The sequence below is a fragment of the Camellia sinensis genome, chromosome 9, assembly GCF_055761805.1.
Source record: "Camellia sinensis isolate YWXY chromosome 9, ASM5576180v1, whole genome shotgun sequence".
NCBI classification, from domain to species: Eukaryota; Viridiplantae; Streptophyta; class Magnoliopsida; order Ericales; family Theaceae; genus Camellia; species Camellia sinensis.
Window position 1 is genome coordinate 174956374 of NC_138969.1, and position 72089 is coordinate 175028462.

Consider the following 72089-nt stretch of genomic DNA (forward strand, 5'->3'; position numbering starts at 1 on the left):
TATGATTTTCGAAATCATCTTTCGATACTTTGAAAATTGATTGTTGATTCAAGAAGTTGAACGATTTTGAAAGTGGGTTTGTCTCTTGTTCTTTTAAAATGATTTTATGGGTTTTGATCTTCGTTGATTGAAAAAAAGATGATTTTGGAAAGTTTTCTTCCAAAAGATTTGAGTTGTATAGTTTTGGTGAGAAAATCTAGAATTTGGGAATTTTTTTTAAGAGCCTGAAAACCCATGAATGATATTGTTATGTTTATTGTGTCAAAATAAATGGATGTTTGGAAAATTTTCTTATTTATATTTATATAAATGATGAATTTCAGGGAATATGAGAATTATTATTCATTTTGGAAATTATTGTTAAAAACGTTGAAATAGTCTTGAAATGACTAATTATTGAGGATACTTGAGAAGATGAAATTGTGTTATTCCTTAGATGATGAATTGGAATAAAAGTATTTATATTCATCTTGTGTTATTGGCATATCAATTCATTTGATTACATTAAACTTTGAAAGTTGATTTAAAAACCTGCATTGAGAAAAGAATGTTGATAAACAAGTTTTCATGGAATGGTTTTGTCGTAAATACGTTGGTAAGTCTTGATAGGTGGTGTAGATGATATTGAATAAGTTGGCCTGAGAGTCTGGGGTGAAAGACCGAAAACCCGTGTGGATAGGTGTCGAGCCTTCCGATTAATACCGGTAAAATTGACAAATTGGTAGTACTTGTATAGTCTACTTGCAGACACTAACCTAGGGATTACCAGAGTCATATTTACAGCTCTTGAAATAAATTGTTAAGTTTTGAAGAATTGAAATTGCATGACATCATTGAGCATGAGGGTTTTCAAAGATGAAGATGTGATTTTCTTTCAAAAGAGCATAGCATGGCATGTGCATTTCATCTCTGGAGACTTGTATAAAATGTATATACTTTGTTAAGGATTTCCTACTGGGTTTTATGCTTACCCTATGGGATTTTTGTGTAGGAAAAAATGTGGTGATGTCGCCTAACTAAAGGCGAGGAAATGTATGTTGAGAGTACGAGACTCTCATTTTGCTGTGACTCTGTGTAAGCCAAGGGATGTATGTGTGCGGGTTTGAATAATCATTTTGTGTAACCAGGCTCAAGCCTTGGAAACTTGTAAACCTTTGGGGGTATTTATTTGTTTATTTACTTGTTGTTGGATAAATGTATTGTTGCATGAAGAACTATTGTATCATGTAATGTAAGTTTGGAGATTTATATTCAGTTTTCCTTGAAAGAGCCGTGGTTGTTGTATTATCATTTGGGCTATAAATTTGGGGCGTTACAATGAGCTTCCAGTGTAAGAGGAGGGGTTGGGCCAAGCTAATATGGCCAAACAAATGGGGCAAGCGGGTCAAGCCGCAATGGGGGCCCGAGCCCGAGAAATGGCGGGGGCCTTGAGGGAGTCGATGAACATACTAAGGGTGGAGAACCAAGCTAAAGAGAACGTAGTAGAGACGAGGGCAAGCTTTCTCACAAAGGAGTTCTTACGAGCCAAGCTGGATGAGTTCCATGATGGCCTCAAGCCCAAGAAAGCAGATGAGTGGCTCGAGCAAACAGTGAAGACATTTGAGATGCTTCACATAGACGACAGTGAGCTAAGAGTGACTTTTGCGAGTTACTACCTCAAAGGAGATGCGGGCCAGTGGTGGAAATACGCCAAGGGTCGAATAGAACCAACATGGGAGGCTTTTGTAGTTTCTTTCCAAGACAAGTATCTACCTCCCACTGGTACGGAGAGGTTAAGGCAGGAGTTTCAGGACCTCAAGCAACTAAACATGTCTGTGGCCGAGTTTGAAGCGACCTTCTCTAGTTTATCCCGATTTGCACCAGACTTGGTAGCAAAGGAAGAGCGCCGTTGCATTGAGTTTGAGAAGAAACTATGAACCAAGATCTTGTTCAAGGTTGCTGGAAATATAATTCAGAATTATGACCGTCTTGTGGAAGCGGTGGTGTAGACACCCCATTTTTGACCAACCTTAAGACTCAGACGTCATCGATTGAGCGCTCGGTGATTGTGCATGCTGTGCTCGTTTCGAGGTTTTGGAGTTTTCGGCCGAGTGCCTTGCCTCCAGGCCTCTAAACTCTTTGTGCTTTGGCTCGGTTTGTGGACCGAACCTTGTTTTCTCTTCCCTGGAGGGAGGGGGTGGTCTGTAGACCACTCTTTTGTGGTCGTAGACCACTTTTCTCACTTGGAGACTAGTTTTCGGTTTCCGAAGTCTTCACCCACGCGCCTTGTCTCGGGATTGCTTAACGTTCTCCGTTTGGCTTGGTTTTCGGACCACGCCTTGTTGCCTCTGTCTGGAGGGACACTATGATCTTGGAGACCACTTTTTGTGGTCGTAGACCACTTTTGGTGCTCGTAGACTAGTTTTCGAGGCTTCCGGCCGCGCGCCTTGCCTCCCGGACGTTCATCATGCATCCTTTTTGGTTTGTTTTTGGTACAAACCTTGTTTTCCTTGTTTGGAAAGTGGTACAAGGGTGGGAGACCAATTCTTCCCCTTAGAGACCACTTTCCTTCCTGCCAGCCAGTTTTCTGGTCGGGCAACTAGTTTTCTTGGTCTTTGGGCCACCTTTTCTGGTCGGCCACCACACCACTGCCTTGTTTTCATGCTGCAGACCACCTCTCCCCTGTGGCCGACCACTTTTTACCCTGGCCGACCACTTCCACTGGTCGGCCGACCAGTGTAAGTAGCTGCAACTTTCTAGCTCATTCCTGGAGATATTTTCTTTCCAGCTGTAACAGCTGGAGGGAACAAAAGTGATCCTCCATACACGTGTATGGAGGGATGGCTTTAGGCCTAAGCTTGTCCAACAAGCGTAACCTTTGGTTCTCTATATAAGAGAACCTCCCCCCTTCTTCTCCAGGTTCAGAATTTTGTGCTTGAGAGGTATAGATACACATTTGTCTCTATCTTGCTCTTTGCTTCACATTTGTGCTTCAAAAGTGCCTTTTTATCACACTTTAACACACAAACACATAGTGAAACACCGCACTCTTGGAGCTGAGGTCCCTTGAAGTTGTTTTTGAAGTTTTTGGACTGGTTTTGGTCAGAAAAAGCTGCTGGAGTTGTTGCTCTAGAGTTGTTCTACAAGGGTGAGAAACTAACCCCTTAAACCCTTATTTTTGCTTAAGCTTTTGGCCCTACTTGCATGTTGTTTTACACCTAACTTTAAACTACAAAAAGTTCTATTTTTCAATCCTTAACATGTTTGTTTGAGGCCTTGTTGGTGTTGGGGGTAGTCTACCCGCTCTTGTGCCTTGTTGGGCCTTGTTTTGAACCTTCCTTTTATTGGGATCACCCTGTTTTGGCCATCTTACCATTGAAATCTAGAGGATTTTCAGTGGTAGAAAGGTAGTTTTGAGGTCCCAAATAGGAGAGGGTCATCCCCTCTCCCTGTGTTTTGTATCCTTACTTCATTTGCCTCATATTTGAGCATGTTTGTTAAGCTTGTGTTGGCCACATCTCAGCCTAGTTTAGGCCTTACTTTGACATGACATACCACTGTTTTGACTTGGTTTTTTCATCCCTTGCATGCTTTATACACTTGTAGTGTAAATTTGCAAACTAGTCTTGTATGCTTCATGAAGTAGCATGCCTTTCTAGCATGATTTGATTCTCTTTCAGCATGTTCTTGGTGTTGTTTTGCCATGATATACCTCTGTTAAGGTTTGGTTTGATAGCCCCATGCATGCTCCATGCACTTGTAGTGCAATTCCATGAACTAGCCTAATGCGTATCATGCTTTAGACTATCATTCTAACATGATTTTGGCTTAACTTCAAGAAGCTTTTGTCCATGTTTTAGCGTGCTCTAGCTTTGATTTATGTCATTTTGGTCATGCATGCCATGCTTTGTATAGCTAAAATGCATTCTAGCTTGTTAGCTTTGTGTATTGAGTCCATTAGCATGCATTACTTGGACTATTTTCATGATTTGGCATCATTTGAAATGTGATTTCAGTATATGTAGTGTTGTCATACACTTGCATTTATTACTCTTTCAATGATTTGAAGAGTTTGTACCTTATGCCTTGAACATAAGCCGTTGCATATGCCTTCATGCCTAAGCTTGTGAGCTATCATTTCAATATGTTTTGGGGTTATTTTGCCATGATATGGCTTTAATTTTTGTTGGCGAAGCCATCTCATGCTTGGTCTTCGTAGGTGTAGTGTAATCCTCCTTTTTGGCCTTGCATATTTCATGCTTCATGCTCACCATGCTAGCTTGTTTTGGCTTCCTTCCATACATGTTTTAGCATCATTTTGACATGTTCTAGGATTATTTTGGGTTGCCTTGACCATATGCTTCATGTTTTGCATAGTTGTAGTACAAATGTCTATGCTAGCTTCAAGCTTTGGGTACCATAGCATGCTTCATTTGCATCATGTACTTGATTTGGCATCATTTCACATGATATTTCAGAGTATATAGCATTTTCGTATTCCCATTTCTTCCACCCTTTGAGTGCCTCCAAGGGTTGTTCATTTGTTACCTTGTTTGTGGCTTAGCTTGTATGCTTGCATGCCCAGGCCTTTGAGCCTTTGTCTTAGCATGTTTTGGTCATTGTCTTGACCTATTTGAGCTCTGTCCATGATTGGCTCATGCCTTTATACCATGCATTGCATGCTCCCTCTGTAGTCCTCTTTGGTAGCTGTAATACTTAAGGACCTTTGCATGCTATACTTGTATTGTTTGAGTGATTCGGCATCATTTCATACCTTATTTCAGTGCATTTAGTGTTGTCACACTTCCGCATTTGTCACTCTTTGAGCACTCTTGAGAGTTGTGCTCTTATGCCTAGTTGATAGGCCAATGCATGTGCATGCTTGTATATGCTTTTGTGCCTTCATTTCTTAACATTTTGGCCACTGTTTTGGGCATGACTGAGGTCTATCAATATTCGGTTTAAGTCCATTGAGCATGTTTGTTTACATGTTCTTTGCATTGTGTATGCGCATGTTACATCACATTGTGTATGCTCATGTTACATTGCATTGAGTATTCCATGTTGTTACATTGCATTGTGTATGCCATGTTCTTTGCACTGTGTTTGCTATGTTGTTATTTGCATTGTGTATGCCAAGTTGTTCTTTGCATTGTGTATGCATGCCATTAGCATTGGTCATTTGATCATGTTGCATTGTATGTTGTTGCATGCTTGTCCTTTGCATGATTGTTTGCATACTAATTTTGCATTACATTGCATTGTGCATGCATTACATTATGTTTAACATGCTTGCTTTGCATTGTTGTTTGGATTAAGTGTTAATCCAACACGAGAAACGAGAGACGTTTCATACTTGAAGTGATGAAACGTGCCTCAATTCTCGGTCGCCGACACTCTTGATCATGCATGATAGAGTCCAAGGCATTTATGTGTTTATTTGTGCATTCATTTTACATTGAATTGTGCAAATTTGGCTTCTCGGCCATCATGCATCAAGATGCGTGATTGATGGCCCGAGGGTCGAGAACCGCACTCCCTTGAGCTCATGAAATGATAGGGAGGGTGGTTGTGCACACATATCTTGCAAATACATTGTCATGCCCTTTCTTGCTCTCTATTGCAGCAAACTGGAAGAGAGCAACAACAACTGGTCGGCTGACCAGAAAAACTAGCTGGTCGACTACTTTTTTTGGTCTGCAGCAAAGAAAAGTGGTTGGCAGGTGGTTGACAACATCAACAACTGGTCGGTCATGTTCCTACATGTTCCCATGGTGGAATTGAAGCTTTGTGGAGCTTTGTGCAATGTTCTAAGGTCAAATGAAAAACAGAGGCAAATTGGGGCATTCCGAACGAGGCGACCGAGCATTCGTGCACTCCTCATCCCGAGGACCTCTTTTTACTGCTTTCCTTAGCTAGTTTGTGCTTTGGTTCTGTACTTAAATAGTTAATGCATTTAGCTATTTGTTTGTGTTTAATTAGCTAGTGTAGTTAGCTAATTAATTTGTTTTGTAATAGTTAGTTAACTAGGAATAGTTAATTAGCTTCGTTATGTAATAATTAGTTTAATTAGCTTAGATTAGCTAGTTAGCTCATTATTCGGACCCTCCGTCGAGAGGGCCAATTGTTGTAATAAGTGTGCGTGTATGCGATGCATGTCTTCCAACCTCCATTTCTTTCTCCCTTTTACTTAACCGCTTACGATGGTTAGTTTTAGGGCATATTTTGATTAGCATCCTTATGCTTTGCATGCGTGCATCCATTCATCTGTTTTGCATGCACCGGGCTCGGCGCATCATACAAACTACATCGTATTTCAATTCCGATTTGAATACATGCCATCAAGTGTTGCATTTCATATGACATTCTAGATGGCCGAGCATATTTTAGTTGCATTTTTGCATGTGTTGCATTAGCCATCTTAACATGAACTAGGATCGTGCATGATTTCTAACTAGTTCTCTATTTTGGCTCGGAGTACACTGTGAGTGTTTACGCTTTGGCATACTGCATGTGTGTTATTGATTGCCATGAAAGTATGCTTGCCATGAGGCTAACTGCTTAATTGATTAACTGCCTAAATGCCTATGGGTGAAGGTTGGATTGCTTGAATTGGAACAATTCATCAAAATCCGCATCTTAGCCTACTTCGAGTAGCAAACTTCAAACTATTTTCAAACAAACGAACATGAAATGTTTTGTTCCAACTTAAGCGATCTAGTCTATACTTGTATGTTGCGCGCATCACATAGTAATTCTAGGTTAATAACCGGAATAAGAACACATTTGTTTTCAAAAACAAAATATCATGTTAGTAAAGGTCGATCTTTGCTCGGGCGAGTGGGGGTGCTCATTGCATGACCTTCCCCTCTCGAACCCAAGTTCCCGAGCCGAGGTAACTTTGGTGATGATGGACACGTGGCCTTAGGCACAAGTCAGGGTTTCCTAAATTTTCCCCAAAATAAAACATTTAGGTGGCGACTCTGTATCTGGCAAAGCAGTCCATGTTTGGCACTTCTTTATTAAAATCGATTTTCCAAAACGATTTGCCGGATTTGGATTCTTTGGTGATTTATCGGTCTTGAATTACACTTTACGAGATTAGATTCAAAACCGTGACACGAGTCCGAACTGTAGTAGCTAAGGAACAAACGGATTCGCACCCTCGCGCGCAGAGCGGGAGTTCTCACGGGCGGTCTACGGGCGGCACACGTAGAGATTACCGTGGAGGTCAAGAAGAAGAGAATCTGGGGTTCAAAGTCTAGGGGTCAAGGGTCACATGGGGACTATAGACCCAACAAGAATAGCAGAAGCACCTTTTCATCCCAAGCCCAACCATAACAGTCTAGATCCACCTTTCCCATGCCTAGTACAGGCCCAGGGAAGAGTGCACCGAGTGGTTTTTCTTGTTTCAAGTATGTCCAACCAAGTCAAAAGGCCTTTGCATGTCCGCAGAAGGGAGGAAGACAGCAGATGTTGCCACCACCACCACTACCTAACCGATCTCAAAATCAGTCTCAGAGTAGAGGGCAGGGGCCTACTAGCTATTAGTGCAGTCAGTCAAGGCACATGAAGAGGGTTTTCCCACAATTGGGAGGCACATCTGGCGCATCAGGGTTGAGGCAGACTCGGAGCCACCAGCAGGCTCACTCAGTCCAAACTTCACGAGATAATCAAGGAGCCACTTCGGCTCAGTCTGTGCAGCAAGCCTATGCTTCGAGAGATGAGCAGGTTAATCAGAGGCCACAGGGGTGTGTGTATGCTGTTACCACGCCAGAGCTGTTACCAGGATCCTCAGTTGTGAGAGGTACTTTTGTTGTGTGTAATTCTTTGGGTAATATGTAGATAGATACGTGTGCGTCTCATTCATTCATATCTACTGCATTTGCATCTGCATTGGGATTAGAGGTGGCACGATTAGTGTCTCCGCTTAGGGTAGAGTCACCAGTTGGGGGTACAGTTGGCTTAGATCGGGGGTGTCGTGGTTGTGAGATAGAGGTTGCTGGGCGTCAACTCCCGTTTGCTTTTGTGTTGCTAAACATGTCGCATTTTGATGTCATTTTAGGCATGGATTGGTTGTCTTCATGCCGAGCAGTGATCGATTGTTTTCGTCAGAGAGTTACAGTGTGCACCTTGAGTGGTGATTGTTTTTACTTTCTGGGGAATTGGGTTGATAGGGTCTTGTCACCAGTTTTTGACCCTTGTAGTAGAAACAAGCTTAGTGGCCTTCTTGCTACACTCTTGGATAGTGAGAGTGACGGGACTCATGTTGAGTTGCTAGGGGTAGTTTGTGAATACCTGGATGTATTTCCCGAGGATCTTACTAGTTTGCCACCCCACCGAGAGATCGAGTTCACCATTGACTTGGTGCCTAAGATGGCACCAATTTCCATGGCGCCATATAGATTTGCACCTACAGTGTTGCATGAGCTGAAGACTCAACTTCAAGAGCTTTTAGAAAAGGAATTCATTCTCCCTAGTACATCGCCTTGGGGAGCGCCGGCTCTCTTTGTGAAGAAGACGGATGGATCGTTGTGGTTGTGTATTGATTACCGTAAGTTGAATCGGGTTACCGTCAAGAGCAAGTACCCCTTACCCCAAATAGATTATTGGTTTGACCAACTTAGAGGGTCATGTTGCTCTTCGAAGATAGATTTGAGGTCGACGTACCATCAGTTGAGAGTCTGGGAGGAGGACATCCAGAAAACAGCCTTTCGTATGCGTTATGGCCACTATGAATTCCTTGTAATGCCTTTTGGGTTGACTAATGCACCGGCTTCCTTTATGGATTTGATGAACCGAATTTTTAGAGAATATTTGGATCATTTTGTGGTCGTCTTTGTGGACGACATCTTAATTTATTCAACCTCCGAGGAAGAACACGAGGATCACTTGAGGGTAGTGCTTGACTTGCTTAGGGAGCACCAGTTGTATGCCAAATTTGAGAAATGCGAGTTTTGGCTCACCGAGGTGAAGTTTTTGGGTCATGTAGTGTCAAGAGAGGAGGTAACTGTAGATTCTTCAAAGATAGACACCGTACAGGATTGGGGACAACCCAAAAATGTTTTTGAGATCCAGAGTTTTTTGGGATTGGCGGGGTATTATCTACATTTTGTAAGGGACTTTTCCAGACTAGCCGCGCCTTTGACTAGATTGACTAGAAAGGAGGTCAAGTTTGTATGGAGTGAGGCTTATGAAAAGTCATTCCACGAGCTTAAGATTATACTGACTACCGCACCGGTGTTGATAATTCCAGAAAGAGGTTAGGGTTACACCATTTATTATGATGCATCTCGGGATGGGCTTGGTTGTGTCTTGATGCAAGGGGAAAAAGTTGTAGCTTATAGTTCACGGAAATTGAAAACTCATGAAAATAATTACCCCACCCACGACTTGGAATTAGCGGCAGTAGTGTTTACCTTGAAAATTGGGAGACATTATTTGTATGGCGAAAAGTTTGAGGTTTTCCCCGATCATAAGAGTCTAAAGTATTTGTTTTCGCAAAAGGACTTGAATTTACGCTAATGGCGGTGGATGGAATTTTTTGAGGATTATGACTTCAAATTACACTATCATCTGGGGAAACGCCAATGTAGTGACCGACGCCTTAAATCGGAAATCCATGAGTAGTTTGGCAAGCATGGCCATTCGAGAATGGGTTATGTTGGGTTACATCAGCAAGTTTGAATTGCACTTGGGTGAGTCCGATGAGGGTGCGACCTTGTTTACTTTGAGTGCTCAACCTACCTTCATTAGTAAAGTTATAGAAGCATAACAAGGAGACCGTGAAGTAGAGTCAATTCGTGATAGAACCTCCAACGGGAAGGAAGAGAAGGGTTTGAACATCCACTCAGATTTGAGTGTACGTTTCCTAGACCGTTTGTTTGTACCAGAATCTTGTAAAGAGGAAGTGCTTCAGGAGTTCCATCACCCACGCCTAACAATACATTCGAGAGGCACCAAAAGGTATTGTGATCTTAGCCGTCAGTTTTGGTGGCGGGGCATGAAGCGGGATGTCGCTTTATTTGTATCGAAATGCCTTACTTGTCAACAAGTGAAAGCCGAACACCAAAGACCAGGGGGTTTGTTACAACCCTTACCAATAGCCGAATGGAAATGGGAACACGTTACCATGGATTTTGTAGTTTGGCTTCCTAGAACACAGTGGGGCAATGATGCTATTTGGGTGATTGTTGATAGGTTGACTAAATCTATGCATTTCATTCCAATGCATACCAGTGACTCAATTGAGCACTTGGTAGAGTTGTACATTAGAGAGATAGTTCCACTTCATGGAGTCCCCGTAACCATTGTATCGGATAGAGATCCTCATTTTACCATCCGGTTGTGGCAAAGCCCTCAAGAGGCATTGGGAACTAAGTTGACCTTTAGCACCACTTACCACCCTCAAACTGACGGACAGTCAGAGCGTACCATCCAGATTTTGGAAGACATGCTTAGGGCTTGCATCCTTGGTTTCAAGGGGTCTTGGGAGAGGCACTTGTCATTGTGTGAGTTTGCCTATAACAATAGTTACCAAGCTACCATCAAGATGGCACCATTTGAGGCCTTGTATGGCAAACCTTGTAGATCCCCTGTTTGTTGGGCCGAGGTGGGTGATGCACTATTGTTGGGTCCAGAAATTGTTAGGGAGACAATCGAGAAATTTGCTCTCATTCTGAAAAGGTTAGTTACGGCCCAAAGCCAACAGAAAAGTTATGCCAATAAGAGGAGACGACTCGTCTTTCGAAGTGGGTGACCATGTTTTCCTTAAGATCTCACCTAGGCAAGGTTTGATGAGATTCGGTAAGAGTGGTAAGTTGTCTTGGGCCTTTTGAGATATTGGAGAGAATAGGGAAGGTGGCGTACTGGTTGGATTTACCACCACAACTTTCAGGGGTTCACAATGTGTTTCATGTGTCTATGCTTAGGAAGTATGAACCCGACCCTTCTCATGTGCTAGATTGGGTTGATTTGGAGGTAGATGAGGATGCCTCTTACGAATAGAGACCGGTTCAAATATTAGATACCCGAGAACATGTGTTACGGGGCAAAACCATTCCGTTAGTAAAGGTGTTGTGGAGACACCATGGGGTTGAGGAAGCAACGTGCGAATGGGAGGCAGCAGTCCGCTCCAAGTATCCAGATTTGTTTGAACACGCTTAAATTGTTTTTCCCCGAAATTGTTCTCTAGTGTTGAGGGAAATGTATTGAATTGTTAGTACGTGTTGTTATATACATTGTTGTTTTAAGCATGAAGTTGTTATGAGTTGTTACTATTTTTGTTGGAAAAACTCCATGCATATGTTTATCTTGAATGGTCGTTGCTAGTGTGGTAACCATGATGTTAATGATGAAATTGAGTTGAGAATTAATGTCCCAATTTAAAAATATAATAGTGTGGTTATGATAGCTTAAAACCCTTGTTTGGGTAGTTTATTCAAATTTCGAGGGCAAAATTTCCTATGGTGGGGAGGTTGTGATGACCGGGTGCCCTACTCGTTTCATTTTCCCTCGTTTAACTTTGGGTTTGTCTTGTTGTGGTGTCGGGTTGACTTGGAACCTTGTTAATTGTTTGGGTTTGTTGCGTTCGGGAGTTTTTCTCAAAATTTTGCTCTTGTTTATTCCGGCGTTAAATTTCACTCATTTTAGTGGGTGCGAGGTCGGGTCTGGGATGTCTGGAGTTGAGCAGAGAAAATTCTGGGTTTGAGGGCCAGGGCCGTACGTGTGGGGCCTTCGGCCGTACGTGTGGGGCCTTCGGCCGTACGTGTGGGGCCTTTGGCCGCACGTGCGGTGAGGGAGGAGCTTTCTAGGTTTGGCTACTACATAATATGTAGGTGCGAAGGGAAGTGCAGGAAGGCGCTGCACGTGCTGGGATCAGTGCCGCACGTTCGGGAGGCACATTCCGCACTTGCGGGGGTAAGTGTCGCATGTACGGACGGACCTGAGTCCAAAAACTCTGTTTTTCCTACTTTTTTGGGATGTGTATGTCACTTTTCCTATATCTCTCTCACTAAAAACACACTACTCTCCATTCTCTCTACATTTCCTATCCCAAAGCTCTTCAAACTTTTGATCTCCTTCGATCCATTGCATCTTTAACCCATGCTCCTTCATCAAAGTTGAAGAGCTCCTTGAGAGCTACATTGTGTGAGGTGAAGATCGAGATTTCTCACCATTGATTTTTGGGGATTTCATCTCTTTTCTCTCCAAGAACTTGAGGTAGGGATTTCTCTTGGAGTTATATGTATGCTTTTGCAAGTTTTGGTCAATTTCGAGATTTCCTCATTGTTTGATTTAAAAGTTTGTTTTTGACTCATGAAATGAGTGGTTTGAAAAAGGGGTTTATCTCTTGCTCTCTTTAAAAAGATATCCTTGAGGAGTTGAATCACATTTTTTTAAGAATGATGTTTTTGGTGAGATTTTTTGAAGAAATAAAGAAATGTATTGTTTGGGTGAAAAACTAGAAATTTGGGGGTTTTGGTGGATGTTGAGAAACTATGAATTTATTTGTGTTAAATGAATGGTCAAGTGGAAATTTCATGATATTGGATGCAAAATGTCAAACTTTTAGTATACGTGAATTAGTAAATTTTTTGGAATTCATTGTTAAGTATGTATGTATATAAACTTGAAATAATAAACGGTTGAGGGCACATGGGATGTGGGATCATTGCTACATTTGGATAGCTATATAAATGCATATGTTATATATGTGGAATTGTATTGAAAAGAAAAATGGAAATTGTGATCACAAACGGAGAAGTAGTGGGAAAGTTTGTGAATGATAGGACGATGCATCGTATGGATAATCATCTCATTACATAATTGATCATTTCATTGCATGGATTGTTAATGCATGAACACCCTAAATACCTTGATTATTGCAAATATCGAATTTGGGATTTGAAACTTGCATTAAGAAAGAAATGTTGAGAAATGAAAGTTATTGAAATGTTTTGGGGTAAATACGTTGGTATGTTCGGATAGGAGGTGTCAATGAAATTAGTTAAGTTGGCCTGAGTGTCCGGGGTAAAAGACCAAAAACACGCGCAGATGAGGTACCACTTCCCTTCAGATTAGCAACCGGTAAAGTGGGGTTTTTGGTAGCGCTAGTTATGCCTACTTGCAGACACCATCCTAGGGATTACCTGAGCCGTATTTACCGCCCCATTGAATTAAATTGTAATTCTGAATCATTGAGATTTCAAGTTAGCATTGAGTATGGTGGTTTTCAAATGATGCAAATGTAATCCTCTTTTAAAAAGGCATAGCATGACGTGTGCATTTCATTTTTTTTGGAAATCTTGCATAAATGTATATACTTTGTTAAGGACTTTTCTACTGGGCTTTATGCTCACCCCTATGGGAATTTGGTGCAGGAAAAGACGTGGTGAACCCGCCGAACTAGGGCGTGGAAGTATGTATTGAGAGCACAAGGCTCTATTTGTTTGTGATTGTAATCCTTTGTAAGCCAAGGGCTATTCATGTATGGATCCGAGAGACCATTTTTGTGTAACCGGGCTTAAGCCTTGGGACTTGTAAGCCCTTGAGGGCATTTACTTATTTTTATTGAATGATTCTACATGTTATAGATTCATATACTAGGATTCATTGAATGTATAACCGCATGTGAGATTATTCTTCTATAAACATTAAGATTATGTAATGGAATAGGTTGGGGATATTTCCGATATTTCTTAAGAGCCATGGTTATTATAATATTTCAATAGTATGTATTTTTGGGGCGTTACAAAAACATAAACTTTATTTGTTCAATCCTTTTATGCTTTATGAAAAGTCTTTTCTTTCTTTTATACTGCTTGAATCATAATAGCAGTAAATTTCTCAAATAGCAACACTAAGTCAAAATTCAAGACATAGAGATGAAACTGAACTTATTTTATTTTATTTTTTGAGAAATCTTTTTCATTTAAAATCGAAACAAACAAAGTATATAAATATAGCGAAATAAAATTTTAATCAATAATTTATGCTCACTACATTAATGGTAAGAGTAATCAATAATTGACAATTAGTCAAGATAAACACATGTTTAAACAATCACAAATAGTATTACCATGACCTACCTTTGGGATAATCTAATGGCATACTATTTAACAATTATGGTGATTCTCTTTCGCCAATAGGACTAGTTGATAAAATATTCATAATTAAGTAGGTTTGTTACCTTTGGGTATTCATTCCAATATCAATTATGAATACCCATCAACTATCCTCTTCCAATTCAACAATTACTTAAAAGTGGTGCACCTTTGGGCCAACCTAATATCTTTGTAATTAAAGAGTTACTATTTGCAAAGTCATTATTTTTTAATACTTGGGAAGGCTATTAAATTTCAATTATTTGATTTGACATATATGTGTCATTCTGATTGGGTCACTTTGGCAACTACCAATCATATCATAATTTAGATTTCAAATCAAAATAAAACTTTGCAAAGACATTATTGAATAAATAATAATTTATTCACAATTATTCATCATCATAATTATAATGCATATTACAAAATCATAAAAATAATATTAAGACAATAAATATTAACACAATTCATATTCTATGTCACATAAAAATATATACTTTTGTACCTCATCAAACCACCTATAAAAATAAAGCTTATACATAATGGTGCTAATAAGATCATACTGAAATAATTTTTTAGTGGTTACAGTTAGATCCATAAATAGCAATATGCTTTGTACTATAAAGATCACAATAACACTTTAATGTGTCTCACGGTAAAATTTGATAATATAAAATTCAGCAAAACATGAATAATAATGATTCATTATGTAATACGAATATCTTTAGGCATTACTAAATCAAACAATATAATGGTCATTATCCACTAAACCTTTCCTCATAACAAAAGATAATTAAATCATTCATAGTATTCAATTATCAAAATATTAAAACATTCGGTTTATCATTAAAAAGTTAGCACTCATTAAATAAATATTATTTATACAATATGCGATCCAATCTAAAGTAGGAACATAAGAGTTGCATATTAAATTTCGTTCCATGTTTAGTAAATTGAAATTTTTTGATCGAGGCAATCATAATTGTAATCAAAATTAATTGATATTTATTTAATCAGAAAATCATAATGTTCTGAAACATGAGCTATGATACCACATGTAAATAATTTTATTGTGTTATGCATATAACAACCTTCTTAATCCAAAATCGTGAACTATCATAATTTTCACAAATAATAACATAATGCGGAAAATAAATAACATACCCAAATCAGTTATGCGAAACCTTTGAGTGATCCAAAATTGATTGAACATAAATCTAATTTGATGGGTAGTCTAAATACATTGAATTCAGAATTAATTTGATGGGTAGTTTGAATGTCCTTTTATAAGTAGGGAGATGACCAGTTTCCTTATTCAACAATGATTTCACTTTCCCATCAAAGTAGGATATTTAGAAAACACTCTTCTTTATTTACCAATTAATTGTAGCAAAATATGGAATCATAATCCTACTAAATCTCTTATTTATATTATCATATCATGTGGGTCAGTATAATGACTAAATAACTAATTTAGTCTTACATCTGAATCTAGCACAATCACAAAAAAGAAGTGATCTAGTCGATCCATCACAATCGAAAAACAAAGCTTGGTTTGGTTTTGTTTAATAATGGAGGTTTTTTTTTTCTGGTAGGGGGTGAGTTTACCTCAACTGGTTGAAGGACCTGGAGGTGGAGGAATGACTGCTGAAGGCGGTGGCGGCAAAGGCAACAGTGCAGTGGCAGTGATGTTGTAAAAAGGGTAGAACTCATACCTAACATTACAACTCGGAAACACAACTTTGGCTCCCAGATTTCCATCACAGCAGCTCGGAAAATTCGAGATACCATCACGAAGACATTTATTGCAATCGAAAACATTCAAGTCCGGTGTGCCCTGAGCTAATCCATACAAGGTTTGAAGAGATGAGAAATTAGCTTCACTTGTCACGAACTTCGTAGTCGATCCACCATTCGAAGCTCGTGTGGCTGCAGCATCCATTACGCCTCCCAACACTCCTCTTAAACTAGTTATGTTTGTTACGTTCTGTGTATTCCTCAAAACTTCTATATGTGACTGATCGGGAATAGAGAAGATACTCTTATTTGAGTATTGTAACATGCACTCATTGTACCAAATTGTGACAACCTTCGACTTGGGACAACGTTGGACTACTTCTTTAGTAGCAGTGGTTACGTAGTCTTGGCAGACATCGGTGAAAACATCACTGCGGCAGAGGAAGAGGCCGTAGGCTATGTCAGGGGGGGTTGAGGCCCGCGGTGCAGTTGGAGAAGCCATTGATGGAGGTGGAATTGGAGGAGAGGGAAGAGAAGAGGGTGTTGAGGTTGGTTTGGTATATGTTGTTTGGAGAGCATCTCCAATGCACTAGGCATATCATTCTTGTTAGTTAAAATGCCTAGTGTGATTCACTTTTTTCAATTCCAACGCACTAGGCATATGATTAGGCATTTTGGCTCAACTCATATTCACTAGCTACATGTAGCTAGCCTTCAGCGCTAGGCAAAATGTATTCAATCATTAGGATCATTTCCCTCCATCTTTGTTGTTGACGTGGCATTCTATAAAATTAATAGTATTTGGATTAATAGCTAAAATAAAGCGCATGGTTGGAGTAAAAACATAAAACAGTTGATAGGCAAAATAAAATATATACTTTATAGTAATATTTAGATAGGTAAAATGCCTACTACCGTTGGAGATGCTCTAAGTTGTTGTGTTCAGGCACTGAATGAAAAGGTAAGTTGGGGTTGATTTAGTTCTGAGGCTGAGCAAGCAAATGATGGAGAGAAACAAGAGGACTACGGAGATTTTAAAGGATTTGATCATGGTTGCAAAACTTCTTATTTTTAGATACCCTTTGGATGGTTCACATTAGGCATTTTGACTAACAAGCATTATATGCCTAGTGCGTTGGAGATGCTCTTAACCCTCTTTCCCTATCATTTTTAATGGGTAAATTACAATTACACCCTCTGTAGTCTATTTAAAGTACGATTTGTCACTTGTAATTTTAAAAATTACATTCAAACCCTTGAAATTTTAAATATCATATAGTCAATGTCCCCGTTCCTTAATAAATCATAAAAGACAGGTAATAGTTTTTAATAATATTAGAAATTTATTTCAATTAATAATTTAGATAATTTTATCATTGTATGGAAAAGCAATTACAAATTTCATTTTTTTAATTAATTCTGATAAATAAAAATTCTGATGAAAGGGTATCTATAATTTTTTAAACCATAAAGGACAATTTGTATTTTTAAGTAAATTTTAAGGGTTATATTTCTAATTCACACTTTTTAATCTATATGCGATTTATTAATTTCCAAAGTAAAAAGTTGGATAAAAAATTTTAACTCTTATAATTTGAATTAAAATTTTCTTTAATTTCTATTATTTTAAATTAAATAATTTAATTTTTACTTATTAATTTCAATTTGTTCTTTCTATTCAAATTTGAGGTTAAAGTTAATAATTTTGAAATAATTGTCACTTTCCTAAAAGTGTATGTAAAAAAAATTAATTAACTGAAATTTGGATGGAGTGATCAAATATGGACTGTAACGCCCCAAAATTATACAATAAATCCAACACGTAAGCGGGAGAGTAATAGAAATAAAATACTTTCATTCATCAGAATTTGTTTACAAAAGTTAATACATGCGATATACATTCACAAATGTTCATCCTGAATCTGCTGCAAGTGTTACAATGATAAGAGAATTGAAATTAAATAAATAGTCATATGCCCTATAGGCTTACATCTTTCCAAGTCATTACTTGGTTACACAAAAATGACTCTAGCTCATTACAATGTCCTTGGCTATATAAAAACATAATGAAATAAAGAAGCTCTTACTTTCAAAAGTCTCTCCAAGCTATTGTCTTGGCGAAAGCATATCACCAACACCTGAAAATGGTTTTTCACAAATAGGATGAGTCAAAGTCCAGTAGAAACAATATAACACAATATATGAGATTTAACAAAGATATATGTACAATGTACATATACAATGCCTATGCCAAAACATCCATATTATGAACGATCATAAAGTACCAAAATTCATATTTCAATTCATTTTCTTTTATTTCATTTCCAGTTGATTCGTATCATCTCAATTCATGAGTCAATTTCATCATCTTTCAACAGCCCAACCGAGACTACAACTCAGTGGTTCTCCAATCAATACACCTAACACAATATACACTTCAAATTGCCATTTTACGAAAATTTCGTCCGCGGGAATTGACACCCATGTATATACAAGATTTCGGGACTTTCACCATGGACACTCCGGCCGACTTAATTTTAATAGAATCTATCCCCTATCTCCTCCCAAACAATGAAGTATATCTCATTTCTCTTCCCAAACATCATACATATACAATGTATTTAAAACACAGTCATATTCAATGACAACCAACAAGAGATTAGTTTCAATTTACCTAATTTTCATGAAATTTCAACAACAATTATAACTATCCTCCACCGATAGCCCAATACGGTTATTTCTAAACAAATATTCAATCTCAAGACAGATAATTTATTCAAATTTCCATAAGTATGAGATAATACCTATCCAAATCCATCATTTATATCAATATTCATCCAATTACATATTTATAACACCAATTTCATTTATTTGTACAAAATAAATATTTAAACCATTTAGGACAAACTCCATTTTCTCAAATATCAACCCAAAGGCCAAAATCAACTATTGTGACATATTATAACCCCCTTTTCAAACCCCATGACCATTTATATTTCATTTTCTCAAAACCCCTCTTTTGATTGTACATCCAAACCCTAGGTTTGTTCATAACTTCCCCAAATCCCACCATTGTTACACAACAACAAATAACTAGGTTAAAAACCATATGAAGGTGTAGAGAATCCCTACCTCAAGCTTAGAAGACCAAAGCAACCAAGGAGAAACCCCAAAAACACCGAAACCAACTTCTGCTCAGATCAAAACAGAGCTCTGAGGCGCTCTACTTTTTTCTCAAAGGCACTAGGGTGAGGATCCCAATGGATCTAGGTGAAATAGTAGAGAGAAGATGAGTTTTAGAGAGAGAAACTCAAAATCTAGGTTTTTGGAAAGTTTTAGAGAGAGAGAGGAACGAAAAAGTGAACTAAAAAGTTGTCCTCACGGACTGATATACACGCAGTCCGCTCGGGCATGAAAAGTGACGCTCGAGCGTTAGACACATTGTTCCGCTCAAGGGCAATAAGCGACGCTCGAGCGTAGAATACACACTTCCAAAAGTTTTGCAAATGAAAGACATTGCTCGAGCTCAAAAATAGCCGCTCGAGCGTAGAATACACTCGTCGTATTTTGCTGGTCTGCAAAAATGCTGAGAGTTTGCAAAGCCCGCTCAAGTGTAAGAATGGCCGCTCGAGCGAAAGAGCAAAAATCTGGGCAACAAAGGTTTGAAAACCAAGCAACCAACTTGTTCCAAACAAGACCAATACAACCCACTAACCAAATTTAAGGGAGAATAAGAGGAAAATGACAATGAACAATATTTAGAAACCAAAAGCTCGAGTCCGGAATACAACAATAGTCGGGTCAAAACCAAAATCGCTATAACCTCCCCCCTTAAGGAATTTCGTCCCCGAAATTACAAATCACGTTTCAAAACCATGTTTTAAACAAATTTTCACAATGATTACAAATCCATTTTCAGCACAATGACCCATGCACTGGTCATTCAATCCCATCGCATGATGAACAAGTCTTAATATACATCGCAACATACCTTTCCAATATACATTTCCCGTAGTTGTAACCAATTTCAATATATATTCCATACATCCAAAACATATTCAATGTTCATGATAAATACACATTTCCAAAACTTAAACAACATATACAATGTTCATTTTAAGCCTGCGTCTCCAAAACATATTCAACATATACAATGTTCTCATATTTAAACATATAGAATGCTTTTACATTTCATGAACATAACCAAATTCTCATTATATGTTCAAACACCAGCAAATAAGTTTGAATATTTCTCTCAGACTTCCAATTCATGCCCCCAAGTTTCTTCCTTAACCTCGTGATGTTTCCACAATACCTTAACCAAGGGAATCGTCTTGCCTCGCAAGACTTGGTCCCGAGTATACAAGACTCTCCCCGGTCTCTCCTCATACGAGGCATCCTCATCTACCTCTAAGTCGGTTCAATCCAACAGGTGCGATGGATCCAGCTCGTACTTCCGAAGCATACTAATATGAAACACATCATGAATCCAGGAAAGCTGTGGCGGTAATGCCAAATGGTAAGCTATCTCCCTGATCCGGTCAAGGATCTCAAAAGGTCCAATAAATCGAGGAGACAACTTCCCACTCTTTCCAAATCTCATCAAACCCCTCCTAGGTGATATTTTCAAGAACACATGGTCTCTCACCTCAAAAGATAAAGGTCTCCTCCTACGGTCGGCGTAACTTTTCTGGCGACTTTGTGTCGTAACCAACCATTTACGGATAAGTGCTACTTTCTCTGTCATTTCCCACACTAACTCTAGACCCAACAAAGGTGCATCACCCACCTCGGCCCAACACATTGGGGATCTACACGGTCGACCATACAAAGCCTCAAATGGTGCCATACCAATACTCGACTAGAAGCTATTGTTATAGGCAAACTCCACTAAGGGTAGGTGCCTCTCCCATGACCCCTTGAAGTCAAGGACATAACCTCGAAGCATATCCTCAAGGATCTGAATGGTATGCTTGGACTACCCGTCAGTCTGAGGATGGTATGTAGTGCTAAAGGTCAATCTAGTGCCCAAGGCACTCTGCAAGCTCTACTACAACCAAGCTGTGAAACGCGGATCTCTATCCAAAATAATCGTCACAGGGACCCCGTGTAACCTCACGATGTCCCTAGTGTACAGGTCGGCAAGGTAGTCCACTGAATCACTCACGTGCATGGGTATGAAGTGCGTAGACTTGGTTAACCAGTCAACTACTACCCAAATAGCATCACTACCCCGTTAAGTCCTCGGAAGGCCCATAAAAAAATCCATCGTAACATGCTTCCACTTCTATTCGGCTATAGGCAAGGGGTGCAACAAACCCGTCGGCCTCTAATGTTCAGCCTTCACTTGTTGACAAGTAAGACACTTCAACACAAACATGGCCACATCCTTCTTGATACCTCTCTACCAAAATTGGCGAATCAGGCCCTGATACATCTTTATGCCTCCCGGATGCACCACAAGGCATGAATGGTGAAACTCTCGAAGTACTTCCTCTTGGCAAGACTCTGGTACAAACAAACGATCACGATATCTCACAGTCAGGTCAAGATACACATTTAAGCCTCTTTCCACCTTCCAATTGGAGATCTTCTCCTGGAGGAATTCTACTTTAAGGTCACCCCACTGTGCTTCAATCACTCGGTTCACTAGTGTAGGTTGGACAACTACCATAAACAAAGCTACAGATTCAACGAACTCGCCAAAATGCAAATGAAACTCTCCAAGAGCACCCAACATTTCCCATTCTCGGATGGCAATACAAGCTATATTGCTAATTGATTTCCTACTCAAGTAGTCGACCACAACGTTGGCCTTCCCCGGGTGATAGTGTAACTCAAAATCAAATGAACTCCATCCACCTCCTCTACCTCAAATTCAAGTCCTTCTGTGTAAACAGATACTTTAGACTTTTGTGATCGGAAAACGCCTCAAATTTCTCACCATACAGATAGTGCCTCCAAATTGCTAATTGATTTCCTTCTCTGATGTGTTTTTAACTGCCGCGAGCCATAGGTAACCTTTCCTTCTTGCATCAAAACACAACCCAAACCTTCCTGTGAGGTATCACAATAAACAGAATAACTTAAACCCCTCTCTGGAATAATCAAGACTGGAGTAGTGGTAAGTCTAACTTTAATCTCTTGAAATGACTTCTCACAAGTCTCACTCCACACAAATTTGATTCCTCTTCTCGTCAATCTAATCAACGGTGAGGCTAGCCTGGAGAAATCTTTCACAAATCTATGGTAATACCCGGCCAACCCCAAGAAACTACGGATCTCAAAAGCATTCTTAGGTTGTTCCCAATCTTTTACCGCCTCTATCTTGGATAAATCTACAGTCACCCCTTCCCCAAATACCACATGGCCCAAGAACTTAACTTCCCTCAGCCAGAATTCACATGTCCCAAACTTAGCATACAGCTTGTAGGCTCTAAGCAACTCAAGTACTACTCGCAAGTGTTCCTCATGTTCTTCCTCAAAAGGTGAGTAAATCAAAATGTTGTCCACAAAAACGACCACAAAACAGTCTAGGAACTCCCTGAAGATTCAATTCATCAAATCCATAAATACAGCCGATCCATTGGTCATCCCAAAAGGCATTACTAGGAACTCGTAGTGGCCATACCACGTACGAAATGTCGTCTTCAGAATATCCTCCTCCCTTACCCTCAACGGCTGATAACCCAATCTCAGGTCTATCTTAGAAAAGCAACAAGACCCCTTTAACTGATCAAACAAATCATCTATACAAGGCATTGGGTACTTGTTCTTAACAGTTACCCTATTCAACTTCTAGTAATCTATAAAAGTCGCAAAGCACCATCTTTCTTTTTTTTAACAAAAAGGGCCGATGCTCCCCACGACAAAGTACTAAGGCGGATAAAACCCTTATCTAACAATTTTTGGAGTTGAATCTTCAACTCACTCAACTCAATAGGTGCAAACCTATATGGTGCCATAGAAATCTGTCACGACCCAAACCCACCCCTAAAAGTTTAGGTCATGACCAACCTGTACTCTAGCCTCAGAGACAAAATTTCAAAATATTCAAATCATATCGGGGCCTAAAGTGGAAGCAACACAAATAATAATGTCCATTGAGCTTGTACGTACACGATAATTGAAATAATTAAAACATTTAGACACATACATATATATCTCGCACACATATACATAAGACTCAATGAAATACAGAATTCCACAATACAAAGTTAAAGCCTTGACATAGAGGCATAACTCGGGTGGCTTCACAGAGAGGTGGACTTTGGTACAACTCTAATGTTGATCCTTCGATGGCTCACCTACATATATATATATATAAAGGAGAAGGGTGAGCTAACGCCCAGTGAGTGACAATAAAGTAAAGAAGTTAATGAATGATGTCCTTAACATTAGGAAAACATCTGTCACAATTCTGAAACATTTATCATATCAAAATCCATGCTTTTCAAATGGAATACATATCTGAAACCATTACAAACATTTTACATGGTGCGTAGTATACCCACTTATACAAAGGGTCAAATTCAAATTTCAAAATAGGACATCTATTCACTCATATAAATAGCACTTCGTAAACATGAGTCATATAGCGATGTAAAAACATTTGTATTCATATCATATTTTCTGAACGACCTCGGATCCAAACAATATCATATCATATCACTGTTCTGAATGACCTTAGGTCCAAAAGTATCATGTCGTATCATTGTATCTTATCATGGAGTAGATAGAACATCGACATGTCTCTACCTTTCCTTGGGCCTAATTCATGTATGTATGGACCCAATAGGTGACTCATACGGATTCTAGAGGTGACTCCCACTATAGCACTTAGTTTCGTACAGCACTTTGTTCCATACCAGCAATCAATAGGTCTTCAAGGCTGAATAATTCATATCATGTCACAGCATAAACAGAGCAGCCTTGGACCCACCATATCATATTACCAACAATTCACATTTCATATCTATATTCCATATCACAGTTCTTGTAACTCATTCATTCGCATAAAACATAATTCCAGAACATCACAACATTTATATATCAAAATAAATATAACTAAACATATCTTTACAATATTATTACTCACATTGATGGGCTTCTAGTAGTAGTTGGGTGATGTCCTTGTCTTGACCTACAATGATATTGTTTGGACCCGAGGTCTTTCAGAAAATATGATATGAATACGAATGTTTTTACATCGCTACATGACTCATGTTTACGAAGTGCTATTTTATATGAGTGAATAGATGTCCTATATTGGAATGTGATTTTCACCCTTTGTATAAGTGGGTGTACTACGCACCATGTAAAATGTTTGTAATGGTTTCAAATATGCATTCCATTTGAAAAGCATGGATTTTGATATGATAAATGTTTCAAAATTGTGACATATGTTTTCCTAATGTTAAGGACATCATTCATTAACCTTTTTACTTTATTATCACTCACTGGGATTTAGCTCACCCTTCTCCTTTATATATATATATATATATATATATATATATGTAGGTGAACCATCGAAGGATCAGCATTAGAGTTGTACCAAAGTCCACCTCTCTGTCAAGCCACCCGGGTTGCGCCACTGTGTCGAGGCTTTTACTTTATATTGTGGAATTCTGTATTTCATTGAGTCTTATGTATATATGTGAGATATATATATGTGTGTATGTGTGTGTGTGTGTGTGTGTGTGTGTGTGTGTGTGTCTAAATGTTTTAATTATTTCAATTATCGTGTACGCACAAGCTCAATGGACATTATTATTTGTGTTGCTTCCGCTTTAGGCCCCGATATGATTTGAATATTTTGAAATTTTGTCTCTGAGACCTGAGTGCGGGCTGGTCATGACCTAAACTTTTAGGCGCTGGTTTGGGTCGTAACAGTTGGTATCAGGGCACGAGTTAAGATCTCACATGTGTCCATTGAGCATTGTGAGAAGTTGAGCCTTAATCTTGAGGTTTTGTGTGGTTTGAACTCATAAAATTATATATGAAATGTAGATGTATGTGAATTTGAAAGAAGAAGTTGGGAAAATAATTGAAACTAGAGTTTTGATCTTTCAAGATTAGAATCCTTCATGTTTTGATGTTTTGATTTAGAAAATCATTATAATCTCATGTTTTTCATTGATACTACATGTTTTGGGAGTGATTTGGATTGAACACTAGGTGGAAAATTGAAAAATTCAGCTTAAACTAAACAGGTTTTCTCGGACAGATTTCCTCACCCAGCGTCGCACGTGAGACAGGGCTTCCCACATGTGCGGCAGTCCATTTCCAACACCCAAATTGATTCTGAAATAAAAGCACTTGCCCCCACACGTGCCCTAATTTTTCCGCACTTGTGGTTTTGGTCCCGCACGTGCGGAACCCCCCTGTTTCAGCCCAACTTCGAATAGGCATATCATCTTCATTCAGACTCCGTTTTAAGTGATTCTTGAGCCTAAGTTCAAGCCCCAGAAGTTTCCAACGGTGGTCTCACATCCAAATTTTAGGTAGAAAAATAGATATGCCCAAATTAGTGAAGGTTGTTCACTTTCTATCTACTCCTTTCATGTAATTTCTTCTCCTAACCTAGTTTCCTTCTGTTTCTTCCTATTTTCTTTGATATGAATTATGACCCATTGTAGACTAATGAGTTTAGAACCAACTGTAGACGCCCATTTTTGCCCGCCCTTAAGACTTGGATACCACTGATGGTTTACTTGGTGGTGAAAGTTGTGCAGTGCAAAGGTTCGATTTCTTCGGCAAGAGGAAAGTCAAATCCCAACCTTAAACCCCAGTTTTGGACCAAAATTATTTTGAATGGTTTTTAGGCCACCCTCTCTTTCAAAATATTTTGAAAAGAAGTTTCTACGATGTTTCGAGGCCCGCATTTTGTTAAATGTTGCGCTTTTTCGGTAAACTGAGCAAGGACAAAGTGGAAATGAATGGAAGAGAGGTGAACTCTTTGAAAAATATTTCAAAACACCTTGTTTAGGGGTTTGGATTTGAAGAAAATAGGAGAGAAGAGAAGAAAACCAGGTTTGGAAGAAGTTCGGCATGAATCCTGGTAGGATCAAAATTGAGCAGTCTTCACTCAAATGGGCATAACGTTTTGCACAGTTGGAATTTTGAAGTTAGGCTTCCACCATTGAAAATAAGACTTCCAGGGCTACAAGTTAGGCTCAAGAATGACATGAAAAGGAGTCCAGGTAAAGGAGATATGTCCAGTTGAAGTCGGGCCCAAAAAATAGATTTTTCTGTCCAACCAGAGGTGGAAGTTTATGACCATGAATGGGATTTTTTGGCCATGTGCCAGCCATGAATGGCCAATGCCGGCCCCTTTCCGTCCAAGGGAGTGTGCTGCCAGCCAACCATGGTAAAGTGCCGGTCAACAGTGGTACAGTGCCGGCCATAGATGGCAGAAAGCAGTTTTGGGTAGATATTTGTTGTGCAGCTGTTCCAGCTGTCTTTGGCTTGATATTTTCGACCAAAGCTTGATGCTTTGCTATATATGTGGGCCTTATATCTCATATTCAAGGGTTAGAACATTTTGAGAACAATTGAGGAAGAAGTTTGGGAGCTTCTCTCTCTAAATCCTCCCTCTAGATTTCACTCTCTCTAAAGGTTTTGTGCTTGAAGGCTTGCATACAATCATCTTCAACCTGTCAACCCTTAACAAGAGTGAATCATCCTTGGGCTGAGGCTGCTAAAAGGTTTTCTTGGAGCTCCTTAAGGTGGTTTTGACTTGGTTTTATGGCCTAAAGTGTGCTTGGCTTCAAGGGTAAGCACTTGTCCCTCTAAAGCTTTGTTTTGCATGCTTGTTTTACAGCCTTTGCAAACTATTTTTGGTTTGGTTTTGAACTGAAGAAAACTCTATTTTTCAGTCCTAAAAATGATGGTTTAGGCCTACTTTGTGTTAGGGGGTTGTCTCTCATTTTTGTTCCTTAGCTTGTATAGCTTTTGTGCCATCTTTCATCACCTTTCAAACCACTCCCTTTGGCCCTTTAACCACTGAATTCCAGAGGAATTTCAGTGGTGAGAAGGTGGTTTTGAGGTCCCAAATAGGAGGGGGTGGTCCCCTCTCCTTGTACCTTGTTTGCTTGTGTCGATGGCCTACCAAATGAGTTTTCACTTCTTTGTGGCTTTGTTCAAGCACTTTTTTTGTGAATTTTTGGACCTGCCATAACTCTATTTTTGGCTAGTTTGGTTACCTCTTGCATGCTTTTGGTACTTGTAGTGCAATCATGCTTGTTGGCCTAACATGCTTCATGCTTTAGTTCATCATTCTAGTATGTGTTAGCTTTGCTCCAGCACAGCTTTGCCACTGATTTAGCATGCTTAAACTCTGTTCCAAGTGGTCTTGGTCATGTATGGCTTGCCTTGTAGGGCTATAGTGTAATTAGCTTTGCTAGTCTTGTGTTTTGAGACCCCTAGCATGCTATAGTTGTGATGTTTACATGATATAACATCATTTGGTATGTGATTTTAGAGCTTATATCTTTGCCATACTTCCACACAAATCACTCTTTCAATGCTTTTGGGAGGTTAAGCATTATGCCTTGTTTGTGAGCTAATACATGAGCTTATTGCTCTTGCCATCTATGCTACAAGGCTAGCATGTTTTTGCTACTGTTTTCACCTACCATAGATGTATTTTGTATGGTTAGGGTCATTTGAGCATTGCTTAGTATGGTTGTAGTGTAAAGGGCCTTGACTAGCCTTGTGTTTGAGGTCCCTAGCATGCTTTGAATGTGATGATTGCATGCCATAGCATCATTTCTCACATGATTTCAGAGCATATGGCTTTGTTATACTCTTATGTTTACTACTCTTTCATTGAGTTTGAGGGTTGAGCATTTTGCCTTGCTTGCGAGCCAATGCATGAACATCATTCTCTTGTCTTTCATGCTAGCATTTCAGATCATTTTGGCCACTGTTTTGGCATGCATGAGTTCTATTTGGGGTTGGTTTAGTCCATTGAGCATTGTATTGCATGGTCCTAGTGTTGTGTCCTTCACTAATTTCAATGCTTAAGTCTCTTAACATGTTGTGCATGCATTGTTTGCATGTTAGAGTCTTGCATTTCATGCCAAGTTGAGTATGCCACATATTTGCATTGCATCGTGTTCAACCGGACGTTATGTTTAACACAAGGTGGATTGGTCCACTTCATACTCAAAGTGATGACAGTGAGCCAATCCCCTTTGTCTCCATTGCCTTTGATCACTCATGATAAGGCCGTGGTCTTAGTGTCTTGTTTGTTGTGCATTCATTGAATTTGTGCAAGTTGGATCCTTGGCCGTCATGCATTGAGATGCTTGATTGATGGTTTTGGATCAAATGGTCCCCCTCCATTGATGTTTTGAAGTGATATGGAGTGGCATAGTACACACATGTTCTTAGGGAGACCCTCACTTTCCTCTGTTTTGTGCTTTGTTGCAGTTTGGTGTCACAGCACACCAGTGGCCGACAGTGCCACATTCATGGCCTACAGCAGAGGCCCATCTTTGGCTGGCAGGTGGCTGGCAGTAGCTCCTCATGGCCGGCAGGCCACTGGTGCACTTGGTAATTTTCAGTAGCAAACTCTCAAAGACACCCTGCAAGCAGAGCCTTTAAAGAGCAAACCGAAGAGCTTTTCGGGACGAGAAACCGAATGTGTGCATGCATGTTCAACCTCTTCAAATAGAGCTAAAGCAATATAATGTAGTGCTTTACTTGTTAGTTAGCATTGCAATTTGTAATTTAATTAATTTGTTAATTAATTAAGTGTTGTAATAATTAAGTAGCTTAGTTTAGCTATTTCTTTATTGGTTTGTAATAATTAGTCTAATTAGCTTAATTAGATTAGTTGATTAGCTTAGCTTAGATTAGCTTAGCTTGTTCATTCGGACCCTCAGTCGAGAAGGCAAATGTTGTAATAAGAGTGCGTGAGTGTGTGAATGTCTTTCAACCCCACGTCTTTCTCCTTTTTTCTTATCAGCTTTTGATGGTTAGTTTAGGGCATATTTCGATTAGCATACCTTATGCTTGCATGTTTGCATCATTCATTTGTCTTGCATGTACCGGACTCGGCGCATCATTCAAACCACATTGTATTTTAATACCTATTTGAATACATGTATCGAATTGTAGCAATCATATGCCATATTAGATAGCAGAGCCTATTTAGTTACATTTTGCATGAGTTGCATTAGGCATTGTTGACATAGTTAGGATCATGCATATTTCTAACTAGCTTTTGTTTTGGCTCGGAGTACACTGTAAGTGTTTATGCTTTAGCATCTTACATGTGTGTGAATGCTACCATGTATAGCATGCTTGCCATAAGGCTATTTGCTTAAATGTTTAACTACATGAATGCCTGTGGATGAAGGCTTCATTGCTTGAATTGGAACAATTCATTGAAATGTGAGTATTAAGCCCACTTGAAGTGGCAAATCATGTTGTTTTAAGCCCACTTGATGGTGGCAAATCCGCGCTTTAACCTACTTGCGAGTTGCACTTTCAAACCATCTTTCAAAAAACAAACATGAGATGTTTTGTTCCAAATTGAGCGATTGAGTCTATACTTATATGTTGTGCGCATCACATAGTAAGGTTAGCTAATAAACCAGAATAAGAACGCATGTGTTTTCAAAAACAACATATCATGTTAGTAGAGGCCGATCTTTGATCGGGCAAGCAGGGGTGCTCATTTCAGGACCTTCCCCTCTCGTACCCAAGTTCCCGAGCCGAGGCAAGTTTGGTAATGACGGACACATGGTCTTTGGCACGAGTCAAGGTTTCCTAAATTTTCCCAAAATAAAATATTTAGGTGGCGACTCTGAAATCTGGCAAAGCAGTCCATGTTTAGCGCTTTTTTATAAAAATTGATTTTCCAAAATGATTTTCCGGATTTCGACTCTTTGGTGATTTATCAATCTTACATTGCACTTTGTGAGATTAGATTTAGAACCGTAACAGGAGTCCGAACTGTAGTAGCTAAGAACCCAATTCATGCCCTCTCTAGAAGGGGGGGCCGCGCAGAGAGAGTTTCGCGCGGAGAGAACTTGACTCAGACTCATGATATGTCATTTTGTTTACACTTATGTGTCTCTTTGCATTGCATTTGCATTGGTGCGCTTAGGACACCGTGTTTTCCATCTACTATTCCTGAACGGTTTGCCGAAGGCTTTCTTGGAAAAGTGTACCATAAGGCTAACCGGTTACGGGCTCTGCCACGATGGGAGCACAAACCTCGATTTTTACCGAGGCATCCTTTTTGACCATTCGACCTAGTTGCATATCAGAAGCCTTAAAGACTGTTCCAAACTAGGACAGGTTGCTTACCCGAATGTAGGTTGTTTGAAACAGCTGCGTGCGTAGTGAGACCCTAGTTCTTGACAAAATAGGACAGGGAAACCCTACCCCACCGTAGGGGTGTTTTAGCTCTCACTTGCTTGATATGTGATGTTAGGGTGTGTCTCTACAGGTTGTATGTATCAGTTGCAAGTCTGAGTATCGGCTTGAAGGTATCAGTTTACAGGCAGAATTTTGGGCAGAATTCAGTAGAGAGTACAGTCATTCAGCTATGCTCATATTTGTTCCAGTGAAATTAGGCTGAGATACTGTCTGTTTTCTCTTTTGCAAGGTAGTCCTGGAGCCATAGCTTCAGAAGGCTCCAATATCTCCCGAGTACACTGGACTTGTATTGATGGACTTTGTCAGGTCAGAGATTCCATTCAAGGATAACCAGTGTTTCCTTCGCTGAGGCAAGGCAAAGAAAGGCCAGTCAGGGCCTACCGATTCAACTGATCCGACAGTCACCAGTCACATCACCTCTATTCAAACTCAACAGACCCGTGATGGCACAGAGTCAAGAATAAGTTGTGGCCATGATAGCGACATTAACTCAGGGAACTGCCATGCAGGATAAGACCAATGCTGAAATGCAACGCCCATCTGGGGCACCTACCGCATATCCAGTCTTGGGACCCCAGCCGAACTTTGACCCACTTCCGCCAAATGAAGATTTACAAGGTCCGAATCCCCAAGAAGGGTTGGCTCAAGCTCGAGTTTTCACACCTCAGGTGCAGCCAAATGAGAGGCTTTATCCCCGTGATATTAATGAGCTCGATCCAACCTCAGTGAAAATTGCTAACCTTGAGAAGCAATTCAAAAAGGCACAGGGCCTTAACTCCATTCTCGACATTGAGGATGGTTACACCGAGGTTGCCGTACGGCTCCTAGACAGATTCAAAATGCCACATATTGACCGTTTCAACGGGTCTGGAGATCCTATGGTACATATCCGGCTCTTCTTGGACGTCTTGAAAACGATGGGTCTGACTAAGCCACAGAAACGCTCTCTGAACGGAAGAACCCTATCGGGTGTAGCAGCCACTTGGTATGCCAAGTTAGAGGATGTAGTGAAGCAAAACTGGGAAGAGTTGGCTGAGGCCTTTGTTGATCAGTACTTGTCACGCCCCTAAACTCGCCCCTAAAAGTTTGGGCATGACCTATTCAGAAACGGACATTTAACCTGATATATATAACATACGGGGCCTGAACGAAAGTATTAAATATCATAAAATAATATAAAACAATCCCCATTGAGCTACCACTACTATGCCAGGATCACAAACGTCATAACAGGTAAATAATATACAGAAACATGCACCTGAGTATTGGCTATATACATACACATATACAAACCCAGCCCTGTGATTGGGCGTATAACAAAAACATTGGGGTTAAGAAGTTATATACATTCAACCTTAGATAGAAAATTAAAGTACAAGCCAACATCTTAACAAAACTTCACAAAAATAAGCGGCTTCATCTAGTGCCTGGACATACAAAGGTTGACAAAAGAGAACGGGCGTCATGGGTTAGGACTGACCTCCCGGTTGGTTACCTACAGAAGCAGACATAACAGAGAGTGAGCCAGGCTCAGTGAATAATAATACTTAATAATTTGATGCTCAACTTAAAACATAATACATATCAATGCGTGTATAAATGCCGAGATCATGTGGTTAATCTGATTCTGTACATTCTGGCCTTAGGCCCAGCTTTTAAACATAATGGCTTTAACCCTTTGAACGGAGTGGCATTAAGCCCTTAAACAGATTGGCATTAAGCCCTTAAGGAGATTGGCATTGAGCCCTTGAACAGAATGGCATTAAGCCCTTTTCATCCATGTGTGAACTCAAGAGGTGTCTCGCACGGATTCTAGAGGTGGCTCCTATTGTAGCACTTAGTTCCGTATAGCACTTTGTTTCATATCAGAAAATACAGATTGGCCATAGGACCAAATATCATCAGAGTAGGCTAGTCTCAGAGTCCTACAGAATTCCAGAGTCATATGAAAGTATTCACGTTCTTTCCATCATTTGTTTACATTCCTTGAATCATCCACATAGTTAAAAAATTAACATGCGATAACGGAATGCTAATGGCAATCATTAGCTGTAAGTAAAGCGTACTATAGTAGTACTACTACTCACAGTGTTGTGACGACGTGCTAGTTCCTCCCGAAGTGTGTCCTGCACACATTCATAACTTGCAAATTAGTTCATTTCTCTTTGTTGAACTATTTCCTACGTCATTTCAATTTAAATGAATTTTACAAACATTAGTAGGCATAAAATACAAATTCTAAAAATATCTAAGGGTCAAGCACGCAAAACAGAGCAAACCGTTTTTTCAGTATGGGCCGAGCGTGCGGTTGTGAGCCCCGCACATGCGGCAAGGGTCCCCGCACGTGCGGCGGTGATGCCCCGCGCGTGCTTTTTAAGCAATAGCCTCAGCACAAAATTGCACCATTTCCCGCACGTGCGGCCGTGACTCCGGCACGTGCGGCGATTCTGCAAAATTCTGCCCGAAATTTCACACAAACCCTCACTTGGTATACTCATGGTAAGGTTCAAATTAAGCAAATTTAGTGTGTTATAATGGTTCAATATAAACATAACATGCATCAAAAATGTAATCAAGATCACCATCTCTAATTACACATGCACAACTCATTCCTTTCATAATCAAATCATACTTGATCTCAATTACTCACTTAGGCATATAGATCATCATCTAGGTGTGTGAATAACCCTACACAACAAATAAAATCAAGAGGGAAGGAACAATATCACACGTTTGGGTCTACCAATACAACCACAACCACAATTAGACAAGAACATACATACACACTCTTGATTTCCATTATAACCTCAACTTGAATATTGTAGAGATCTCTTCAATCAATTGCCAAGAGGCTTAGCAAAATAAAGAACACATACCTTGAGCTTAAAATCTCAATAGATCCTCTTAATTCACCCAATCTTCTACTCTTGCCAGGTTTTCCCTTCTACCTCTCTAACTCTCCTCTTCCAATTTCCGTTCAAGAGATACTTAGGTTATTTCCATGTCCATGATCGAAGAGGCTTATATATACATAATATAAAAGAAAACAAAGTTGAATAGGACAAAAATCAATCGTTTATTCATCCTAAATTGAAATTTCACAGCAATGCTTATTATTACTTAAAAATTACGTTGATTTCAAATATAAAATCAATTTCGGATTATCAAGCCTCTAGGACCCTTAATTTCTTATTCAAACACTCTAATTGTGACAGATACTTTCCTTACCAAACAGATATAGGTCTTAACCCATAAGATCCATATACTTAAACTTAATTTCTCATGAAATTTCACATTAAGCATTTAAATGCACAGAGTAAGGGACTAAAATATGCCAGAAACACATACGAGGGTCGGGTTATTACAGTACTCTTACAATACCCAAGTTGAAATGACCACCCAAGAGCTTGAAGCAACCCACCAGAATCCTACACAGCCTTTTGTGGAATTTGTTGCAAGGTGGAGAGCAAAGGCAGCACAGATGACAGTTCGACCTTCTGAGAAGGACCAAGTGCAGATAATAGTGCATAACCTTGAGCATGATATGTTACAAAAGTTGATAGTCATTCCACTATCCACTTTCAAGAGCTTGCATGAACTGGGGGTTCAAATCGAGAATGCGTTCAACAGTGGGATCATTCCCAGAACAAGTGAACCAACAAGGAGGGTGTTTTCTGGGAGTACCAATGTTGATAGTAGCACTATTCCCAAACCCACCAAAATCGATACAGTCGCCACAGCCGGCCCTTTTGCTAAGCCAAGCCTACAAACAGCCAGCCCAGCCTGAGCTTAGGGCAGAACTTTCATTCCCCTCTATATGAGCCTAACCAGCACATTAAAAGTCCTAATAGAAAGAGGGTATCTCAAACCCCTTGATCCTCAACCTCTGCCTGACCCACTCCCTGCCAGGCATAACCCCTCCAAATACTGTGTGTACCATCAACAGCGTGGTCATGGCACCGATCGTTGCTACCGCCTCCGTCATAAGGTCCAGAATCTCATGAACAACCGGATGATAGCTCCACCTCAGGACCCCAATGACCAAGTAGCTCATCCACAGCTCAATTTAATCCATACAACACCATCCAGCTACAACCCCAGCATATACATCACCCCAGCCCATTTACCCAAGCCTGAGGTGTTCATTCTGGACAGCATGGACTTATGCATGATGAATGCACTCGAACCGCAATCATCTCAAACCCATGAACCCACCATTTCTAAGCTGATGAAAATGATTGAAGATCTTCAAAGAACAGTGGTAGATCTGGCCTTTGGGATATTGGCTCCATCATCGCCCACATCACATGCCAGAAATTTCATGCCAAAAGGCTTCCCAATCTTGGGACGGGCTACATTGGAAGAAGGCCAATCCCCTTGCAAAGTGGAGGCAAGTGGTAAGAATAAGGCCGGGGTAGGCATCGGTCCCTATGAACATCTTCAATGGGCTGTCGAGGCATTGAAGGCCGAAGGACTGAACAAATAACAAGTGCTTACAGTGGTTACAAAAACTGTGGATGACACTTTTGCCACTCAAGTTGGGGGCAGTCTGAATCAAGGGACAAGCCAAGAAAAGGGATGTTGTACCAGAAACACCCCTTTCAGCTCCAAGCCTACTCTCGAAAGAGATTAGCAAACCCAGCCAGCACTTGTCAACCCCTTTGCGGGTGCATCCAACACTCTACAAACCTTGAAGTACCCACCCCGAGGCAAGAGGTTCTTCAGTCCCCTCTACATGACTTTGTCTAAAGCTCTCCAAATCCATATAGGACAAGGCCATCTCCAGCCCTTGGAGTCGCGGCCATTACCGAATAACCTCCCCCCCCCCTCACACGATGCGGCCATGTACTGTGCCTTCTATCAACAAACCGGCCATGACACTGACATGTGTTTTCGTCTTCGCCACGAAATACAAGATCTGATTGACAGGGTTATCATCGCACCAAGTCCTGCAAAGTCTATCGGTACTGGATCAGTGAACTTGGGGGATAATGTGATTATATGATCGGGGGATGAACCACCTGAGAATGGTGCTCAGTTTACTCCAGATATGGGGATGGCATGCACTGTTTTGAGAATGCTGTTTATTTTACTTCCTGACTTGGGTATTGAGTCAGTTCTATTGTGTTGTTTTGAGTCAGTCTTTTGTACTGAGTCAGTTGAGTCCGTCTTGTTATATCGAGTCAATCTTGTTGTGTTAGAGTCGGGTGATTTCGGGGGTGTTACCTCGGGCATCACTTGCTTGTTTTGTGTTTGTTTTTTGCACTTTTTCTTTTGAGTTTGTTTCTGCCATGGAGCCAGTTGTGCTAGTAGATTTGAATTCTGAATGAAACGGCAGAGATTTTCACCTACTTTTTTGTGCCTTTAAGTCATTGCATTGACCTAAGTTTTTCAAAACTTTTTGAACACTGTGATGAAAACAAAAAAGGAGGAATTCCTCTGGACTTGCAAAATTTGATCAAATTGAGAGAAAGAGAGGCATGCTAAGCCCTTAATGAATGAGATCATGCTTGTTAATATGAGTACTGAGAAGGATCCTGGCTTGATCTAGATTGGTTCTACACTGTCTTCATGAGCGATTAGTTACCTTTTTAAAAGATTTCAAAAAAATATTGTGTGGTCCTGCGAAAACCTGTGTGGAATCGCTCTTGAGATTGTGCAGCATAGGATCACTCTCAGCCTCAAGATTCAACCCTTTTTGCTTTCAAACCTTGAACTTGGATTCAGAATGTTCAAATGGTCAACCACAATGTGAGGCTTCTATAGCCAGATTTGAAGCAGCCCATGAACTAGGGGCAACAAGGTCGTATGACATCAAAAGAGGCCCGCTAGGCCAGATTTGAAGTAGCCCTCGAACTAGGGGCAAGAAAAGTCAGATCAAGAAGATTAGATGTCATCAAAGGAAGCTTGCAAAGCTAGATCAAAAGTAGCCCTTAAACTAGGGGCAAAAATGTCAGATGTGCTCAAAGATTCAAAAGATGAGTCATTCCGCCAACCAATGAAGACTGGTAAGAAAGCCAAATCCGAGAAACGAAAAGAAGAAAGTATTGCTAAAGGACAACCGAGTTCCTATCCACAACACTAGGGGCAACTTCAGCCCCTATTGGATGGACTTCTACATCTTCAGCAAACAGCAGCCATTCTCCTAGATTCAGATGGCTTCGAGATCTCAAAACCGATCAACATGGACAAAGTTGAACTCTTTTACCCTTGAGAGGCTCGCTAGGCCGAAAACCCGGAAGGGCGAACCAGGCAAAAGTTAGAGCAAGAAAAGAAAGAAAAGAAGAATAACAAAGAAAAAAAATGAAGAAAATGAAAAAATGAAAAGAAAAAGATAAGAAAAGAATGAAAAGAAATGAAAAGTAAAGAAAAACAGAGCTCGCAAAGTTGAAAACCCGGAAGGACGGCCTTGGCAAAAGTTAGAGCGTAAAAGGAGAGGTTAATACTTGAGTGTACCTTAACCCAAAACTATGTCAGGCCTGATTCCCATGTTTGGGATACGTAGGCAACTTCATCCTGAAGTTCGGCCCCAATCATTTTCAACCTGCTTGGGTCATCCTTTTTGATTGGTTTATCCTTGTTCAACTCAGCTATCTTGTCCATGTGAAGTGGCTCGTCTTCGTTCAAAATCGGATTGTCCTATTCCGTTAGAAGATTCAGCTGTAAGGCAAATTAAGCTCAGATCTGAGGTTGTGCATCTCAAGAGTAGATTCTATGTTGGTCAAGCAGTGGCCATTTCCAAAAACAAGTTTTGAGATTTTTTAATGAAGTTGACTAATTTTCTCGAACATTGCTCTATTTTTCCAAAACTGGACCATTTCTTGGACCCAAAAAAGGAAAATTTTCAGTGCTCATAACCTGACTTGCATGATTTCAAATCAGAAAATCGAACAAGTTTGTTAATCTAACTCTCATATTGATTAAAATTGTTTTAGTAGAAAGCCAAAACAAAAAAATGGTCAAAATGATGAACTAGGGGCACAGTTGAGTCAGGTTTTCTGTCTGCTCCCCCATTATCAATGTACTTGCTAGAAAGGGCACCAAATTTCCCAGAAATGGCACTCTACTTGTCAGAAAATGGCACAACTGAAGCTAACAGCAAAGGGCCGAAAGCTCTCTCATCCTCCAAGTAGCGAGGTATCAAGCCAAGTGCGAAGCACGAACTGAAAATGGAGTGGGATGTTCGATTCCCTCATCTGGATGACCATACCCAAATTAGCATCTGGCCCAAAATGGGGATGTAGAAAATGCAATGTGTCAGAGGAATAAATTGTCTGCCTGGCCGATGGGACATGCTGTAACTCACCTCGATCAAACTAAGCCAGAGGCATTGTTAACCGATGTCAATTGCAGATCTGCTGCGCATCCAATCGCATCACAACCCCCTCTGTGGGAAAGCTCACGGTTGTGAGTGGAAAAAAAAGAATCTAGTAGAATGCTAGGGGCAAGAGCCCGCAAATTCTTGTTTATCCATCAACCACCCAGGGGAGGGATAAAAAATAAGAGAGATTAAAGAATAGAGAGATGTGCGCTGAGAGAAAAAGTGAGAAAAGGGCTTTTTCAGAGAAAAAGAGATTGAGTGCCAGAGTGATGTGAGAATCACAAATAAGAAAAGGTAGGAAACAATACCCAAAGAAACTGGCTCCTCGTGAACGAAGAAGTCTCTTGCTGTTGGAACACATCTGAGTGTTGTGTGTGTGTTTTTGTTTGTCTCGATTCTTGCTTTGAGTCATTTTGAGTGTCAATAGATGTGTTTAGGTTGTTTTCCCTTTGTCTTTCCCTTTGTTGAGTTGTTTTGACTGTGGTCATCATAGGCTCAATACCTAGTCGAGAACTTGTTTCTCAATTTAAAAATAAATCATTTTGTACTTAGAGTGCTATGCCATTCTCCACATTTGTGCAAAACAGGATTTGTTCTTTCATAAACTGCAGGGTTCGACCCAGGTCATGTGAGAACAGTAGAACAAGGACCTATCTGAAGCTACATAGGTTCCGAACTGCAAAGCAAAAGAAAAGAGGGAAAATTTGGATCATCTTAGTGTGTTTCAACTTCGGCAAGTTCCAAGGCTGCATTCCAGGTGCACGTTCCCAGGCCTCGCCTTTCTCTGGAGGATGAGTATATCTCAACCCCAAGTTTAAGCCTGCTTCAAGTCAGAATGGCAGTCCAAGCAGCGCCCATGGTTTTCGCATGCAGATGTTATTTTTCATCAATATGAATAGGGTGTATCCTTTTTTGAGCTGAGCATGTTGCAAAGTCCTCTGAGGGGTGAATTGGAGGCACCAAAGTACATATTTGATGCCCCTCTATTGCATAGAATGTGCACTTTCATATACACTTTTGATGCGCATCGTTGTGATTCATGCATAGAATATGCTTGCTTTCGATTCCGCATAGAATATGCTCACCTCATGCGTTGAATATGCTTGACTCATGTATAGAATATGCTTTCAATATTACATAGAATATGCCTGCCTCATGCATAGAAAATGCACCCATTCTTGCATAGAAAATGCTCGTATCTTTTGCATAGAAAATGTATTCTTCCATACTGGCATAGAAAATGCTCGTATCTTTTCATAGAAAATGCTTTCTTCCATACTGGCATAGAAAATGCTCGTGTCTTTTGCATAAAAAATGCTCGTATCTTTTCACATAGAAAATGCACCTTACTTGCATAGAAAATGCATTTTATCGCACTTTTTTGTGCACCTCACTTGCATAGAAAATGCATTTTATCGCACTTTTTTGTGCACCTCACTTGCATAGAAAATGTATTTTATCGCACTTTTTTGTACACCTTACTTGCATAAAAAATGCATTTTATCGCACTTTTTTATGCACCTTACTTGCATAGAACATGCATTTTATCGCACTTTTTTGTGCACCTTCCTCGCACTTTCTTGTGCATTGTATCTCACTCGCACTGTCTTGTGCACTTACACATTCACTACAAGAAATTGCACTTTTGGCAACTACTTTTGGCGACGACGTCAATTTTTCATAGCCAAAAGTATATTTTTGGCGACACAGTGATGAATTTCGTTGGTAAAAGTAGACCTTTACCGACGCAATTTACTATCGTCGCTAAAAAAGCATAACATTCTTTAAGCGCCAAAATTATTTGTTGGCGCCAAAATTTCAAAAGTTTCAGCTACGAAGCTTATTTTTTGGCAACACAATGAGCGTTGCTATTAGTGTGCTTACTTTTGGCGACGACAAGTTGGCGTGGGCAAAGAGTTAAACATTTAGCGACGACAACAGTATTCGTCGGTAAAAGTTTTGCTAGTGAAATGAGGTGATTTAGTAATTTGTGTTTTTATTATAACTTTTAAAAGAGTTTTAAATATCCTAATTATTGAATTGTAAAATTAAAGTGATCATTGAATTAGATCACAAAATGAACCCATCAAGCCTAAACATACTCTTAAGTTGAGATGGCTAATTTGAGATAATTAAAACTTTTCCAAAGAATGTGGTTAGATTATCATTTTGTAGAGGGCATTTTATGTATAATCATATTAAATTTCATAGTAAATTTCTTTTTGTAATGTTTATCATTAAAAAATTAATGGTCTATCTTAAATAATTTATTCATCGTTCATTTTTTTTCAAAAATAAGTATGACAAAAAAACATGTTACAATTATCAAATTATTATTTTTTTTCCTATAAATGATATACATGGAGAGATTTACAAAATAAAAATTTAAATTATCAAAACGAGACTAATAATGACATCTTTAAATGAGAAGTTATTAGTTAGTTTAGTGGCTGCGCCACAAGGAGGCCTACATATATTGTAATTGGTAAAATGGATGAAATCTATCATTTTATATTGAGTGATTGAAAAATATAAAGAGATGTAGAAATATATGATTAGCCTAGGACATAATCACGTCATGCCCTATAATCAACAAATAATTTTTTCCTATAAATAAATTATCTCAAGTTTAAGTTTGAAATTAAAAGAAACCTAACCAATTGCTAGTAGCCATAGGATATGGGTTGGTAATGGGTACCCGCCCATTTCCCATTTCCCCACCCATATGTTGTGTTTAGGGTTCTCAGTCTCACGGTCTTCTCAATCTCATTCTCACTCTCACATAGCAGCGAAGGCAACGATCTGCATCGGATTTGCAAAGGCAACGATCTCCATTGGATTTGCGAAGGCAATGATCTAGCGGCGGCGATCTCTGTCGGCGTTACCACGGTGGTTCTCCGGCGTGGTGAGTTTTTCTATCTCGTTCTCTTGTTCTATTTGTGTTGACAAATTCATCTATTCGATCCTCTTCCTTCTCTTCCACTCTTGTTCTGTGTATTTTCCCGTTGTAATTTGCATTATTATTATTTTTCTTTTCCTTTTCCGTCACTTTCTCAACTTCCAAACAGCACTGTTTAGGTTTCCCCCCTTTCTCAGGGAGGTTGGTTAAGAGAGCATATGATGCATTGTTGTTGGACACTGGTGGCACTCTTTTGCAATTGGTGAAACCTGTCGAAGAGACTTACGCATCAATCGGCAGAAAATGCGGTTAGCTTCACAGAGTTGTTGCTTTGATTCATGGAAATTTTAACTTAATGTTGTTTAAAGCTATGGATTTAAATCAGTTGTGAATTATGATGCATTTGGAAATTGTTAGCTTTGATTTCTCATGTGGAAGATGAAATTTATTTACTATCTATCTATTTTCTTATATTTTTCATTTTTCATTTTTTAATCTAAGCTGTCTAGATATATGTTTTCTTCATTTCTCTATTTTTCAGCAAGAATGGGTATTTTTTCCGGATCTGTTCATCGAGTCCTGTTTAGAGCAATTTTCTGGGTTTTCTGCTACTAGGAATGCTGACTAGGATCATGGATGTATTACCCTAGATCCCTGAGTCCTGGTTGATGGTTTTGATGCTCTAGGTGTTTTGGTTGATAGAGAACAGTGTTTGAGCAGCCTACTGTTCTTCGTTGTGTGCCTTGTTAAGGATTGGGTGGGGTCTGGCAGATATTTTTTTTGAGAGCAGTAGTGCTTCTGATAAGGAAAATGCAAAAAATAGAATGCATAGTAGGTTCTAACGAAAAAATTGCCATCATAAATCTACAAAACCTACATTGCAGAACTAAAGGATGCGAGGATCCCATGCAAAGATAGCCCGGAACTGTTGGGGCTTTTACTGGAATTTTCAAGTTCAATTCCTTCTTTATTTGATCAATGGAAGGTAAGAAGCTCTTTTCTTTTAGCTGTTGTATCAGCAACAATATTCTTGTGGACTATTGATGATCCTATCTAGTGCTGAAAAATGACAAATTTTGGAGCTTCCTCTATTGAGTGCAATTTGGTATGGAAAGTGCAATTTTGGAGCTTCCTCCAAAATTATTGAGTGCAATTTATATTTATAGAGGAAGCTCCAAAAGTGCAATTGCACCCAATAATTGCACTCAGTATTTGTGAAAAATGATAAATTTTGGAGCTTCCTCTGATAAATAATTGTGGAAGATTTTCATAATTGGTCTGTAATTTCCAGATCCCATAGTTGATGTGTAATTTTAAGCCTCAAACCGAAATATAAAATATGCACCAGTATTGATACTGCAGTGAAGTGATAGAATGCACTTTTCTTCCTGTTAGTCTGTTCTGTTTCTCATTAACAATGTCAGCCATCACACAGAATTATTTATGCCCTGCGTGGTTTTTTTTTTCTTTCATATTTTTGGAAACAAAATAATGAAATGTTTGAAAGCAACTGTTTGATATTCTCTAAAAGCTGGATTGCTTTTCAGAAATTTTTGAAAAACAGTTAACCAAGTAATTTTTCTTTGCTATGTCATTTGCTTCTGTTATGTAAACATTGTAGAGAAGCACCCCTCTTCTTGTCGATGAATTCATAAATTTGTGAAGTTTTAATGTTTTTTGGTATATCAATTTCTAACAAGTTTTGTGGATTCTTTTGATATCAGGAAGAACAAATAATGTACCCTACTTCACTGGAGAATGAACGGTTCACGGTTGCACTAGCAAACTGCAGGAGGCAAGGTTATGGACACTGTGGCAGTCTAACTGAAGAACACAGCGATGTTACATGGGAAATCACTTGTGCACTCAAGTGTGAATAACAAAATACCTGCTGTACAGGATAATTCCTCCATGGATCATCTTCATTTGGAGTTAGTGTCGAAGATCTGATGTAGGCATCGGAAACAAGCCCCGATCACTTCCTGATGTTTAAGGTACGGTGCAAATGCAATGTCATATTTATTTAATGATAAAGTTTATTGCAATGTGCAAATTATTTATATTGCAATTATTTAAATTTATCATTGAGTGCAATTATTTATTGAGTGAAATTATTTTTGGTCTGAAAAGTGCAATTATTGAGTGCAATTTTGGGGCTTCCTCTATGAATTTATCATTTATCAATACTGAGTGCAATTTTGGAGCTTCCTCTATTGAGTGCAATTTGGTCTACTGAGTGCAATTTTGTATCAGAAAAGTGCATTCTATCACTTCACTGCAGTATCAATACTGGTGCATATTTTATATTTCGGTTTGAGGCTTAAAATTACACATCAACTATGGGATCTGGAAATTACAGACCAATTATGAAAATCTTCCACAATTATGAAAATCTTCCTCTATTGAGTGCACTTATATTTAACATCCTCTAGCTAGTGTTTTGATTGATTGCTTTTTGTTGCACAACAACATTTCTTGATATGTATGTTAAATAAGTTCTAAATGCAAAAGAAAAGCCAGCAATGGGTCTCAGTGAAGCTTTCCTTCCACTGTTTACTTATTTGTCGCATGAAGATTTTAAAAGTATTGTGGTCCCATCATCTGTTAGAAGTAAATTTGCATCACGAGCATCTATCCTTGTAAGTGTAGATTTACAAATTTGAACATACTAAATTCTAAATATAGAATTATTGTTTAACTACAATAATATTGATTGCGTTGAAATTCAATTTTTGTTACCAAAAGAAAGAAAATATGGCTTCATCTTTACTGCTTCCACTTAGTAACACACGACAATAGTGATTGCCTTGTTGCTTAGATGTTCTTCATCTTTAATTCTGCTGCTGTTGGTGTGCTGCCGGTCTGCTGCTGCAGAAGTTTGCTGGGTTGCTGCTGCTGCTGCAATGTTGCTGTGAAGCGGGCTGCTACTAGATGCTGGTCTGCTGTAAATTTGGGTTGTTAGTTTCATGTTTTCATTTTGTTATATACTTCCAAAAACATATTTTTCGGCAGTGTTTTTTTGCCTACACATCAACTTTAGGTGATTTAATATCAATGTTATTAGTTTGTAATAGTAGTGCCTGAGGGATGCCTCTTGTAAATATGTAAATCTTATAAAAATATATATATGATTTTCAATTTTTTTTACCGTTACAAATTTGTCGTTGCCAAAAAGTAAAGCTTTATTGACAAACAACTTGTCGGTAAATCTGTTGCCAAAAGTTTATTTTTGTCCACTCATATTATGTCGCAAAAGTGTATTTTTTGTCAATGTCAATTTGTCGTTGCCAAAAGTAAAGCTTTATCGACGACCAAATCGTTGCCAAATGACAACATTTACCAACGTAAATGTATCGCTAAAAGTTTACTTTTGCCCACTCATATTGTGTTGGTAGAAGTGTGTTTTTTGCCAATGTCAATTTGTCGTTGCCAAAAGTAACGCTTTAGCGACAAACAAATCGTTGGCGAATGGCAACATTTACCGACGTAAATGTGTCGCCAAAAGTCTACTTTTGCCGATGCATATTGTCTTGCTAAAAGTATATTTTTTGCCCATGCAAATTTGTGTCGCGAAAAGTGCCACACAATCATCATATTTGAATGACTTTTACCGACGCAAGGTAAATTGCCGACGATGGATGAAGGCTTTTATCGACGACTATGTTCGTCGCTAAAGGCATTACTTTTACCAACGCAATGATAATTTCGTCGGCAAAAACTTTTACCGACTCACTTTTGCCTACGGGTTGCCAACGTAGCTTCATGCGTCGGCAAAACTCTTTGCCAACGAATTTTCCCTTTTAGCAACATATTTTGTTGCGTTGCGAAAAATGCAATTTCTTGTAGTGATTGTATCTCACTCGCATTTTTTTGTGCAATCTTTGGTCTAGGAGACCTTAAAATCCTGCATTTTCACTCGCGCTTTCTTGCGCATCGCACTTTCTTGTGCAGTTTGCACTCGCGCTTTCTTGCGCATCACACTGTCTTGTGCATTTTCCTGGTCTAGGAGACCTTAAATCCTCTAAAGGTGCAATTCCTTTGGTATTTGTCGTGCCCGAACGACTTCCAGTGGTCTAATATAGCCACATGCCTGTGTTTACAGTGAGTTCTAAAGAGATCAACTGCAATGGTGGAAACTAGAGTTCGAATGGAAAATGCATTTTATCACACTTTTTTGGTGCACCTTTCTCGCACTTTCTTGTGCATTGTATCTCACTCGTGCTGTCTCGTGCACTTACACATTGTATCTCACTCGTATTGTTTTGTGCAATCTTTTGTCTAGGAGACCTTAAAATCCTGCATTTTCACTCGCGCTTTCTTGCTCATCGCACTTTCTTGTGCAGTTTACACTCACGATTTCTTGCGCATCGCACTTTCTTGTGCACTCGTGCTTTCTTACGCATCGTGCTTTCTTGTGCACTCGCGCTTTCTTGCACATCATACTGCCTTGTGCATTTTCCTGGTCTAGGAGACCTTAAATCCTCTAAAGGTGCAATTCTTTTGGTGTTTGTCGTGCCCGAACAACTTGCAATGGTCTGGTATAGCCACCTGCCTGCGTTTACAGTGAGTTCCTAAGAGATCAACTGCGATGGTGGGAACTAGAGTTCAAATGGTTGATGCCTAGAACGCAAAGGTTCGAAATTTCCGAGACTAAAGTCTGGTTTAAATACCCAGGGGTTGTATCCCCAGCTTAAAATCTGTATAGAAGCCCCATAAGTTGAGGTAGCGGGTATGCGCCTCAATTCTGGATACTGAACCAACCTAGTATGTCACCCTGTTGGAGAATAGGGAAAGCTGCGACCATAGCCAGGGAGAAAAGTAGTACCTGTGGTTCAACCAAGAAGAAACGAAAGATCCCCAGCAGCATAAGGTGAGTCATCGCCAATTGCCCCTGCAAGGTACTTTCACTTCCCAGCTGCATTGCATTTTAGCTATTACATTGCATTGTACATAGCATCTATCGCATGCATTTACTGCATTATCTATTTTATCGCCTGCATCCTTTCCATGTTAAGCTTAGTCTGGCATGTGCTCATACCATTCCCTTCGTTGAAACATGGTTCTATGATTATGTGTACGCACCTATTCCACTAAGAAAATTGTGGTCTGAAGGTGTCGGTACCTTTTCTGTGTTAGAGATGGTCTAGTTTGTGTCCATGCCTTTTCTAGGTAGAAATGTGGTTTGGCCGCGCACCTTATTCACTGTATTCATTGCATCCATTGCATCGTATTTTGTTTTGTTGCATTCAACATTTAGGATCACGATCTTTCCTCAGCAGATCATTTCTCACTTATATCATGCCACCCAATTACTTTTATCTTGTATTCTTTCTAGGAAACACATAGTTCTGCCTGTGCACACACCTACTCCACTAAGAGAATTGTGGTTTGAGGTTTCCGGCACCTTTTCTATGTTAACGTAGGTTGATTCTGCATCTCCATCCCTTTATGATATTTTTGTCGTTTTGCACTTGCGGTTTAATTAATTCAATTACATTGTATATCATGCGCATTGTTTGGTTGCATTGCATATCGTTTGTATTGTTTTGTTATATTATTCATATCATTTTGCATTCTGCCCCTGAACTACGCTGGTTTGATTCCTTGCAATTGGATACGTAGGCAGCCCGTGGCCGCAACCATTTATTTATCTGTATTTTGTTTGTTTGTCCAAGTCATCAGCCTTGTCAAAAATGGGTCGTCTCTGGGCTTTGACATTCACTCCAGTCATTTCATGACTTTCGAGTTCTTTCAAAGAAGGACAACTGTAGACGCCCCATTTTTTACCACCCTTAAGACTTGGACACCACTAATGGTTTACTTGGTGGTGAAAGTTGTGCAATGCAATGGTTCGATTTCTTCAACAAAAGGAGAGTCAAAATCCCAACCTTACACCCCAGTTTTGGACCAAAACTATTTTGAATGGTTTTTAGGCTTTAAAACCCTCTCTTTCAAAATATTTTGAAAAGAAGTTTCTACGATGTTCCGAGGCTCGCATTTTGTTAAATGTTGCGCTTTTCGATAAATCAAGCAAGGACAAAGTTGAAATGAATGGAAGAGAGGTGAACTCCTTGAAAAATATTTCAAAACACCTTGTTTAGGGGTTTTGATTTGAAGAAAAGAGGAAAGGAGAGAAGAAAACCAAGCTTCGAAGAAGTTCGGCATGAATCCCGGTAGGATCAAAATTGAGCAGTCTTCACTCAAATGGGCATAACTTTTTGCAAACTTGGAATTTTGAAGTCAGGTTTCCCCCATTGGAAAAAAATTTTCTAGGGATACAATTTAGGCTCAAGAATGACCTGAAAAGGAGTCCAAATGAAAGAGATGTGTCCGGTTGAAGTCGGGCCCAAAAAGCATATTCTTCTGTCCAACCAGAGGTGGAAGTTTATGACCATGAATGGGATTTTTGGGCCATATAACGGCCATGAATGGCCAATGCCGGCCCCCTGCCGTCCAAGGGAGTGTGCTGCTGGCCAACCATGGAAAAGTGCCGGCCAACAGTGGTACAGTGCCGGCCATAGATGGCAGAAAGCAGTTTTGGGCAGATATTTGTTGTGCAGCTGTTCCAGCTGTCTTTGGCTTGATATTTTCGACCAAAGCTTGATGTTTTGCTATATATGAGGGCCTTATATCTCATATTCAAGGGTTAGAACATTTTGAGAACAATTGAGGAAGAAGTTTGGGGAGCCTCTCTTTCTAAATCCTCTCTCTAGATTTCACTCACTCTAAAGGTTTTGTGCTTGAAGGCTTGCATACAATCATCTTCAACCTATCAATCCTTAACAAGAGTGGATCATCCTTGGGCTGAGGCTACTAAAAGGTTTTCTTGGAGCTCCTTAAGGTGGTTTTGACTTGGTTTTATGGCCTAAAGTGTGCTTGGCTTCAAGGGTAAGCACTTGTCCCTTTAAAGCTTTGTTTTGCATGCTTGTTTTACCACCTTTGCAAATTGTTTTTGGCTTGGTTTTGAACTGAAGAAAACTCTATTTTTTATTCCTGAAAATGATGGTTTAGGCCTATTTTGTGTTAGGGGGTTGTCTGTCCCTGTTGTTCCTTAGCTTGTATAGCTTTTGTGCCATCTTCATCACCTTTCAAACCATCTCCTTTTTGCCATTTAACCACTAAATTCCAGAGGAATTTCAGTGGTGGGAAGGTGGTTTTGAGGTCCCAAACAGGAGGGCGTGGTCCCCTCTCCTTGTACCTTGTTTGCTTGTGTTGATGGCCTACCAAATGAGCATGTGTTTTCACTTCTTTGTGGCTTTGTTCAAGCACTTTTTTGTGAATTTTTGGACCTGCCATAACTCTATTTTTGGCTAGTTTGGTTACCTCTTGCATGCTTTTGGTACTTGTAGTGCAATCATTCTTGTTGGCCTAACATGCTTCATGCTTTAGTTCATCATTCTAGCATGTGTTAGCTTTGCTCCAGCACGTTTTTGGCACTGATTTAGCATGCTTAAACTCTGTTCCAAGTGGTCTTGGTCATGTATGGCTTGCCTTGTAGGGCTATAGTATAATTGGATTTGCTAGTCTTGTGTTTTGAGACCCCCAGCATGCTATAGTTGTGATGTTGACATGATATAGCATCATTTGGTATGTGATTTTAGAGCTTATATCTTTGTCATACTTCCACTCAAATCACTCTTTCAATGCTTTTGGGAGGTTGAGCATTATGCCTTGTTTATAGGCCAATACATGAGCTTATTGTTCTTGCCATCTATGCTACAAGGCTAGCATATTTTTGATACTGTTTTGACCTGCCTTAGATCTGTTTTGAATGGTTAGTGTCATTTGAGCATTGCTTAGTATGGTTGTAGCGTAAAGGGCCTTGACTAGCCTTGTGTTTGAGGTCCCTAACATGCTTTGAATGTGATGATTGCATGCCTTAGCATCATTTCTCACATGATTTCAGAGCATATGGCTTTGTTATACTCTCATGTTTACCACTCTTTCATTGAGTTTGAGGGTTGAGCATTTTGCCTTGCTTGCGAGCCAATGCATGAACATCATTCTCTTGTCTTTCATGCTAGCATTTCAGATCATTTTGGCCACTGTTTTGGCATGCATGAGTTCTGTTTGGGGTTGGTTTAGTCCATTAAGTATTGTATTGCATGGTCCTCGTATCGTTTCCTTCACTAATTTCAATGCTTAAGTCCCTTAACATGTTATGCATGCGTTGTTTGCATGTTAAAGTCTTGCATTTCTTGCCAAGTTGAGTATGTCACATATTTGCATTGTATCGTGTTCAACCGGACGTTATGTTGAACAGAAGGTGGATTGGTCCACTTCATACTCAAAGTGATGAAAGTGAGCCAATCTCCTTTGTCTCCATTGCCTTTGATCACTCATGATAAGGCCGTGGTCTTAGTGTCTTATTTGTTGTGCATTCATTGAATTTGTGCAAGTTGGATCCTTGGCCATGATGCATTGAGATGCTTGATTGATGGTTTTGGATCCAATGGTGCCCCCTCCATTGATGTTTTGAAGTGATATGGAGTGGCATAGTACACACATGTTCCTAGGGAGACCCTCCATTTCCTCTGTTTTGTGCTTTGTTGCAGTTTGGTGTCACAGCATACCAGTGGCCGGCAGTGCCACATTGATGGCCAGCACTGCTACATCCTTGGCCGGCAGGTGGCCGGCAGTAGCTTCTTATGGCCGACAGGCCACTGGTGCACTCCCCAGCTTTGCTTTGGTAAGTTTCAGCAGCAAACTCTCAAAGACACCCTGCAAGCAAAGCCGAGCAAACTGGAGAGCTTTTCGGGGTCGAGAAACCGAATGCGTGCATGCATGTTCAACCTCTTCAAACAGAGCTGAAGCAGTATATTGTAGTGCTTTACTTGTTAGTTAGCGTTGCAATTTGTAATTTAATTAATTTGTTAATTAATCAAATGTTGTAATAATTAAGTAGCTTAGTTTAGCTATTTCTTTATTGCTTTGTAATAATTAGTCTAATTAGCTTAATTAGATTAGTTGATTAGCTTAGCTTAGATTAGCTTAGCTTGTTCATTTGGACCCTCTGTCAAGAGGGCAAATGTTGTAATAAGGGTGCGTGCGTGTGTGAATGTCTTCCAACCCCACGTCTTTCTCCCTTTTACTTATCATCTTTTGATGGTTAGTTTAGGGCATATTTCGATTAGCAACCTTATGCTTGCATGTTTGCATCATTCATTTGTTATGCATGCACCGGGCTCGGCACATTAGTCAAACCGCATTGTATTTCAATACCTATTTGAATACATGTATCGAATTGTAGTAATCATATGCCATATTAGATAGCCGAGCCTATTTAGTTACATTTTGCATGAGTTACATTAGGCATTGTTGACATAGTTAGGATCATGCATATTTCTAACTAGCTTTTGTTTTGGCTCGGAGTACACTGTAAGTGTTTATGCTTTGGCATCTTGCATGTGTGTTAATGCTGCCATGTATAGCATGCTTGCCATGAGGCTATTTGGTTAAATGTTTAGCTGTATAAATGCCTGTGGATGAAGGCTTCATTGCTTGAATTGGAACAATTTATCGAAACGTGAGTTTTAAGTGCACTTGAAGTGGCAAATCATGTTGTTTTAAGCCCACTTGAGGGTGGCAAATCCGCGCTTTAACCTACTTGCGAGTAGCACTTTCAAACCATCTTTCGAGAAACAAACAGGAGATGTTTTGTTCCAAATTAAGCGATTGAGTCTATACTTATATGTTGTGTGCATCACATAGTGAGGTTAGCTAATAAATCGGAATAAGAACGCATATGTTTTCAAAAACAACATATCATGTTAGTAGAGGCCGATCTTTGATCGGGCGAGCGGGGGTGCTCATTTCAAGACCTTCCCCTCTCGTACCCAAGTTCCCGAGCTGAGGCAACTTTGGTGATGACAGACACGTGGCCTTTGGCACGAGTCAGGGTTTCTTAAATTTTCCCAAAATAAAATATTTAGGTAACAACTCTGAAATCTGGCAAAGCAGTCCATGTTTGGCGCTTTTTGATAAAAATCGATTTTCCAAAATGATTTGCCGGATTTGGACTCTTTGGTGATTTATCAGTCTTACATTGCACTTTGTGAGATTAGATTCAGAACCGTGACAGGAGTCCGAACTGTAGTAGCTAAGAACCCAATTCGTGCCCTCTCCGGAAGAGGGGGCCACGCAGAGAGAGTTTCGGGCTGTCTACACCAACATAACTAATTGGCTAAAGAGCACAGTAAGGGAGCTATTTATTTGATTAAGAAAAGATTAAGAGAAGTAACTTTGATCAAGAGAGTAATTCGATGTTCGATATGTTGTGCTATGTAATTGTGTTTTTAGGTCAAGACAAGGACATCTCCAACTGCTACCAGAAGCCCATCAATGTGAGTAATAATATTGTAAAGATATGTTCATTTATATTTATTTTGATACACAAATGTTGTGATGTTCTGGAATTATGTTTTATGTGAATGAATGAGTCACAAGAACTGTGATATGCAATATGGATATGAAATGTAAATTGATGGTAATATGATATGGTAGGCCCAAGGCCGTTCCGTTTATGTTGTGACATGATATGAATTATTCGGCCTTGAAGACCTATTGATTGCGGGTATAGAACAAAGTGTTGTACGGAGCTAAGTGCTTCAATAGGAGTCACCTCTAAAATTCGCACGAGTCACCTCTTGGGTCCATACATACATGAATTAGGCCCAAGAAGAGATGGAGACATGTCAATGTTCCATTTACTCCATGATAATTCAACTCGCTACTTATCCTTTCTTGAGCCAATCAAGCTTTCAATTTCTAATTCCAAATAAATCTTCAATGGAAACATATACGAATCAGTTTCAATAATTTTCATAGTTTCCAGATTAAATCAGAATAGTAGACAATTAAAAAATTCAAATCTCCATCATTAATTTAATATAAAGTATTACACGATACGGTTATTACAAAAGCGGTGTTGTGCCAGGCACTAAATCAATAGAGAACTCGATCTCTCGGTGAGCTGGTAAACTAGTAAGATCCTTGGGAAAGACATCCGAGTATTCACAAACCACTCTTGGCAACTCAACTCGGACTTCTTCACACTCACTACTCAAGAAGCTAGCAAGAAGATAACTAAGTTCACTTCGCCCACGCGGATCATACACCGGTGATAAGACTCCACCAACCCGGTCTCCCAAGAAATAAAAACAATCACTGCTCAAGGTACATACAGTAACCCTCTAACGGTTGCAATCTATGACAACCTGGTATTGCGATAATTAGTCCATACCTAAAATAATATCAAAACTGGACATATCAATCAACACAAACGAAAAAGGAAGTCGGCGATCGGCAACCTCTATATAACAACCCCGACACCCCTACTTCAAAATCATTTCACCACCAATAGGCGATTGTACACAGATGGGAGGTGCTAACTGAGCCAACTCTAACTCCAAAACTAATGCAAATGCAGACGAAATAAATTAATGGAATGCAGCTGTATCAATCAACACATTAGCAACTAAATTACAAAACAAGAAGGTTCCTCTCACTACTAAAGGTGCTGGTATTAGATCTGGCGCGGTAACAACATACACACACCCTGTAGGCCTCTGATCTATCTGCTCACCCCTCGAAGCGTAGGACTGATGCACTAATTGAGCCAAAGAGGCTCCTTGATTAGCCCTCGAGGCCTGTGCTGACTATGCAGGCTGGTGGCTCTATGTCTGCCTCGAACCAGACGCACCAGATGTGCCACCCAACTATGGAAAAAATCTCTTCCTATGCCCCATCTGCCCACACTAATAACAAATGAGCGGCTAGCCTCTCCCCTGACTCTAGCTCTGAGAATGAGCCAAAGACAATGTTGTCCGCTGTCCTCCTCCTCTCTGCAGGAAAGCTAGAGACTTGTGGCCTAACTGACCACGTTTGAAACAAGTGATGTCTCTCTGACCACCTCTCCCGAACCCCAAACTCGGTGCTGGAAAAGTGGACCTCGACTGAACTCCTTGGGATGACTGAGGGTCAAAACCCCTCAGCCTCTTATTATCCCCCTGCACATACTGACTCATCCTGGAGCCCTTTATTCTCTCTGCCTCCATCTGCATAATAGTCTCAAGATGAGCCGCCGCCTCCACCAGGCGCCCATAATCTCTAATCATGGATTCGGCCACTCTAAACATGAGCTCGATCCTCAACCACTTCTCAAACTCCAAACAATGGCATTCTTCAGTCGTCACAAGCTCAGGTGCAAACCTCGACAAGCTAGTGAATGTGGCCTCAAACGCAGCCACCGGTGTGTTTAACTACACTAACTTAGAGAACTGGTCTCTCAACTTCTCTCCAACAATGGGAGGCAAAAACTTGTCCTAGAAGGCGTTGACGAATGCCTCCCAATGCACCCCCACGCATATTTCCACCACTAACCCGCATCCTCTTTCAGCTAGAAAGACGCCAAGGTCACCCTCAACAGCTCGTCCTTGATGCCAAGCATTTCGAACCTCTTCACTATTTGCTTTAGCCACTCATCTGCCTTCAGTGGCTCCTTGGGATTGCCCAAATACTCGTTCGAATTCGACCTGAAAAACTTTCTCTTCAGAAAAGACGGCCCTGCTTCAGCTACTTGGGCCTGGACTTGATTCTCATCCCTAAGAATGTCCATGGATTCCCTCAAAGCTCTGGCCATTTTGCGGGCTAATGCGCCCATGGCCTGCTGACCAACCGGTTCAGCTACATTAGCCTAACCAACCCCTTCCTCCTACGCCGGAACATCATCCGGTAGAGGCATCTCATGCCTTCTAGGCGTACCACCACTACGTCCACGTCCTAACATCCTAATGAAGGTAACAAAAGAGATTAGCATATTTACAAATGTGTCGAAGCTAACTCACTAGCGTCCTAATGCGATGGACAACAGTAAATCACTCTATCTAAGCACGTAATCACATAAAAACATGCAAATTTCCTTCCTAGATAATGACCGTCCCACAACGTTGCCAGAGTTCCAATTACAAATAGCAGCGATCAAGTGCTCTTCTAATAGGATTTCTAGAAACCCGTAGACCCAATCAATATCTTAGGAAATAATCTCATACCCATATAATCATATAAACATGTTATCACATAAGCATGCAACACATACTAACGTCTCAGCTAAGCGAGACAAACCCACTGTGGTAACAACTACTTCCCACGTACCCAAAGTATTCAAACTCAGTACGGTCTGATACCAAGTTGTAACGCCTCTAAATACGATAAATCTAACACATAAGAAAAAGAGTAATAGAAATAAAATACTTTCATTCATTAGAATTTGTTTACAAAAGTTAACACATACGATATATATTCACAAATATTCATCCTGAATCTATAACATGTGTTACAACGATAAAAGAATTGAAATTAAATAAATAGTCATATGCCCCATAGGCTTACATCTTTCCAAGTAATTACTTGGTTACACAAATGTGAGCCTAGCTCATTACAATCTAAAGCCCTTGGCTATATAAAAACATAACGAAATAAATAAGCTTTTGCTTCCAAAAGTCCCTCCAAACTATTGCCTTGGCGGAGGAATATCACCAACACCTAAAAATGGTTTTTCCCAAATAGGACGAGCCAAAGTCCAGTAGAAACAATCTAACACAATATATGAGATTTAACAAAGATATATGTATGATGTGCATATACAATGCCTATGCCAAAGCATCCATATTATACACGATCATAAACTACCAAAATTCATATTTCAATCCGTTTTCTTTTATTTCATTTCCATTTGATTCGTATCATCTCAATTCATGAGTCAATTTCATTATCTTTCAACATCCTGTAGACAACCCATTTTTGACCATCCTCAAGACTTGGACGTCATCGTTTGAACACTCGATGATCATCCATGTTTGTGTTCCTTTTGAGTTCTCGGAAGTCTCGGCTGCGCGCCTTGCTTTAGGATCTCTCAACTTGACTGTTTTGTGCTTGGTTGAGGACCAAGGACTTGTAGTTTTTGCACCTAAGGGTAGGAAGTGGCTTGTTGGCCATCCCTCAACCCACCGGCCATGGCCTGAGGCCACCGGCCTTGTTTTCTTGCCACCGGCCAAATGTATTGGTCGATAGGCACTGTATTTGGTCGGTCGGCCACTGTTTTGGTCGATCGGCCACTTTTTCTGGCCGAGGCCTTTTCTTTTCCTTTTTCAGGCATTGTGCATGCCAGCTGTGCCAATTGGTGAGCACAGACTCTGCCCTCCATACACGTGTATAGAGGGATTTCATCCTTACACTTAGCTTCCCTTGGAAGCTTGGAATTGGATTTCCTATAAGAGAAGGGCCTCCCCTCCCTTTCCAGAGGTTGAAAAATCTGATATATGAGAGATATATCACTCTCTCTATATATATCCCCTTCTCTCTCTATATTTGTGTGTAATAGTGTTCTAAAGGGTGTTTTGTTCATATTTTTGCACTAAGGCACCTAGTGTTACACTTTCCTTTAGTTACTGGTGCTAAGGAGTTGTTTTCAGAGTTTTTGAGTTGGTTTTGATCAAAATGAGGTGCTGGAGTTGGTGTTCTTGAAGTGTTCTTCAAGGGTGAGAAACTATTCTTTTATTTCCCATTTTTGCTTAAACTTTTAGAAATACTTGCATACTGTTTTAAGCTTAGTGTCCAACTGAAGGAAGTTCTGTTTTTACATGCTTTTGATCTTTGTTTAAGATCACTTTTGTGTTTGGGGTTGTTTACCCCCTCTTAGGCCTTGATTAGCCTCATTTTTGTGCCTTTTTTGTGAGCTCCGGGACCACCTTGTATTGGCCTTCTCCGAGATGGTGGTGGGGATGGTATTTTGAGGTCCTAAGAAGGAGAGGGCCATCCCCAAGACTACAACTCAGTGGTTCTCCAATCAATACAACTAACACAATATACACTTCAAATTGCCATTTTACAGAAATTTCGTCCGCAGGAATTGGCACGCAAGCATATACAAGATTTTGGGACTTTCACCCTGGACACTCCGGCCAACTTAATTTCAATGGAGTCCATCCCCTATCTCCTCTCAAACATCATACATATACAATGAATTTAAAACACAGTCATATTCAATGACAACCAACAAAAGATTAGTTTTAATTTACCTAATTCTCATGCAATTTCTACAACAATTATAGCTATCCTCCACCGATAGCCCAATACAGTTATTGTAATGCCCCCAAAATAATACATATAAACACACATTCTTGACATGCATAGACATAAGAGAATAAAACATATTTCCATTTATTAGAGTATTCATAACAAAAGTAATACATGTTGACAACAAAAGTAAATGCCCTACGGGCTTACAACTTTCCAAGCCAACACTTGGTTACAAAAATGAGAGTACTAACTCGAAACACATTAATCCCTTGGCTTGAGTTTACATGTAATACCAAATAACAAAAACAACTAAAAGAGTCTTCAACTCCCAGAACCTCCTAAGCTGCGTCCTTGGAGGTAGCTGTAACAAGCCCGCGAGGGACCTTGCTACAGCTCGGACTCGACTTGTAGTCACGGTTCTAAGTCTGAACCAAAGAGTCCAAATCCGGCAAATCGTTTTAAGAAAACAGATTTTTGAAAGAAGTGCCAAACATGGACTGCTTTGCCAGATACAGAGTCGCCACCTAAATATTTTATTTTGGGAAATTTAGGAAACCCTGACTCGGTGCCAAAAGGCCACGTGTCCGTCATCACCAAAGTTGCCTCGGCTCGGGAACTTGGGTACGATTAGGGAAGGTCACTTCGTGAGCACCCCCGTTCGCCCGATCAAAGATCGGCCTCTACTAACCATGATATCTATTTTTGAAAACATTGTGTGTTCTTATTCCGGTTATTAGCCTAGGTTACTATGTGATGCGCACAGCATACAAGTATAGACTGGATCGCCTGAATTGGAACAAAAACATTTCACGTTCGCTTTTTGAAAATGGTTTGCTACCCGCAGGTAGGCTTGAAACATTTGATGATTTATTCCAATCCAACTAACCCAACCTTCACCCACAGGCATTCAGGCAGTTATATCACATAAGCAATTAGCCTCATGGTAAGCATGCTATTCATGGCAGTCACTCACACGCATGCAAGGATGCTAAAGCATAAAACTTACCGGGTACTCCAAGCCAAAATAGAAACTACATTAGAAATCATGCATGAATCCTAAGTATACAGAGATGCCTAATGCAACACATGCAAGAATGCAAACTATAGCAGGCTCGGCTATTCTAAACATGGCATATGGAATGCTACAACTAACATGTATTCAATTTGGAATTGAAAATACGATGCAGTTAGTATGATGCGCCGAGCCCGGTGCGTGCAAAACAGATGAATGATGCAAACATGCTGTCATACTGTATGCTAATTGAAATATGCCCTAATCTAACCATCATAAGCAGGTAAATAAAAGGGAGAAAGACGTGGGGTTGGAAGACATACATCACACTCACGCACACTTATTACAGTTATGCCCTCGCGCAGAGGATCCGAATAAATATACAGTCCCAAATGAAAGAATAGTACAGTCCAAATGTTACAGTCCGAAAAATATACAAATTCCTACTTAATTAACAAATTAACTAAGAAAGCTATAAAACTGGCGTGCAAGCCAGGGACTGCCTCGCTTCTGATGAATGATGTATGTTAGGCTGGTTTGCGCGAAAATCCACCGGGATGTCCCAATTAGCCTCTGTTTAACAGTTATTCTTGGAAAGCGTGCCAGACTCCGAAAAGTTGCTGATTCTTTATTTTACTGCAACAGAGAGCAGGAAAGGGGCATGGCAATGTATTTTCACAGATATATGCAAGTCTCGATCCTCGTGCCACCAATCACGCATATCTATGCATGATGACAGAGGGGTCAAAATGTGAACTCAATGTAGAATGATGCACGTATAAACACAACAAGAACCTAACTCCATCATGGGTAATCCGGAGTGTCGGTGACTGGGAATTGAGACACGTTCCGTCACTCGGAGTACGAAACGCATCTCGTTTCCCGTGCCCGGGCTAACTCCTATCCCGAACACGATGCAATATGCATGATATGCATGAATGCAACTAAGATACAGCCTAGCATGCACAATGCTATGAAAAGGAGATACCTCGAAATGCGTGCACAGGGCACGCAAACCGAGAAAATGACATACGCAATGCAAATGACATGGAAATATGACATGGACTTATACTAACATGAGAGAACCTCAGCCACACTCACATAAGAGGCCGATGGATGAAAACGAAGTGCCTCGAAATGCGTGCACGCGGGTACGCAAACCGAGGCAATGGCATACGCAATGCAATGGCATGGAAATGACATATAGAATACAACATGGACTTATACTAACATGAGAGAGCCTCAGCCACACTCACATAAGAGGCCGATGGATGAAAATAAAGTGCCTCGAAATGCGTGCACGCGGGCACGCAAACCGAGGCAATGGCATACGCAATGCAATGGCATGGAAATGACATATAGAATGCAACATGGACTTATACTAACATGATAGAGCCTCAGCCACACTCACATAAGAGGCCGATGGATGAAAATGAAGTGCCTCGAAATGCGTGCACACGGGCACGCAAACCGAGGCAATGGCATACGCAATGCAATGGCATAGAAATGACATATAGAATGCAACATGGACTTATACTAACATGAGAGAGCCTCAGCCACACTCACATAAGAGGCCGATGGATGAAAATGAAGTGCCTCGAAATGCGTGCACGCGGGCACGCAAACCGAGGCAATGGCATACGCAATGCAATGGCATGGAAATGATATGCAAGCATGCTAATGGATTTTCAGCAATGAAATATGGGGGAAAACAGCCCCGAAATGAGGCGAAAACACACCCGATGCACGGAATAGTCCCGAAACACGAATTTTGGCACCCGAAATGGCCTATAGCTATACCAAGCATGCAAAATTGGTACATGGAATGTAAAGACAGAAGCAAGGCAGCCCCAAAATTAGCATTTTACTAGTACAAATCATGGCCAAACAGCAAACCAAGATAGGGCAAAACTAGCATTCAAGAAATGGCCCTAAACATGGGATTAAGAAGCAACTCACAACTGCTAACTCCAAATGAGTTAGGACCCTTCAACAACATTGAAGAGGGGCCCAAAATATGATGTTTTCCAGAACTTTAAAAACCCCAAAAACAAACACAGGTATGGCTGTACTCCTATGCAAGAAAAAGGGCCAAAAGGTGGCCAAAGAGGCAAGTGGTATATGAAAAGCCCAAACTGAAAAATTCCCTTCTACAACATTGAAGAGGGACCAAAAATATGCATATTTACAGAACTGTAAAAACTTCAAAACAGTATAAAAACATGCTAGAAATGCAATGCAAAATGAGGCTCAAAAGAGGCTATAACACAAAGTATACAAAATATTCCACAAACGGCCAAAGACCCTTAATGAAACATGAAAAATGGGCCAAAATAAGACTATTTCCAGAACTGTAAAATGGCCAAAAAGAAAAGCATGATAGGCTAACAAAACATGCAAGAATGGGGACCAAAAGAGAGATATAACATGAAGTGGCATATGGAGGTCCCAAACCATGAAAGGCCCTAAATGAAACATGAATAATGGACCAAAATGAGACTATTTTCAGTGCTGTAAAATGGCCAAAAACCAAAGCACAATAGGCTGCCAAAGCATGCAAAAATGGGACCAAAAAGGGAGTATAAAGGTAAGTACAACATGGAAGTCCCAAATAGTGTTGAGCCCTTATTTAATGTTGAAGAGGGGCTCAAAATAAGCCTATTATCAGTATACAACATGCTCCAGAATAAATCACACACAAGCTAAAAATATCATGCAAGAAAATGACATTTTAGAGGGATAATGAAGCAAGTGCAAGATGGAGGGCTCAAACAGGGTTGAGCCCTTAATGAGACATGAAAATGAGCTCAAAATAAGGCCACTTTCAGTTATGGCCGGAGCTCAAACCAAAAAGCATAGATGGCTAAGAAATGTTGCAAAGAAAAGCTCAAAAAAGGGGAAATGGCAACTCACCCTTGGAGACAAGTCTTTTGTTGCTTCTTGGACCAAGTTGCAGCACCTTTAGCCTTTGAGAAGTCCTCCTTGTTGCTGGAAATGAAGTGGTGATGGTGGTGCTTGGTGGTGATGAAGGAATGAAGTGTGAAACTTGAATGTTTTAGGGTAGAAATGAGAGAAGGAGAGGGGAAGCAATGCAAGACTTGGAAGCAATTTTTTTCTAACCCCAAAAATAAGTGTTGGCCCTTGGTTATATGGAACAAAAGAAGGTGTAAAGGTGGGGGAAAAAGGAGGCAAACTTTCCCCCACAAAATATCCCCCGGATACAGATATTTTCTGGGGGATAAAGCTATACAGCTGTAAAGTGAACAGTGTGAGGATCATGGCCGGCCAAGTATTTTTGTTGCAGGTGGCCGGCCGGCCACATCCCTTAGCCGGCCGGCTAGGGGTCAAAAGGGTCAAGCTGGTTTAGTGGCCGGCCACCATATGATGGTGTCCTCCCATGTGTCCTCAACACAACCCTGTGGTTAAAAGTCCAAGAAAGTGGCTCAAGGGTGTTCAACATTGGCTCGGAAGGAGGGGTTCAAAAGGGTCAAGCAATATTAGTGGCCGGCCACCAACTTTTAGGGTCCTCCCATGTGTGTACATCACAAATATGTGGTTCAAAGTTCAAGAAAATGCCCCCAAGGTGTTCAACATTAGCCCGGAATGAGGGGTTCAAAAGGGTCAAGCAACATTAGTGGCCGGCCACCAACTTTTAGGGTCCTCCCATGTGTGTACAACACAAATATGTGGTTCAAAGTTCAAGAAAATGCCCCCAAGGTGTTCAACATTAGTCCGGAAGTGTGAAAAAACGGGCGTCGGAGGGCGTCGGAGGATGTATAACTGGTTGCTGCAACAATTACTGGCCTCCCACCCTTCAGTGACCTTCCCAGTGATAAAACAGAGGTACCTTCCAAAAATGAACAAAAATCGTTGCAAAACGAATGTTCGGGGGCCAAAACGCGCAGTTCGGGGTCCCGAAAATGGGCTGTTAAGCACGGAAAGTGGCATTCGGCCACGAAGTGGGTTTCTCAGACCCCAGTGTCCCTCAAAAGGGAGTAGAAAGGAAGTATGCCAAAAATCAGAACAAACGGATATGGTTAGGCGGTCCCAAACCGAGGCACACGGCCTGACGGCTCCGAAAACCGGGAACCGGACTCCGAAATGGGCAAAATGGCCTACGGCCACCAAATGTAGCCCACGGCCACTGAGAGATGGTCTACGGGACCTCTCCCTCCCATCAAGAAAAAAAACAAAGAAAACCGAGCCTGGTTCGCAAACCGAGGCAAAGCACAAAAGAGGGTTCGGAAGTCCGGAGGCAGGGCTCACGGCCGCAACTCTGAAACTTCTGAATGAGCACATTATGCAACATCACCAAGCGCTCAATCAGTGACGTCTGAGTCTTAAGGTCGGTCAAAAATGGGGTGTCTACAGTTGCCCCTCTTTGACAGAACTCGAAAGTCACAAGTGACGGGAGTGAATGTCAAAGTCCAGAGACGACCCATTTTTGACAACGCCGAAGACTTAGACAAACGTACAAAGTAAACAGAGATGTGCCCGCAGGCAGGGGGGGCAAAATGCAAAGTGATATGCACAGAGCCGGAGGTAACTCAATGGTCATGCAAATGCAGCAAGCTGTAATGAATCAAGTATTCGCAAATAGATGCAACAGTTTTAAGCAAGAATGTAAGGCAACAACTACATTTCATGCAGTTAAGAATGCGGAGGATTATTCAATCCCCGCCACGTCTCACTCGGAGAAGATACGATACCTGCGTGTAGACACCCCATTTTTGACCGACCTTAAGACTCAGACGTCACCGATTGAGCGCTTGGTGATGTTGCATAATGTGCTCGTTCAGAAGTTTCAGAGTCGCGGCCGTAAGCCCTGCCTCCGAACTTCCGAACCCTTTTCTGTGCCTTGTTTCGGTTTGCGAACCAGACTCGGTTTTCTCTGTTTCTTTTCCTGAAGGGAGGGAGAGGTCTCGTAGACCATTTCTCAATGTCCGTAGGCTACATTTGGTGGCCGTAGGCCATTTTGCCCATTTCGGAGTCCAGTTCCCGGTTTTCGGAGCCGTCAGGCCGTGTGCCTCGGTTCGGGACCGCTTAACCATCTCCTATTGCTCTGATTTTTGGCATACATCTTATTTCATCCGTTTTGAGGGACACTGGGAGCTGAGAAACCCACTTCGAGGTCGAATACCATTTTCGGTGCTTAACAGCCCATTTCCGGGACCCCGAACTGCGTGTTTTGGCTCCGGAACATTCGTTTTGCAACGGTTTTCGCTCATTTTTGGCAGGTACCTCTGTTTTATCACAGGGAAGGTCACTGAAGGGTGGGAGGCCAGCAATTGTTGCAGCAACCAGTTATCTCTCCTCCGGGGCCTCCCGGCGCCCGTTTTCGCACTTCCGGGCTAATGTTGAATACCTTAGGGGTAGTGTTGCCAACTTTCAACCACATATCTGTGATCTACACATCTGGGAGGCCACTAAAAGTTGGTGGCCGGCCATTAAGGTCACCTGACCCTTTTGACCCCTTTCTTCCGGGCTAATGTTGAACCTCTTGGACCTTTTTTCTTGAACTTTGAACCACATACCTGTGATGTACACACCTGAGAGGCCACTAAAAGTTCATGGCCGGCCAGTAAGTCAACTTGACCCTTTTGACCCCCTCTTTCCGAGCCATTGTTGAACCCCTTGGGCCCACTTTCTTGGAATTTCAATTACATGGTTGTGTTGTACACACATAGGGCTACCTCCCCAATACCTGGCCGGCCAAAGAATCTTGTTGACCCTTTTGACCCCTAGCCGGCCGGCTAGGGGGTGTGGCCGGCCGGCCACCTCCAGCCAAAGTGAGAGGCCGGCTGTGTTCTCCTCACTGTAGCCTTTCCAGCTGTGGGGCAATATCCCCCAGATATTTTCTATATTCGGGGGATATTTTGGGAGAGAGTTATGCTCTCCAATTCACCCCCCTTTTACACCCCTTTCTTGACCTTATAACCAGCTGAGGGTCTTCTTCTTGAAGGTTAGAAAATTTCCTCTCCAAGCACAAACCCTAAACTCCATTGTCATCCTTCTCAATTCTCCAAAAAACCCTAACTTCTTAACCTTCATTCCTTCTACACCACCAAGCTCTACCACCACCATCTCATTTCCAGCAGCAAGGGAGGATTCTTGAAGGCTAAAGAAGCTGCAAATCAACCCAAGAAGCAACAAAATCTCGAATCTTCAAGGGTAAGTCACACTTTTACCCTTTTGACCCTTTATCTTGTTCCATTTCTAAGCCTCATTTATTTTTGGTTTCAAGCTTCGGCCCTAACTGAAAAGGGCCATATTTTGAGCTCATCTTCACTTCTCATTAAGGGCTCAACCCTGTTTGAGCCCTCCATAATACACTTGCTTCATTGACCATCTTGAATGTCATAGATTTGCATGCTATTTTTGACCCATGAGAAATTTATTTTCGAGCATGTTGTAAACTGATATAGGGCTTATTTTGAGCCTCTCTTCAACATTGGAGAAGGGCTCAACATTGTTTGGTGTCTCCATGTATCACTTGTAGTTCAATCCCTTATTTGGCCCCATTTTTGCATAAGTTGATAGCCCTCTTGGCTTCTGTTTTTGGACCTTGGTCCGAACTGAAAGTGGCCTTTTTTTGGCCTATACTTCATGTTTCATTCACACTTTTTTCCTGTTTGGTGATTATTTTATATACTTCATGTTATAGCACCTTTTGGGCCTTGTTTTGCATCCCATTTTTAGCATATTTGTATACTGATTTTGAGGCTTCCATATACTGTAAATGTTCATATTTTTGGTCCATCTTCAGTGTTGTAGAAGGAAATTTTTCAGTTTGGGTTTAGCTTATACCACTTGCTTCATTACCCCTATCTTGACCCCTATTCTTGTATGCTATTTTTGCCATACCTATATTTGCTGTTTGGCCATGTTTATAACTGGAAAAGTGCTTATCTTGGGGCTGTCTAGCTTCTGTCTTTGCATTGCATGTCCATGTTGTGCATATTTAGCATGGCTATAGGCCATTTCGGGTGCCTAATGTTACATTTCGGGACATTTCCTTGCATTTCATATCATTTCGCTTCATTTCGGGACTGTTTTCCCCATATTTTGTTGCTGAAATTCCATTAGCATGCTTGCATATCATTTTTGACATGTTTCATCGCATTCCATCATCGCCTCGGTTTGCGTGCCCGTGTGCACGCATTTCGAGGCACTCCATTTTTATCCGCTGGCATCCTATGTGAGTGTGGCTGAGGCTCACTCATGTTGGTATAAGCCCATATCATGTTTTCATGTCATTTCATCATATTTTGCCATCGCCTCGGTTTGCGTGCCCGTGTGCACGCATTTCGAGGCACTTCATTTTTATCCGCCGGCATCCTATGTGAGTGTGGCTGAGGCTCACTCATGTTGGTATAAGCCCATTTGTCATTTCCAGGTCATTGCATTGCATTCCGCCATTGCCTCGGTTTGCGTGCCCGTGTGCATGCATTTCGAGGCACTTCATTTTCATCCGCCGGCATCCTATGTGAGTGTGGCTGAGGCTCACTCATGTTGGTATAAGCCCATATCATGTTTCCATGTCATTTCATCACATTCTGTCACCGCCTCGGTTTACGTGCCCGTGTGAACGCATTTCGAGGCACCTCATTTTCATTGCGTATACCACCGCCTCGGTTTGCGTTCCCGTGTGCACGTATTTCGAGGTACCTCATTTTCATAGCATATACCATTGCCTCGGTTTGCGTGCCCGTGTGCACGCATTTCGAGGCACCTCATTTTCATTGCGTATAACATCGCCTCGATTTGCGTGCCCGTGTGCACGCATTTCGAGGCACCTCATTTTCATAGCATATACCATCGCCTCGGTTTGCGTGCCCGTGTGCACGTATTTCGAGGCACCTCATTTTCATAGCATTTTCGCATTGCCTCGGTTTGCGTGCCCGTGTGCACGCATTTCGAGGCACATCATTTTCATTACATATACCATCGCCTCGGTTTGCGTGCCCGCGTGCACGCATTTCGAGGCACCTCATTTTCATCGTATTCTGCCACTTTCTCGGTTTGCGTGCCTGCATGTACGTTTTTCGAGGCATCTCATTTTCATAATATTGTGTATGTTAGGATTGCATCTTAGTTGCATTTCATGCATATCATACATATTGCATCGTGTCCGGAATAGGAGTTAGCCCGGGCACGGGAAACGAGGTACATTTCGTACTCCGAGTGACGGAATGTGTCTCAAATCCCCAGTCACCGACACTCCGGATTATCCATGATGGAGCTAGGTTTTAGCTGTAGTTTCATGTGCATTCATCCTATATTGAGTGGTGCATTTCGACTCTTCGGCCATCATGCCTCGGTATGCGTGATTGGTGGCACGAGGATCGAGACATGCATATATCTGTGCAAATACATTGCTGTGCCCCTTTCCTGCTCTCTGTTGCAGCAAAATCAGGAATCAGCAATTTTTCGGGATTCGACACGCATTTCGAGGATAACTGCTAAACAGAGGCTAATTGGGGCATTCCGGTGGATTTCCGCGCAAGACGATCCGGACATACATCATCCATCAGAAGCAAGACAGTCCCTGGCTTGCACGCCAGTTTTATTTGCTTTCTTAGTCAATTCATTAATTAATTAGAAATCTGTAATATTCTTTTATTCGGGACTGTAATATTTAGACTGTATTATTTATTCGGACCCTCCGAGTGAGGGCACAACTGTAATAAGTGTGGGTGAGTGTGATGTATGTCTTCCAATCCCACGTCTTTCTCCCTTTTATTTACCCGCTTTTGTTGGTTAGATTAGGGCATATTTAAATTAGCATACAGTATGATAACATGTTTGCATTCATTCATCTGTTTTGCATACATCGGGCTCGGCGCATCATACTAACTGCATTTGTATTTCAATTCCAAGTTGAATACATGATAGTTGTAGCATTTCACATGCCACCTTAGAATAGCCGAGCCTACTGTAAATTGCATTTTGCATGTGTCGCATTAGGCATTTCTGTATATTTAAGATCATGCATGATTTCTAACAAAATTTCTATTTTAGCTTGGAGTACTCGGTGAGTTTTTATGCTTTAGCATCCTTGCATGCGTGTGAGTGAATGCCATGATAGCATGCTTACCATGAGGCTATTTGCTTATCTGACATAACTGCCTGAATGCCTGTGGGTGAAGGTTGAGTTATCTGAATTGGAATGAATCATCAAAATGTTTCAAACCTACCTGCGGTTAGCAAATCATTTTCAAAAACAAACATAAAATGTTTTGTTCCAATTCGGGCGACCCGGTCTATACTTATATGCTGTGAGCATCACATAGTAACCTAGGCTAATAACCGGAATAAGAACTCACAATGTTTTCAAAAATTGATATCATGGTTAGTAGAGGCCGGTCTATGACCGGGCGAGCGGGGGTGCTCACGAAATGACCTTCCCCAATCGTACCCAAGTTCCCGAGCCGAGGCAACTTTGGTGATGACGGACACGTGGCCTTTTGGCACCGAGTCAGGGTTTCCTAAATTTCCCAAAATAAAATATTTAGGTGGCGACTCTGTATCTGGCAAAGCAGTCCATGTTTGGCACTACTTTTTCAAAAATCAGTTTTCTCAAAACGGTTTGCCAGATTTGGACCCTTTGGTTCAGATTAAGAACCGTGACAAACATTGAGAGTCCGAGCTGTAGCGAGGTCCCCCCGCGGGCTTGTTACAGTTTCTGGCGACTCTGCTGGGGATTTAGAGAACTTGACTCGAACTCATGATATCTGTTTTTGACTACACTTGTGTGTTTCTTTGCATTGCATTTGCATTGGTGCGCCTAGGACACCGTGTTTGCCACCTGCTATTCCTGAACGGTTTGCCAGAGGCTTGTCTTGTCAAGGCATGACCATAAGGCTGACCGGTTGTGGGCTCTGCCAGTATGGGAACACAAACCCCGGTTTTACCGGGGCACCCTCTTTGACCATTCGACCTAGTGCATATTCGGATCCATAGTGACCATTCCAAATTAGGACAGGTTGCTTACCCGTTTATAGGTTGTTTGAAACCGCTGCGTGCGTAGTGAAACCCTAGCTCCTGACAAAATAGGACAGGGAAACCCTACCCCAACATAGGGGTGTTTTGGCTCTCACTTATCTGTTATGTGCTTTAGAGTGCGTCTCTACAGGAATGCATGTATCAGTATATGAGTTTGGGCATCAGGCCTGCGGGCATCAGTTCAGAATTGTCAGTATCAAGCCTATGGGCATCAATTCAGTACATGAGTTTGGGTATCAGGCCTGCGGGCATCAGCCAGTATTTGAGAATTGGTTATCTGCGGATATCAGATTCTGTTTTAGGGAACAGTGATACAGGGATAATAATCAGTGTTCGAGGACAGTGTTTATTCAGCTTTTTGACTGTGTGTTGATTATGCCCGACTGTGTGTCTTGCATTTTATTTTAAAGCTGTTATGCTGTCCGTTTATCTGTTTATTTATTTCCTTTTCGCTTTATTTATCTTTTGCTAGGTCAGTTTTAGCACGATTGCTTCCGACCCAACAGGCATTCCCCAAGCACCTTGGACACGAGGTCGTCGACTCCATCGATCTGAGGATCTAATCGACGGACAGCCAGTGTTCCATTCTCTACCCCCTACTACAAGAAGGAAGCAGAGAAAACGCAGTACATCTGAACAGAGAGCACCTGAACAGTGGTATCCTTCATCAGTGGACAATTGGATTGAGGTCCCCATTGAGACAGATCTACCGGTAGTTCAGGCTGACCAAAACAGTATGACAGCACCGACAGGGGTTGAGGATATGATGCGCCAGATGCAGGAAACCATGCGGGCTATGCAACAAGATGCCGTCCGCCGAGATGAACTCGCTAAGCAGCAAGCTGAAATTATGACTCAGCAGGCTGAACTGATTACTAGACTGCAACAACAGAGTACAGCATCTGCTTCACACCAAATCCCTCCTCCAGCAGGAGCCCCATTACCTGAGAAGGCTCCTGTTATTCAGGACGTCCCTCCTAACACCCAGAATACCGTACCGGCTGTCCAAATTCTGCAAGAGGACACGAGTCTTCCAACGGGGCCTGTCCCGCCCCCGATTCCACCACAACTGTCCAAGGTCCACACATCCAATCACCCGGACTCTCCATCCGAGGTCGAGGTTGATCAAACAGCTCTGAAATTGAGCAAACTGGAGAAGCTTTTCAAAAAATCCCAAGGGGCTAAGGCTATGCCGGATATCGGAGATGGATATACCGAGGAGGCCGTAACACTCCCCGATAGGTTCAAAATGCCACAAATAGACCGTTTTGACGGGACTGGTGACCCCATGGTCCATATCCGACTGTTTGCGGATGTCTTGCGGCCAATGGGCCTAACACGACAACAGAAGCTCTCACTATTCGGCCGAACCCTGTCGGGTGTGGCCTCCCATTGGTACGCAAGATTATCGGATGAGGTGAAGAAGAATTGGGACGAGATGGCTGAGGCCTTTGTCACACAATATTCGTATAACACTCAGATCGAGATCACAACCCGTGATCTTGAAACAACAAGGCAAGAGCCTAAGGAATCTTTCTCGGACTTTGTGATCCGATGGAGGGCAAAGGCGTCGACGATGACTTTAAGGCCCACTGACAGAGATCAAATCCGGATGATTGTGCGCAATCTCCACCCCAAGTTAATGCAAAGAATGATTGTGGTCCCCTTCCCTACTTTCGCAGATTTACATGATATGGGGGTGCAAATAGAAGATGCTATGAGGCAAGGCTTGTTTGACCAGGACAGAGAACAACCGAGGAGGACCTTTAACCGTAACAACAATGCAGGCCCGAGCGGCGCTGCTAATACAAGAGCCTCGGAAGTTGGCATGGTCACCACCACTCCCCCTCCCCCTCCAAGGCCCATGACTGCCACACCATTCTCCGGCGCGTCCGGAAGCAACTCACAAAACAACCGATTCCAACCTCGGGGCCAAAGAACCTTCACCCAACTATACATGCTCCTGTCCAAGGTTCTGGGAATATTGATCAGGAAAAATCATTTGAAACCCCTGGAACCAAAGCCATTACCAAATCCACTCCCCCCCTCTTATGACCCGTCAAAGTACTGCGCATACCACCAACAACACGGTCATGATACCGACCGTTGTTACAGATTACGTCATGAGGTCCAAGATCTTATTGACAAACAGGTAATTGCGCCTCCTGATAAACCTAATGTCACAACTAACCCTCTTCCACCACATAACCAACCTCCCCCTCCCAACAGAATTAATTTCATCCAGACTGGGGTCGTGTCTTACGATCCTAGCATCTATATTACGCCCACCCACCTACCCAAGCCGGAGGTGCTCCTCCCCGCTTGCACTGACCTTTTGTGCATGGTGGACGTCTCCAAAACCCAACCGGAGCCGTTGGTGGTGACCGTCGAAGACAAGGCAGGGCAGATTTTAGGAGAGAATGAGTCTGTTAAATCTGGGACTGGTCAGAATTTTGCTGAGGGAGCTTATGATCCGAGCAGGTACATCCTATCAACGAGCCGAAGTGGGCTAAGTGTAGAATTTCCCGAGACAGGAGAACTGTGCATGATCCGAGGGGATAGATCTGGGTTATGGGCAGATGAGCCGACAACCGTAGAGGAGGACTTTGTTAACTTGCAATTTCTCGATGATCAGGAGCTGGAGGATGCGTCCATTAACTGGAATGATTATGAGGGATCAGAGGAGGCCACTGGATGGCTTGAAGATCAACCGGATGCAGTGGGGGAAGCCCAACCAGAACAGAGCCCGGCAGGGGCAGAAACATCACTTGTGGCCGGAACGGCCGAAAATCAAGTTGTACCGCCGGAGAGCGCCGGTGTTAAGAATTCCGCTCAGGACATGGGCATTACGGATGTGGTAACTGTTGAACAAACAATTGTACTGACGCAGTTGGAACAAGCAAAGTTTGAGGAAGCTGAGAGAGCCAGAAAGGCGAAGGGCCCTGAGAGGACCGAAAGTGCTGTGTGCACAAAGACAGACAATGCTGCGAGCATTTGGACAGAGAGCACTGAGAGCGCGAGTAGACTGGAGCCGGACAGATGTCTGTTGGCTGCCAGCGGAATGTGGTGGGAAGATAACGATTTGTGTCTTGCCCACACCGATGAAGACTGGGGAAATGGCCAGCCGGATGATACTTGGTATCTAGACGAAGTGGACCACATGACAAGAAGTGGGCGGTACTTCAAGCCCCCACACTTAGACCAACCCGAAGCATCCGGGAAAGACAGAGAAGCGGAGAGACAGAAGGAGAAGCAGATTGAGGACGAAGCTGTGCTGAAACAGTTAAAGAAAATACAAGCAGACATCTCCATCTGGGGACTGCTAATGGCATCACGAGTGCACAGAGAAGCTGTCCTATCTGCCATGGACAAGTCGAAACTTTCCATAGACACCACGCCTGAACAGCTGGTTGGGCTGGTTTTTCCGGGAGGAGGTTCCCCGGCATTAACTTTTTCGGACAAGGAGCTACCGCCTGAGGGCGCAAATCATAACAAGCCTCTCTACATCTCTGTGGAATGTAGAGATAAGTGGATACCGGTGGTACTTGTTGATACCGGGTCTGCGATTAATGTCTGCCCAACCAGAACGGCATATGCAATCGGGTTGAAGCCCGTGGACTTCGTCCCAACCACCCAAGTGATCAGAGCATACGATAATACCAGCAGAGAGGTGATGGGGACTGTTAAAATTCAAACCAAGGTTGGTCCAGGACAACACAGCATCGAATTTCATATCCTGGACGTTCCCGCAACCTTTAACTTACTATTGGGGCGACCGTGGTTGCACCAGGTCAAAGCAGTCTCTTCCACCCTACATCAAATGCTGAAATACCCTCACGGGAAAGGGGTAGCGATCGTTTTTGGGAATTCATCAATCCATCCGCCGCCGGAAGTGTCTACACCTGTCTTGGAGATCGAGCACGGCACGGAGGATGTGTTTTTGTCGGGGTTCACTTTGGCCGAGGCTCAAGTGGTGCAGAATGTCATGGCTGCGAATGAAGGCATGTATGTCAGTGCACAATCTATCTACCTCATGAACAAGCTAAAACATACCCCTGGAATGGGATTAGGGAGAAGTGGCCGGAAAGGCGTCTCAGTGTTGGCCGAAGTGCCACACAACCCTCACACCTTTGGACTGGGTTATCTACCCACCAAAGAAGACTGGTTGAGGAAAGGAAAAGAAATGGCCGGAAGAGCCAAGGCAAAGAGGGCTGGGAAGCCTTTTGACTTAATACACAGGCCCATCTGGGGTACCCTAAACGGACGTTTCGTCCGGGAGGGGGAAGATTTTCCATTCTGCGGCTTCCCGGAGCCATGGCAAAACGCGGAGGGGAAGCGCGTGCCTGGTTTTGAAATCTTCTTCGACATACAACTATCTGGGGATGACGTTGCCGAAGCGCAGACAGACCCACCAACTGAGGTTGAGCAATGTGAAACAGTGGATCCTGAGAGTACAGAGCTGGAAATGGGGGTAGCACTGGCGAGTCTACTATCAGATCCTCCGATCGGCCAAGAGTGCTTGGGGGATAACTCTTCGGTTTCTGTGATTGGAGATGAAATAGCTGCGGGCTTTCCAACGCCGATCTTGCACGCATCTATCGCACCTTCTCTCATCTGGCAGTATGAAGAAGGCTTTTTATCTAGCAGTTCTGGGTCAGGTAGTGAGCCGGAATCTGATTCTACCGAATCTTCTGCGTCGGAATCAGATTCCAGCTCGACTGAGTCTGAGTCCGGTATTCTTGGGGGTGATAACCCAGATACCACAGTCCTGTCTAGGTCGTCTTTTTCATTTTCTTTTGAGTCTGTTGTAATAGAGGAATCTGACGGCTTGGAAGTATTTAATGAGAATGATGTGGATGTGGTTTCCGAGTATTTTTCTGTGCCTTTGATTTATTGCTTAAATCAGGATTTTCAAAATTTTGATGAAAATAGCGAGGAAGAAATTCCCCCAGTTTTGCAACGATTAATCAATCAAGAGCAGGAAAGATTTGTTAAACCTTTAATGGATGAAATCACTGCTGTGAATGTTGGTACTGAGAAGGACCCGCGGCTGGTCCAGATCGGGTCCACGTTGTCTTGAGAGGAGCGCGAGCGTTTAGTCGCTTTATTAAAAGAGTTCAAAGATGTTTTCGCGTGGTCCTATGAAGACATGCCTGGAATCGATCCTGAGATTGTACAGCACCGGATCCCTCTTGATCCAGAGGCCCGCCCTGTCAAACAGAAACTCAGAAGGATTCGCCCGGACTGGGCCCTCAAGATTAAGGAAGAGGTCACCAAACAAATTGACGCAGGATTCCTGCTAGTATCTGAATATCCAACTTGGTTGGCCAACATAGTTCCGGTGCCAAAGAAGGACGGCAGGATTCGGGTCTGTGTAGACTTCAGAGATTTAAACAGGGCCAGTCCGAAGGACGACTTCCCCTTGCCGCACATCGACGAATTGGTGGATTTCACGGCAGGACATGCCTTGCTTTCGTTTATGGATGGTTTCTCAGGCTATAATCAGATAGTGATGGCACCCGAAGACCGGGAGAAGACTGCGTTCACTACCCCGTGGGG

The 72089-nt window shown here is 41.3% G+C and overlaps 1 pseudogene; it reads right to left on the bottom strand.

Annotated features, from left to right (window-relative positions):
• Positions 1-15693: 15693 nt before the first annotated feature.
• Positions 15694-16323, bottom strand: LOC145799935 (cysteine-rich receptor-like protein kinase 25 pseudogene; annotated as a pseudogene).
• Positions 16324-72089: the final 55766 nt, after the last annotated feature.